Source organism: Schistocerca americana, chromosome 3, assembly GCF_021461395.2.
Source record: "Schistocerca americana isolate TAMUIC-IGC-003095 chromosome 3, iqSchAmer2.1, whole genome shotgun sequence".
NCBI classification, from domain to species: Eukaryota; Metazoa; Arthropoda; class Insecta; order Orthoptera; family Acrididae; genus Schistocerca; species Schistocerca americana.
The window spans coordinates 387807026-387879114 of NC_060121.1; positions in this window are offsets into that span (position 1 = coordinate 387807026).

Genomic DNA, 72089 nt, shown 5'->3' on the forward strand with positions numbered 1-72089 from the left:
GTCACTTCTTCTGAGGTTTGTTGCTGCATCCAAACCGCTGGTAACCGACGATTTTACCCCGTTGAACATCATTTTATATCGTCGAACGCTTTTTCCAGGTCGACAAATCCTGTGAACATGTTCTACCTATTCTATATGTCACAGAGAACTCCAACTCTAATCGTCTACATACCCGCCGATTTTGCGTGCGTATACGAAGTAACATTGACATCCGACCACGTCTTTTAAGTGCGTCTCCTTTTTTGTCAAACTGTGTATATGGCCAGTTTCTCTCTGTCAAACAGTAAAGCAAATGCTTCTATCTACTTCCCGTGAGGCTTCTTTCCGCTTTCGTTTCTTGCGTTAACACCACTTTGTTTCCCATTTCTCTTCATTCAATCACATTTCTCTTTCTCTCCCTCTCCCATTCTGTCCCTCAGGTCCATTGCTGGCAGTGCCCTCAGATTTTATCTACTTGTCTTTGTTGATTTAGCGTCTCCAAATTTACCTGCGTGCTGCCGGCACGGTAGCTCAGGGTATTCGGTCAGAGGTTTAGCTACCCTCTGTAATAAAACAACGGGGTGAGTGGAGCAACAATGAACTTCAAAGGGTGTCAGGGACGTCCGCCCCGAACAAATGCAACGAACAAAAGGAGACAAAGAAAAAAATAATAAAGCTGTCAGAGTGACTGATTGCCATGTAGCGGGTCTGGGTTCGAGTCCCGACAGACCTGGGCATTTTTTTTTTTCCATTCGGGAACAGCATGTTACGTTGTTCTCATCATCGTTACATCATCATCGACACTCCCACTGTGACGTCAACAGAAAAGACCCGAGCTCCCAAGGTGGGGCTCTCGGCCATCAGTGCCATACGATCATCATCATCATCTGTTGATTTACTTTTCATATACTAGTGTAAAATCTGCCTTTTACTACTATAGCTACTACTGTTTTGCACTATTTATATTATAGTAATTTCTAAGTTTTCTATCTCGTATTGAGTAGCCTTTTTTATATGAAACACGTATCATTACGTACATATGTGTGTAGAATACCTGGTTATATATAAGGAATGGCCTGATGGAGGGCCTAATCCCACAAGGACAAATAAAAAAAAAATTAAAAAATTGAAAATCATCTCTCAGGTAGTCAACCAGAGCGAGTTGGCGCAGTGGTCAGAAATCCGTTTTTCCATTCACATCAGGTTTACAGTAGTTTTCTAAATCGTTTAAGGCAAATGTGGGGATGTTACAGTTTCGTCCCTAATGCTAAGCCCACCGGACAAAAAATTAGTTAACCCTAGAAAAATCATTACAAACCTCTTTTCATACCGTGTAATTCTGTCTCTAGAGTTGATAACCCCCTGGATTCCGTTAGGCAATGAGTCCACAAGGTGGGCTCAAAACGAAGATCCTTTTGATGACTCCATATTTAAAAGGCCTGCTATACCCTGAGCAAAATAATTTTTGTTACATATAACTACTACAGATCGTTTGTAAGTTATGATCGTTTTCCTGTTGGTCTGAAAGTCTAGCATTTGAATGCTATATCTTGTTTTTCGTAGGATACAAAAAAAAAAATGGAACCAATTTGGATATTCCTTGCCACTTGCTGCTTCTATTGTTTTATCGAGTCAAGGTTTCCTTCTCCGTATCTACTAGCGATTCCCTTCGTTTCTACCGTGTTTGTTATTGTTTTAGAGCGCCATTGTTTGTACTTAGTGAAGTTTGTTGCGAGCGAAGTAAGTGTTGAATAATATTTTCTCTGGTTTCTCATGTGCTTTTCTAAAAAATGTGGCAAATAAAGAAATTCTCGCCCAAAGTAAAATTCAGAGGGAATGAGATTAGAGGGTCAAAGGAACCAAGAACGTCAGATGCAAAGAAAATCAGTGTCTTAAGAAAGAAACTGCAGTATATTCAAGGCGTTTCCTCGTAGTCAGCTTGTGGAATCAACATTCGTTTGAAAATATTGTGGTGAACTTCAGCATGCTCTCTGACTGCCAAAAATGCTGTGTGCAGAATGTGTCATGGTGACATATATTTGGGAGAGAATCAATGTCTTCGCAAAGGGATTGTATTAAAACTGACATTGAACTGTGCAAGTGTGAAGTAGTCGCTACAACAATGCCATCACAAATGGCAAATAATAATGTGTATGAGAATAACATAAGGTTAGTTTATGTCTCAAATCATTTGGTAAAGGGACGGAGACAAACACTTTTGTGCAATGCTTGACATTCCAAATCCACCTGCAAAATTTATGGCTTATAATGAAATTTTTGAAATCGCTGTTGCGCCAGTCTGTAACCTCTTAGTAAAGGAAGCAGCTGAAGAAGCACTCAAGGAAAATGATGACAGTGAAAATAGTGATATTTGTGCAGCTGGCGGAAACGTGGCCACACTTCATCTATATGATGTTGTGACGGCTACATCATTTCATACTGGCAGAAAATTGATGTAGAGATTCTAAAGAATTACTGTATCACTTGTGACAGTAAAACTGAGAAAGAGGATGAACACAACTGTTAGAAAAATTATGCTGGTCCAAGAGTTGGATGGAAGTAGCAGCAGTTCTCAGGGTTTTTAATCGTTCAGAGGCAAATAGAGGTGTTAGATACACACAGTATTTAGAGGACGGTAACAGCAATGTTATGACCGGCTATGTACAGACGAACTCTATGGTCCTAGTGTCACGATTTCCAAATTAAAATGCATGCGAAATGTGCAGAAAAGAATGGAGTCCAGGTTGAGAAGATCATTGAAAGAAAAGTAAAAAATAGTACTGGAAGGTGGTAAGACGATGGGTGGTAAAGGTCTCTTGACACAATTATTACGACTTGGCCATAAGAAGAAAAGTTGAGAATTTTGAAAACATTACGAAATCTATATGAGCTATCTTTTTACGTAAGCTTTCCACAATGAAAATACTCAGCATTTTCTTTGCTCAAATGATCCTGACACTCGGTGCAAGTACAGGAGAAGTGCAAATATGACCACAAACATTCTTCACCTATTGCAGTAATGAGTGAAATTAAACTTATATTTAAAGAGCTTTGTAAAGATACTTTATTGAAGAAATGCCTCCATGGGAAAACACGAAGTTTAAGTGAATATGTAAATTCTGTCATTTGGACCCAGTTACCAAAAACAGTGTTTGTTCATACTATAACCCCCAAATCTGCTGTTTAGATGCAAATTTGTGCTTCGGTTACAGTGTTACACGAAAACTGGATGTTTTTGAAGCATTAGGCATAAAATCTAGTGGAAATACTGAAAAATCATTGGTACACAAAGATAAAGAGAGAATCTGCAAAAGCAAATTGATAACATAATGCACAAAAGAAGCAAGACAAAAAAGAAGAGGGACCAAGAGAAGAAAAGTTCAGTGTGATTCGGATGAAGCTCAGTGTGATGCAAGAAAACATTAATATTAAGTAATTAACATAATTAACTATACTAAAATTGCAATATTAAACTTTAAATTGATTTATCTAAAAACTATGTTTTATGGTTTTCAGGTACCATTATTTTCTGAAGTAAACAGCTTCGAATTAAAAAATTTGGTCAATTTATTCTCAGGGCGACAATAAGTTATTAAAAGTAAATTAAGAACAACCAACACAACATAAACTGATTTATTATTACTGATGTATAAAAAGTGAAATTTTATCAGTGAAAGATTAGAAAACATTTTCCTCGAAATCCCGAAGAGATACTCTGTTCATTTTACTTGTAAGTGCAGGCCTATATGTTGTATTCAGAAAACCAGTCACATATTCTTCCAGCCCGATGAACTTTGCTGCTGTCGTGTTTATGTGCCAGTGTGAACAATGGCTTCTTGCGAGGCGACTGACTCCAAATGTTCATTACATGCACTGCCTGTCACATGTTCTCACGCTAATAGGTTGACATGGACCGTCATTCACTGCCTGCAGCTGTTCCTGTCAGGTCTAGAAGTGGTTTCGATTCACAAGCCGTTAAACGCGTTTCAAGTCGCACTCAGTCAGGGTTTTTTTTTTCTTCCAAACACAATTATGACATTATGTTTGTGGTCGTGTGTGTTACACCACTGCTTGTCCACACGTTGAACAGTACGTCGCAAAACACCGACAAATCCAGCAACTCAACGTACGGTATGGTCACGGGCATCGCCCAACACGGTTTCCCCTCTGTGCCACTCTGTACAATGTCACTGTTAGCTACTGCTTTATGAGGATATGCTAAATGAATGGCAGATCGCGCGCGGTTGATCTTGTGACTCGATCGCTGCGCCATTTGTAAAGAATGAACGATTCATCTATGCATGCACACTGGGGTGACTATTTTTTTCATCCAGTGAACTTGTCTTCGTCAAAGGGAAGTTAAACCCTAATCTTCCCTCACTGCTTCTTTCTGGAGGCCAATGAGAAGCAAGGGGCCCATAAGAGCTGAAACATTTATGGGGATTCTCCCTGCGGTAAGAGGTCAACGCTTTGACGTAATTAATAGTTGCAGGTCGTCAGCCATGTCGACGTAAGTAATACTCAGAATCAAGTAGTCAATACAAAAAGTTGCAGTTCCAGTGTACACTACGACCTTAATCCCACCGTACCGTTGCCATAGGGGACGAAAAACCAAATAGATAGTAAAAACAATTTGAAAATGGGTAGGCCTACAAATTAACTCTATTTTCAAATTACCGTAATTTTTCCGCAGTAATGTCTAAACCTCTTGTCATTGTAGACTATACTGAAAATGACCACTTTCGATAGATTGTTAACATCTTTTTGGATTCACACCAAGTTCTGCTAAAACAAGAGATTCCATCAGCCGAAAGAAGACTGCGTGTGTGAATAATGCAATGAACATTGTGAAAGATATCATACAAAAAACTGCAGAAAAAGACGGAAGTCGATAATAGAATTAGATTTAGGGTGATGTAACTCAGTCCCGTATTTCTAGACACATTAAAAAAAGTTTTGCATCATCTCGGTTCAGAGAGTTCCTGAACCTGTACAGAAAATTGGAATAGAGATAAACATAAACACAATTTCCGCCCTTTTCATTCCTCATGGAAACCACACATTGCATGTTGAACCACCATATAGGAGGTCCCGATTGCTGTACACACCGGTACCTCTAATACCCAATAGCACGTCCTCTTGCATTGATACATGCCTGTATTCGTCGTGGCATACTATCCACAAGTTCATCAAGGCACTGTTGATCCATATTGTACCACTCCTAAACGGTGATTCTGCGTAGATCCCTCAGAGTGTTTGGTGGGTCACGTCGTCCATAAACAGCCCTTTTCAATCTATCCCAGGCATGTACGATACGATTCATGTCTGGAGAAAATGCTGGCCACTCTAGTCGAGCGATGTCATTATTCTTAAGGAAGTCATTCTCAAGATATGCACGATGTGGGCGTGGATTGTCGTCCATGAAGACGAATACCTCGCCCAATATGCTGCCGATATGGTTGCACTATCGGTCGGAGGATGTCATTCACGTATCGTACAGCCGTTACGGTGCCTTCCAGGGCCACCAGTGGTGTACGTCGGCCCCACATAATGCCACCCCCAAAACATCAAGGAACCTCCACTTTGCTGCACTCCCTGTACAATGTGTGTAAGGCGTTCAGCCTGACGGGATTGCCTCCAAACACGTCTCTGACGATTGTCTGGCTGAAGGCATATGCGACACTCATCGATGAAGAGAACGTGATGCCATTTCTGAGCGGTCCATTCGGTATGTTGTTGAGCCCATCTGTACTGGGCTGCATGCTGTCGTGGTTGCAAAGATGGACCTCGCCACGGACGTCGGGAGTGAAGTCGTGCATCTTGCAGCCTATTTCGCGCAGTTTCAGTCGTAACACGACGTCCTTTGGCTGCACGAAAAGCATTATTCAACATTGTGGAGTTGCTGTCATGGTTCCTCTGAGCCATAATCCATAGGTAGTGGTCATCCACTGCGGTAGTAGCCCTTGGGCGGCCTGAGCGAGGCATTTCATCGACAGTTTCTGTATCTATGTATCTCCTCCATGTCCGAACAACATCGCTTTGGTTCACTCCGAGACGCCTGGACACTTCCCTTTTTGAGAACCCTTCCTGGCACAAAGTAACAATGCGGACGCGATCGAACCTCAGTATTGACCCTCTAGGCATGGTTGAACTACAGACAACAGGAGCTGTGTACCTCCTTCCTGGTGAATTGACAAACTGATCGACTGTCGGACCTCCTCCGTCTAATAGGCGCTGTTCATGCATGGTTGTTTACATCTTTGGGCGGATTTAGTGACATCTCTGAACAGTCAAAGGGACTGTGTCTGTGATACAATAACCAGAGTCAACGTCTATCTTCAGGAGTTCTGGGAACTGGGGTGATGCAAAACATTTTTTGATGTGTGTAAATAAAAATCACTTACCGCATGTATGAAAGATCATCACTTGTGAACGGTTCGACCAATCTGGCTGGTTACTTTTGGCTGTGCACGTAATTGTGAGGACCAAACTTGCATGAAAGAAAAATATGGGAAAATGCACCGGAAAAGTCGGAAATGTGACAGTCGGTTTGACAGTTGTGCTGTCGTATGTCTTCATAATAACAACGAATTTCGCACTGAATACAACTAAAAGTGTTATCGGCGGTGATCACATATTTGGTGTGCTGTGAAAATTGTACTGATGTGACTTAGTGGTAATGTGGTGTGAAGCAAACATTCAGTTGATTTCAGTTCGTGGTTTATTTCTTTGGAAAAACTGTCACCAATGAAGCGTCGAAATATCGATCGACATACGCGCATTGTAGCCCAACGTGATCGTCTATTCAGTGAGATTGATGTAAGAGCGTCGAGAGCGTTTGGATGCAAATAGAATAAGAATTATACAATAAACACTTCCTGTTAAACTGGCTGCGAGAAAGAACACGTTAAGCTGTGCTGTTTTCCTTTCCGCAGTCATTTTTAACAGAAAACAGGAATGTTGTGCTTATGGCTAAAATTATCACCCTACCTGTTCGCATATTAAAACCGTTCGAAATACTGTCATTAAAGCTCCAGCAGTTGGGAAGATCTCTCTGATGCACCAGGGTTGAGAGCAGTAAATTGCCTTTTGAGAATTCACGTTGTGGCGACACTGTTGGTCGAATAGAGGGGAGAGGAGGCGTGGTTCAGTGTGTTCAGTTGTTGTTCAGTTTATATCTCGAATTCCCAATCGATCATTGCAACACAGCACTCTTTCCGTTTGCTATTTGCAATGCCCCCACGCGGACGTGTTCCTGGACGGCAAACAATTTTAAATCGGGTAAATGCAATCAGAACAAAAGGGGATGTGTCATCTGTCGAACGAGTTGTAGTACTGCAGTTCACGAAACGCTCAGCTCGGAAACACGCACTTGCTCTTCTCATTTCAAGACGTTCTCTCCACCGGGTTCTTCATAATGAACTGAATTTAAACCCGTATAAAACGTGCGTCGTCCAGCATTTATCAATACAGGATTATGTAACACGAAGAACATCTAGTGAAGACACGCTTGCAACCATGCCCCGTGACGCAAATGGATTGTTTACTGATGAGGCACAGTTTCACCTCAGTGAGTGTGTAAATAAACAGAATATGCGGTACTGGAGTGACACGAACCGCAGACAAATTCGCCACAGGCCCTACATTCAGACCGCGTCACTGTGTGGTGCGCCTTACGAAGGGAAGGCTTTTTCCAGGAAAATCGTTGTGCTATAACTGTGAATTCGGATCGTTACTTAACTATGCTACAAGAGTTTTTCCAGCCAACTTTCGAGGCAATGCAACTGAAGCATACCTGGTTTCAACAAGACAGTGCCATTGCACACACAGCGGGCATTACCATCAATATTTTGATGCAAACATTTCCTGGAAGGCTTATCTCTCGGATGGGGGATCTCTACTGGCCCGCAAGGTCACGAGACTTAATCCCATGCGATTGTTTTCTTTAGGATTACCTGAAGTCAAAGGTGTATTGCAACCGTCCCAACACCCTGGAAGACCTACGGAACAATTTTAAGGCTGGAATTGCAAGAATACCAGCAGACATGCTTGAAAGAGTGCGTGAGAATTTTAGAAAACGACTGCGGAAGTGTGTGAATTTTGAATGTAGACATTTGCCACATATGCTATTTAAACCAATTAATTAGAAACTTCCATTACTGTCCAATATGAGAATAATAAAATTGTGAGTTTCTGAGTGTTCAGTATTTGTTTAATTTCATTCCCAAGTCAACAATTCACAGCGCTACATTTTGTACTAATGATTTCAACTGATTTACCCATTCCTTTCGACTTCTATTCCCAATAAATGCACCGCTTGCAATAACAATAAACAAGGTCAGAGACAGGGGGAGGAAAAGATGAACAGAGAAGGGGAAAGAAATGGATACGAGAAGAGTAAAGGAAATGGATATAAAGAAGGAGTGGGATATGGACAGAAAGAATAGGGAGGAGGAGATCGATAGAGTGTGTAATATGATACAGGGAGTGTGGGGGGGGGGGGGTGGCGGACAGAGATGGGGGGTGGGGAGGGGGAGGAGATGAACAAAGGGACGGCAGAGGAGGAGGAGAGGGGTAGAGAGAGGGGGTGAAGGAGATTATCAATTGCCAGGCACATTTACCAATTGCCAAGCATTGTCGGGTTTGTTAGTAACTCATACATCTGAAGTCGTCCACAGCTCGTGGTCTAGTGGCTAGTGTTGCTGCCTCTGGATCACTGGGACACAGGTTCCTGTAAGAGGTCCATGATTAAGGAATTTGTTGCTAGCGCACTCGAGCAGATGTAATTTCGATGGATTGCTCACGCGCTGCCTGCGATATGTAAGTTATAAGAGAATCTCAGACTAGTGTTGCATGCAGTAGGAACTGTGTAGCAGTAGGAGTAAGTAGTAGCTAGAGTCGTGTGTGTCGAGTTGGCTGGGTCGGTCGTGGGGAGCGATGGCGGAGCCTGAGCGATGTAGTATAAGGTAAAAGCTGCCTCGCGCATATGTAGTATTGTTATATCAAGTCCCATGTAAATGTTTTTTTTTAAATCTCTTAATAATAATAATCTTTGTTATAAAAACTAAGTTTTAACAATCATTCATCTCAATTTAAAGAATTTACTAATTTCTCCAATCCATGGTCATCCCGATTATTTTATACATGACAAATCTATCGGCCAGCATTGCACTGAGCTGTGCCAGAAAAATTTCTTATAGGAGCGGATATAAACGCGTTATCTGGCGACCTTATTGAGGTAAGAATTTTCAATTTATTCAGAATGATCTTTCAGGGCCATGACGCAGTACTGCTGACGTCCAAAATTTACCAGATCAAATTCACAGTCAATTATTGAAAGGTTATAAGTGAGCCACATTTTTATTGAGAAGTTAGTCACGCTATTATTGGTAGGTTACGGAACAATAAACTGTTGCTAGGTTACAGCTAGGTTACACTAAATGTCATTGCTATACATATTTTCACTGTTGGGTAGTTACGCTAAATGTGAATATTATTTATATTATTTTATTGTGGGGAGGTTACATTCCATTCCCGGCCAGGTTGGGGATTTTTCTCTGCCCGGAGACTGGGTGTTTCTATTGTCCTCATCATTGCATCATCATCATCATCATTCATTATAGTGGCTAGATTAGGCTGTGTAAAAAATTGGACTGTGTCAAAAATTGGGACTTTGTACGGGACGCTGATGACAACGCAGTCGAGCGCCCCACAAACCAAACGTCATCATATCTGAAGTCGCATCAGCTTTATCCACTAAAAGTTTCCTTAATACTGTCGCATTTTTTATTTTCCCGCACAGGATTCGTACTATGTTAATATTACCCTATTGGTATAAGTCTCTTCTGGTCTACGAATGGGGCGTTATATTAAGTGTAGAATGAGTATTTGTTTGTTTGTTTTGTTTTGTTTTAGGACTCAAAAACAACTGGTGTCATACGCGCCCATGTCAAACTATAGAGCACGAAGACAGAGAAAAATTTAAAAACGACTATACGCCAATCTCAATTGACGTAAAAGAAGACAGCCAAAAACATGGACGTGGGAAAAGGGATACAGGGGACACCATACAGAAACGGAGGCCCAGAACTAAAAATTAAATGGCCTTCGCCATACTGCTACGACAGATAAAAAGCAAAACGCGGTCGACAGCCAGCGCGTCATCTGCTAAAACGGCCGATAACTCAGACAGCAAACACAAGCGGTAACATAAACGGTTGAAAAATGAGCATTCCGTCAGGAAGTGGTGGACAGTTAAAACTTTGGCGCAATGAGTACCAAGTGGTGGGGCAGCGCCACTTTACAAATGACGATGGCCCAATACGCAGAAAGCCGAGAGGAGGTCGTCCAAGTCGATGGAAGAGGTTTAATAATCCGGAGCTCATTCTCATGAAGGGAGGACTAATGGCGATGCCAAAGTGACACTATCTCCTGATGGACGGCAACACAAAGATCACTGGAGGGAATATAGGAACTAATGGGCTAAGATACGAGGACTGCAGACTTGGCAGCAGCATAAGCAGCCTCATTTCCTGGCAGACCGACATGGCCAGGAACCCACATAAACAACACAGTAGCTCCAACAAGAGTGAGCAAGTGAACTGAGCAGTGTGCCAGAAGCCGATATCGAAAAACGTTGGCGCCAATGACGAAGGCATACTGGCACCACTGTCAGTCCGACAGCCGTCAGTGTACACGAAGCCAGATTCGCGAAGTTCCATGTAAAGGTTGTGAAACTGAAGGCGATATCTCGAAGCTAGAGTAGCGTCCTTAGGAAGTGAATGAAGGAAAAGGTTAACACAGGCCACTTCACGAGGCCAAGGTGGTCAAGGGTTCACACCCCCAGGAAAGTTGCAGGTTGTGTCAAGTTAAGCCGCCGGAGCAAGTGCTGAAAGCGAGTTCCAGGAAATAACATAGAAGAGGGACGTCCCCCATACTGGCAATCAAAGGAACCACTGAAGAGGAAGCATAGGACGGGCGGCCACACATGGCACACAAACGGCATGGTGAGGAGAAAGTAACGGCGATGGGATAGTGGTAGTTAAGCAGCTTCAGCATCCAGACTCTCAACCAGGATAGTGTGAAAGGCGCCAATGGCCAAACGGATCCCACGAGGGTGGATAGTGTTGCGATGGCGTAAGAGGGATGGATGTGCAGACGTATAAACAAAACATCCATAGTCTAGTTTAGAACGAATAAGGGACTGGTACAAATGGAGGAAGGTGATTCGATCTGCTCCCCAGGAAGTACCATTGAGGACTCGTTGGCCATTGAGGCACTGTGGTGTGCGTACTGTAAGACCTTCGGTACACACACCATCAGATTATTTGAATTGTCGCTCTAGCGAAGTAGGCGAGTGTCAGCAATATGTCTCTTGGTCTTATCGTGGCGTGTTTATCTTCTGCCGTTAGGTCAGACGATAGAAATGCCACTTGCACGCTTAGAGTAGCAGATTGACGGTGACCAACTTTAAACAGAACTTGATTAATTTGCACACACATTTATTAAAATAATAACAATCATAAACCTTACTTAACTTGATTCTGGATGCTATTTACAATTGACAATCTGAAGTTCCTTTGGCCTTGGTACGTTAATCTTATTCTCACATATCTCTGATACTTGACAAAGTGTCTATACATTTCTCTTCACGGCTTTTTTTTTGGTCATCAGTCTACTGACTGGTTTGATGCGGCCCGCCACGAATTCCTTTCCTGTGCTAACCTCTTCACCTCAGAGTAGCACTTGCAACCTACGTCCTCAATTATTTGCTTGACGTATTCCAGTCTCTGTCTTCCTCTACAGTTTTTGCCCTCTACAGCTCCCTCTAGTATCATGGAAGTCATTCCCTCATGTCTTAGCAGATGTCCTATCATCCAGTCCCTTCTCCTTATCAGTGTTTTCCACATATTCCTTTCCTCTCCGATTCTGCATAGAACCTCCTCATTCCTTACCTTATCAGTCCACCTAATTTTCAACATTCGTCTATAGCACCACATCTCAAATGCTTCGATTCTCTTCTGTTCCGGTTTTCCCACAGTCCATGTTTCACTACCATACAACGCTGTACTCCAGACGTATGTCCTCAGAAATTTCTTCCTCAAATTAAGGCCGGTATTTGATATTAGTAGACTTCTCTTGGCCAGAAATGCCTTTTTTGCCATAGCGAGTCTGCTTTTGATGTCCTCCTTGCCCCGTCCGTCATTGGTTATTTTACTGCCTAGGTAGCAGAATTCCTTAACTACATTGACTTCGTGACCATCAATCCTGATGTTAAGTTTCTCGCTGTTCTCATTTCTACTACTTCTCATTACCTTCGTCTTTCTCCGATTTACTCTCAAACCATACTGTATACTCATTATACTGTTCATTCCGTTCAGCAGATCATTTAATTCCTCTTCACTTTCACTCAGGATAGCAATGTCATCAGCTAATCGTATCATTGATATCATTTCACCTTGTATTTTAATTCCACTCCTGAACCTTTCTTTTATTTCCATCATTGCTTCCTCGATGTACAGATTGAAGAGTAGGGGCGAAAGGCTACAGCCTAGTCTTACACCCTTCTTAACACGAGCACTTCGTTGTTGATCGTCCACTCTTATTATTCCCTCTTGGTTGTTGTACATATTGTATATGACCCGTCTCTCCCTATAGCTTACCCCTACTTTTTTCAGAATCTCGAACAGCTTGCACCATTTTATATTGTCGAACGCTTTTTCCAGGTCGACAAATCCTATGAAAGTGTCTTGATTTTTCTTTAGCCTTGCTTCCATTATTAGCCGTAACGTCAGAATTGCCTCTCTCGTCCCTTTACTTTTTCTAAAGCCAAACTGATCGTCACCTAGCGCATTCTCAATTTTCTTTACCATTCTTCTGTATATTATTCTTGTAAGCAGATTCGATGCGTGAGCTGTTAAGCTGATTGTGCGATAATTCTCGCACTTGTCGGCTCTTGCCGTCTTCGGAATTGTGTGGATGTCGCCAGACTCATATGTTCTACACACCAACGTGAATAGTCGTTTTGTTGCCACTTCCCCACTGATTTTAGAAATTCTGATGGAATGTTATCTATCCCTTCTGCCTTATTTGACCGTAAGTTCTCCAAAGCTCTTTTAAATTCCGATTCTAATACTGCATCCCCTATCTCTTCTAAATCGACTCCAGTTTCTTCTTCTATCACATCAGACAAATCTTCACCCTCATAGAAGCTTTCAATGTATTCTTTCCACCTATCTGCTCTCTCCTCTGCATTTAACAGTGGAATTCCCGTTGCACTCTTAATGTTGCCACCGTTGCTTCTAATGTCACCAAAGGTTGTTTTGACTTTCCTGTATGCTGAGTCTGTCCTTCCGACAATCATATCTTTTTCGATGTCTTCACATTTTTCCTGCAGCCATTTCGTCTTATTTATTTCATTCCTCAGCGACTTGTATTTCTGTATTCCTGATTTTCCCGGAACATGTTTGTACTTCCTCCTTTCATCAATCAACTGAAGTATTTCTTCTGTTACCCATGGTTTCTTCGCAGCTACCTTCTTTGTACCTATGTTTTCCTTCCCAACTTCTGTGATGGCCCCTTTTAGAGATGTCCATCCCTCTTCAACTGTACTGCCTACTGCGCTATTCCTTATTGCTGTATCTATAGCGTTGGAGAACTTCAAACGTATCTCGTCATTCCTTAGTACTTCCGTATCCCACTTCTTTGCGTATTGATTCTTCCTGACTAATGTCTTGAACTTCAGCCTACTCTTCATCACTACTGTATTGTGATCTGAGTCTATATCTGCTCCTGGGTATGCCTTACAATCCAGTATCTGATTTCGGAATCTCTGTCTGACCATGATGTAATCTAATTGAAATCTTCCCGTATCTCCCGGCCTTTTCCAAGTATACCTCCTCCTCTTGTGATTCTTGAACAGGGTATTCGCTATTACTAGCGGAAACTTGTTACAGAATTCAATTAGTCTTTCTCCTCTTTCATTCCTTGTCCCAAGCCCATATTCTCCTGTAACCTTTTCTTCTACTCCTTCCCCTACAACTGCATTCCAGTCGCCCATGACTATTAGATTTTCGTCCCCCTTTACATACTGCATTACCCTTTCAATATCCTCATACACTTTCTCTATCTGTTCATCTTCAGCTTGCGACGTCGGCATGTATACCTGAACTATCGTTGTCGGTGTTGGTCTGCTGTCGATTCTGATTAGAACAACCCGGTCACTGAACTGTTCACAGTAACACACCCTCTGCCCTACCTTCCTATTCATAACGAATCCTACACCTGTTATACCATTTTCTGCTGCTGTTGATTTTACCCGATACTCATCTGACCAGAGATCCTTGTCTTCCTTCCACTTCACTTCACTGACCCCTACTATATCTAGATTGAGCCTTTGCATTTCCCTTTTCAGATTTTCTAGTTTCCCTACCACGTTCAAGCTTCTGACATTCCACGCCCCGACTCGTAGAACGTTATCCTTTCGTTGATTACAATCTTTTTCTCATGGTAACCTCCCCCTTGGCAGTCCCCTCCCGGAGATCCGAATGGGGGACTATTCCGGAATCTTTTGCCAATGGAGAGATCGTCATGACACTTCTTCAACTACAGGCCACATGTCCTGTGGATACACGTTACGTGTCTTTAATGCAGTGGTTTCCATTGCCTTCTGAATCCTCATGTCGTTGATCATTGCTGATTCTTCCACCTTTAGGGGCAATTTCCCACCCCTAGGACAAGAGAGTGCCCTGAACCTCTATCCGCTCCTCCGCCCTCTTTGACAAGGCCGTTGGCAGAATGAGGCTGACTTCTTATGCCGGAAGTCTTCGGCCACCAATGGTGATTATTTATCAAAATTTAGGCAGTGGCGGGGATCGAACCCGGGACCGGAGACGTTCTGATTATCAATCAAAGACGCTACCCCTAGACCACGGGTATCATGATACCGGGGGGAAAAGTCAGGTGAGGAAAGAAAGGCGAACTGCAACTGCTTGAAGATGGGTAGTCAGGGAGATAGGTTGACTATGAACATCAATCCCACATGAGCAGCATGACGCCCCCAGGAGATGGAATGCCGACCTCAGGGGAAAGGTCAAAACGAACTAGGAGGGAATGTGAAAGCTCAAAGCGGTCATTAGGACGCAATTTTGTTTCTTGTAGGCAGAGTGCAAGGCGATGCTGCGATACTAAAAACAGTGTAAATCCTCTTTGTGGGACCGAAAGAAGCGAATGTTTCAGTGGAGGAGAGTCATGATGAGGAAGAGACGAAGGGATGTCACCTTGGCGGCTGATGAGTGACAGCCCGCGAAGACTCGCTGCTACAGGCCGTAGAAGCAGGAGGATCCTGCTGCATGATGCATGAAGTCCACGGAAGCATCGGGTTGCTCATGCTGTTGGTCTGTGGAGTCCAACGCAGAAAAACAGTTGGTGCTGCACACCGGCGACATGGCGGCCGGCTTGGTTAAGGTATCATGTGGAAACACTCTCGAAGTGGATCTTTGAGTCAGCAAATGAGAAGACCTTTTGCCTTTGTTGGACTTCTTCGAGCCTTTCCCGTTAGCAGAGGAAGACTCAGATGTTAGTTGGCTCGAGGGACGTAGGAAGTCTTCACGGGAGTACTTCTGTCCTTTCCGGCCTATCGGTTGCGTATCTGGTCGCTTCGTTCCTTGAGGCGAGAGTTCGATGGCTTGTTGCCCTGCTGAACGAGGGGATGGCGATGCTACATTGACACTGAGCGATTCCACAACCTCAGAGCTGGATTTGAGGTGACATTTCTGTATGGCCATATCCTTCATGGAGCGAGAGGTAGCAAGAACAAAACTGTAAGTGCCAGACGGGAAAAAGCAGTGTTTGCGACTAGCCAATAACTTGCAAGCGACTGGGTAAAGCACTTCGTCCTTTACTTGGATCTCCTGGACAGCCTGCTCATCAAGATACATGGGACAATCCCAAGAGGAGGCAGCATGGCCGCCATTGCAGTCGATACAGCAAGGAGAAGGAGGTGGACAATCACCCCTATTCACTTCCCTACCACAGGATACACATTTGTCCGGGTGTCGACAAGACGTTCTAGTGTGGTTGAAGCTATGACACTGGTAGCAGCGCATCAGGTTAGGAATGTACAGTTGGACTGTGATAAATTCATAGCCTGCTTTAATCTTGAATGGAAGCACCACTCTATCAAAGGTATGAAAAAGAGTGTGGGGGGCACTAAGGACGACTCTACCTTTTTCATCATCTGATGGATGGCAATGACACCCTGATCAGAGAGGTATGATTAAATTTCAGCCTCAGTCAGACTGTCGAGCAGCCTAGTGTAAATAACACCACGGGAAGAATTCAGAGTTCTATGGGCCTCGACACGAACAGGATAGCCGCGAAGAAGCGAGGTGGTGAGTAGTTGTTGTGCTTGAGAATGAGAAGTACTCTCCAAAACCGAAGTTCCTTTCCGTAAACGAGAGCAGGATTTTACAGGGCCGACAATAGCGTCTACTCCTTTCTGAATAATAAGCGGATTTACCATTGCGAATGACTAACCTTATCCAGCACGTAAAACAACGAGGAACTGTACACCTGGAAGGGTCTTTGGATCGTTAGCCTCATTCCGTTTACGTTTCGTAGACGTAGATTGTGAAGATGATTCGCTCGCTTTGAGAAAATCCCCCATTATTGCAGCAGCTCCGATGACGCGCTCCTTCTAGCTGGGGGCCCCATTTACATGGGGGATGCACCCACCTTAGGTGATTGTTCACACCTCAGGTCACACCTCCCGAACACATGGCAGAGGGACCAATCGGCAATTTGGGAAGGTAGTAGCTCAGACAGCTGTACCAGGGGATAGGTACCCTACCTATCGACCTGGGGCTGGAAATTACGCGTTATGCAGTCACCTGCTACCCGTCAGCCGCGTGGGCCAGCCGTCAGGAGCGCACAGGGAGGAAGAAGGAAAAGAGGAATCTCAAACACCGAAACGGAGGAACGAGAGGAGAAGGGAAATAAAGAAAGGAAAAGCGAACAAAAAACAGTGGTGAGACTGTTCTTACGTCAACGACGAACAATGCAGAACATTCCCAATAGCACCCCAGACATGTTCCCCAAGGGAGTAGAAAAAGAATAGCAAGATGATAGATATGTAGCACACAAGGGAAAAGATGCTGCAAAGGCAGAGGCCCCTTGGTACCCAAGCATGAACCTGCCAAAGAGTTGTTAGCCCCCTGAGGGGAGAGAGGGGATGGGGGTAGAATGAATAGCTATGTAATTTATTTCTGTTACCTCTTTTACGTTTTTCGACTAACTCTACCTGTGACTTATAAAGAGATCCTTTTTTAGGCATTAATAATAAATAGAAACTAATAAATTCCTAATACTCTGGCTGATTCCGTCTCTGACGTAATATGACCTGACTTGGGGTAAGCTGATCTAACCTATCATGTGTGATACGACTCAAGTGAGTTATCATAGCTTAAACGAACCATCAGATCTTTCGTTCCTCAGTTTTTCTTGAGTTTTAGCTGACAACATTTTTATACTTGCGATGTACTGCGACCTTCACTTTTACTTTCTCGGTTCAAGGACCCATATTTTGGCGCAAACATGGTTTCAATAGAAATTAATAACAGATAAGGGACTTCCTTTACAAGCAGATACATATCTTTTAATTGCTTTCCGAAACTACCAAATATGCACGTGTAATGATTATCAGGCTGGTCGGTGCGAGAGTGTAAGGTAAATGCGGGAAAAGCTTGTGTTGTGTGACGCTCATCTTGGGTTATCTTCCTGAATGAAGGCTGCTTTAGAAGCTCATGCTTATCTCTCGAGAGATCTTGATAGTCGCCGTAAGCGCAGATTAGCTGTTGCGTCTATTACGCCAGTTTATACGAGGCCTTCGAGAAAAGTAATGCTCCGACTTTTGTATGAGAAAAAAGGAGAAAACGTTTATTTGATTAAATAGAATTAAACTGGCTGAAAATATAATAAATAATCACTATTAATGCAATTTAAATAAAACTAACGTCATTAATTTATTGATACCGCCACTGTAGAGTGTTTGTTGACGGAGCAGCAACCTCACCCCTGCTTTAACCGCTTTATCACCATCAAAGTGAAGTCCTTGAAGGTGTTCATTAAGTTTTGGAAACAGATGAAAATCGAGTGAAGCCAAGTCGGGTCTGTATGGAGGACGAAGGGTGACAGTGAACCCAAGGCGCTAGATTGTTGCAGATGTCACAACGCTCGTGTGTGGTATAGCATTCCCATGCTGAACGAGAGAGTGTTCTATGTGTGGGCGAACTCTTCCAAAGCGAAACTCATGCACCAACATAGTTACGTTACTCATCGCCAAGTTACACGCTACAATTCGGAGCTGCAAATACATAGAAAAAAATGGTTCAAATGGCTCTGAGCACTATGGGACTCAACTTCTGAGGTCATTAGTCCCCTAGAACTTAGAACTAGTTAAACCTAACTAACCTAAGGACACCACACACATCCATGCCCGAGGCAGGATTCGAACCTGCGACCGTAGCGGTCTCGCGGTTCCAGACTGCAGCGCCTAGAACCGCACGGCCCCTTCGGCCGGCTGCAAATACATAGACATGAAGAAGAAGAATAAGGAATGTTAATAGCGCTCATTTTATTAAAAAAGTTTCAAGAGTTTTTACATTAGAAATTCGGAGGCATTACTTTTCTGCACACCCTCGTACATTTCTAACTGGATGCTAAAACCATTCCGTAGTTAAACAACGTTCTGACGATGTCTAACATGTATACAAAACAAGTCAGACTTTCCACGATAACTCCTTCTTGTGACCAGTTCTTGCAGATACCCGCCTTACAATCCATTGCTATACTATTATTACACCAGCTGGAAGCCACTTTGAGTTGCTGCAGGTGTACCTGATTTGCGAATGTGTCTGAAGATGGTTAACTGAGACACGAAACAAGTCATAGAGTCAGAGTCGAATCCAGGATTGTGATCTTTGAGGAGGAGGGAGGGTCTGAGTCCAATTTATCATAAAAATTTTGTATCATTCTCTAGGTTAAACGAAGAAGACCCGAGCGGGGGCCGCATCTCACTCTCCGCCCCTCTCCCTAGATTTGCCTCTGCATAAAGTGCTTATTCCGAAGAACACAGTTAAAGAGTTTGGTATACAAGTGCAGAAAATATTCGTTGAGTTTTTCTGGTACAGAGTTCACGGATTCAAACTTCATGACGTCGAGATAAATTATAAAAAACTGTGGTGATTTAGAATATGAATAAACTGGTTTTTATCCAGTCTTTTGTCATGAAGTAAACTGTATGGTTTTTGGAGATGGTAAGACTCTGCATGTCGATATGTAGTCACGCATCTTCTTTGTAACATTGTTTCTGTTTTTTGGTAATAAGCTTAAAGTTCCAACAGACCTTACTAGTATTTCGGAGAGTCGCCCTTTGAATGTGCAGCGCCACTACCAAACGCACGTCTTACTGTTCATCAATCTTCCGACTGGGTTAATGCGATACGCCAAGAACTCCTCTCCTGTAGCAACCTTTCATCTCAACGTTGCACGTAGAGCCAACGTTCTCTGTTACTTCTTGGATCTCCTATTCCAATCTGGGTCTTCCCCTACAGTTTTTACCTAACCTACAGGTTTATCAACCTGAACCCTATCATTTCCAGTACTCCTAATCTTTAATAAAAATTGATGCACTTTTTTTCGATATTCCTCTTTGTGAATCACGACCAGCGCATGTCTTCATCAACTATAATATCAACGGTGTCATTCACTGAGTTTCTCCTCCTACTGCTAGAACGTCTTTTGTGAGTACTCTCTCTTTGAAACGTAAAGAGAAAAAAAGAAGGTTAGACTTTAACGTGCCGTTGACAGCGCAGTCATTAGAGACGAAGCACATGCTCGGGTAGTGGAGGAAATCGACCATGCCTCTTTCGAAGAAATCAGCCCGACATTTGCCTTCAGCGATTCAGGGCAATCGCGGAAAACCTAAACCTGGATGACCGGACGCGGATTTGAATCATTGTCCTCGAATGCAACTCGAGTGGGCCAACCACTGCGTCACCTCACTCGGTGAAATGAAATATAGTTATACAGTATCACCAGATGCAGTATTTTAGTCAACTCATATGTCTCGATCGTGCTGGTTATAGTGTATTTTAATAAGTTGTTCTTAAGAATGTTTATCGTCTCTGTGTCTGGAATGGTCGTATGGAGGCTCATAATGTCATATGAAACAAATTACCTGATTATTGAAATTTTAATGTTTTTAATGTTTGGATGGTTCAAACCATGAATTTAGTTTCATACATTCATACAAGCCGTTTGGTAATTACACGATTGTTTTTCGTGCTTAACATACTTGCATAGCTTCCTATCCAATTAGTAATTGGACGAATCGGTGTTTCCTACTTATGAATCATGATTTCGACTCTATTAAGATTACATGTATGCCGGGGATAGGGATTCATTACTACGCAATCTTTAGTTTCCTTTTCTGTGATAATGGAACCGCATTTTTTAAGTTTCTTCTTGATTAATGCATTAAATTTATTGGTTGGAACGTTATCGAGTTCAGTAGTGTTAACCTTTAAGAAAAAATGGTGCACTTCTTTTTCTTATCTTTCGTTGTGGATGACGATCAATGTACTGTCTTTGTCACCTATAATAGCGTAGGCATCGTTCACTTTGAGACGGTTATTAATATCTCGTACCGTATCGCAGTCTTTCCTGTTCATAACCAACGATTTTTTCTCGCGCAATATCTGTTCAGATATTAGTTTCGAGACTTCACTAGTGAGCTCATTCTGTTCGTAAAATGACAATTGTGCCATGTCAGCGCAACCTTAGTAGTATCATAAAACTAGGTAACTTTGCGACTGAGATATTACATTGTGACAAAAGCTAACTCCAAGTTTTAGTTTTAAATATTGTAACTCAGGTCAATATTCAATATATAGCTCTGCTGCAGTGTGTTCTTCTATAGTGTGGAGAAATGTGTTGGCAGACTTCTTGGAAATATCTGCTACTGCCAATAACTTTCAAGGTGAGTTGATACATGCAAACCATTTTCTGTATAAGAGTTCAATTTTACGAACATTTTCGTCTGTCATTGCAAAGCGAAAAGAAGTCATTTCTGTAGATTACAGGGGTAAGCGTCTGACAGCACACATACCAGTAGAGGCAAGAGTAACGACTGTAATTGTAGAAAAAGCGCCTTATTAATGAAATTGAGGACATTTGAGAATTGTTTAGTGAATCAGGCAAATTTTTATTTCCCATTATAACTTCATTTCTAAATATAACAAAGTCGTCCACAGTGTTGTATAAAATGTGTCATGACTATTTTTTCTGGTACCATTAAACTCATAAGCCAGTATTTAACAGTTTGAGCTAAGTACCTTGATTAGAGGCTATTGTGTTAAAAGGTTTCTACGTTAGTTTTAAAGATTTGTAATATTAAACAGTGAAATATTGATCGCTGCTACTACCGCTAGCTCACTTACTTCGCGGGAATTTGCTCACTTAAAGACTGCAGCTTGAATCGTTCTGGCTCTGGTTTGGTAGTTAAGGTCCGGCAACCTGTCTAACTTAGGGCTAATTTAAATAATTCATAATTAATTAGAAACAGTGACTAGTGTTTAATTATTGCACAATGAAATGTTATAGGATGTACCCTGGATCAGAGGTGCAAGGGGCGTGGGACGAAATTCATTTATGGAAAGCCTGAAAATAATGACAGGTAAAATGAACGTTTATTGCCTTCGAAATATTAATTAAAACACTTGTGAACATAATAAAATGTGACGAGTGCTGGTGCCTGATATCTATTAAGTTGCACTCTTGATCAATCTTAAGCACTGGTTCTGAGTCCGCAACGAAATTCATAGTAATCAAAGGATGAGTTAGCCATACAGGCACCTAGCATACACACGCAGTTGACACAGTTTACACAGAGGAGAAATGAAAGCAACAAAAACTGTTCCCTCGATATTCATGTGCGGAATGAACATGTAAAGTTACTGTTGAAAGACACAACAACATTTCTACCAGTTACATAAAACTTCGGGAAAGTCAGACATCTTAAGCTCACCTCTGTGGCTTTCAAAACACATCACATTTTAGACTCTACTTCCTTGAGCAGGCCCTCTCTTGCCTGAAACACATTTCTTACACGGCAACGTTTTTACACGTTACGAAAACTTTTGAATTACCTTTCATATTATAGCATAGTGACCTTAAAGTAATCTTTTCTGTCATTAATAGGCAATTCTCTCTCATCTGATTAGTCACTTCTTACTTTCTACTGGGACACTCGCTCTCTGTATACTGTGTACCACTTTAGCACACTATTTACTCATAGGGAAGAAGGAAAGACGATAGTCAAAGTTCTGAATGAAGAAGAGGTAGACTGATAATCTGAAAAGAAAAGGAAATAGTATTTGTCAATAACTCGAGCACCTAGTGTTCGTCAAACACTTAGCATTGCATAGAGTGCAACGCCCTCTGAGGCTTCTTAGTTACTGTTATTCAATTGATTCTTCAGTAGGTATCTTTTTAAATCAATAATGTTCCTTAAACCCAGTTAATTGTGTTACGTTACATACTCTAGTCTGTAAGCATTGGCATAATGATTGGCTACAATCCTAAAAGGGCCCACATATTCATCAGTAAACGTTTTCTTCTCAGCCGTAAGCTTTTTTGATTTCTCTTTGGTTTTCAGAAGCACTAGGTCACCGATTTGAAAACTAGTTGGACTTGCCCTCGCACCATGTCTCCTTTTCCTCTCCAGAGTATTTTTTTTCTGATATTTGCTCATGCTAATTTTTTCTTATGTTCCATGGCCAATTCAGTAAGATTTTGGAACTGTATCAGGTCAAATAAGAGGTTATTAGGTCAGCGTGTATAAAGTTGACATGGCTTAAAGCCAAAACATATGCACTTGATAATGGCCTAAGGCCGAAATTGCAGTAGTGGAAATTAAAAGTTTAACAGTCACTGGCGTAAACTGTTGTCTTTCAAGAAACCTCTTTGTTACCCACCAAGCATGTACTAAAGTTGGCCATCTATCATAACAGCAACCTATTCTAACTACCCGGTTACAAACGTAGAAATCTTAACAGCACACATGCAAACACACAAACACACACACACACACACACACACACACAGACACACACATTTATTCGTTTTATTATTTCTTAAAGGAATAAAAAGGACAGGTACCGTTGAATATCGCACATGTGTGTGGAACTCAGAAAAACAGGAAACGTTAGTGGACTTTGAACAAGTGCATCTGAATTAGGCGATTAGCAGAAAAGTTTAGTATAAGATTTGAAAAATATGCAAACTGTGGCTGATATGAGCGCTCTCAGCCGCTCACTCTTTTTATACTGGAGGGAATTTACTAACTGCACCGTAAATTGAGTTGCCACAGATAATGAGATGACGCTTCTTTTTTAAAAAAAAAAATGAGGCTCATATAGAGACCCTTCAGTGCTAAATGTAGTTTACAGTGTGTGCAGTGATACGACCTTATACGTTTGTTGTAGTCGATCGACGTAAAGCGCTGGCAGTGAGTAAAAGTAATTTATTAACATCCAGATCGGACGACCAAGAAATTGTTTAAGGCTGTTTGCAGCACAAAGTCCGAAGATAACTGGTTCGCGTAAGTTCTTGTCGTTTTCTACTGCGGGCGGAAAATTGGAGAAGTACGTTTTATGTTGACGTTAATGATCCAATGTATTAACGTTAGATTATCCCCACCTTTTAGCGGTATTCTTAACCCTGCTCGCTATGCCGACTACAGACAAACTTCGCCTATGTGTAGCTCAGGGATGTGGAACAAACCAATTCGTTCAGAATGCGTGTTCAAAATCACTGCTCTAACATTTTACAAGCGCCTCGAAGAATGACTGAACAAAGTGTATTCAACATACGATAAATGAGTAAACTTTTTATGCTACTCACTTTTCTTACAACATCGATCTGCAAGTAGCTGCGTGTTTCTCGACCAAAGTTCGATACATATTGTATAAAAATCGTTGTATGTAACTGTGAATGTTCCACATCTCTTCCTAAATCGCTAGGTCTATTTCAACCAAACTTGTTACACGTATCCCTTATTGTCAGGCAACAATCGTTGTGGGGGTAAAAACCACCTACGTAACACAGTTCAGGAGATATGACATCGTAAACAACGAGATGCGTGAAAAATTCATACATTGTGTACGACATTTAAATGTATTAATTATTTGCTGCTAATCTCATTCGCAACACTTTTCAGTCAGTATCTACATATGCTGCCGAATGTACCTACAAAATCATATCATTGTATGACACATATATCAGGAGATATGATTCGATCAATGAGATTTGTGAAAAAACTGCCGCATCACACATGTCGCTTAAATTTATTACCTCTTTACTAGTAACTCTGTTCGCAACATATTTCGCATACAGTATCCACATAATCCTCTGAATGTGTCTACAGCAGTACATCATTGTACGACACATGGTTCAAGAGATATGACGTCATAAACACTAAGATGAGCGAAAAAAATTTCGCATCGTGCATGAAGTTTTAATGGATTTATTCTTGTGATGAATTCTTCTCGGGTTATCAGCCGAGTGGTGGCGTCGTCTTTTCGGCGTATTCCACTGATGAATTCTTCTCGGGTTATCAGCCGAGTGGTGGCTGATAATCCGAGAAGAATTCATCAGTGGAATACGCCGAGAAACACTGCAATCGCATACATTTATTCTTTACTACTAAGACATTCCTGCACGCGAGTCAACTTAAGGAAATCCCTGACACCAGGTAGGACTTTTGACAGCTTTCAACTGGGAAGCGCAAACGGCTGTAAGCGAAAACATTAGCTGCTTGTTGAGCTATGAAGAGGGGTTGCCAGAGGGGCGCTTACAATATCGCGTTATAGACGCGAAAAGCAGACACGTCCAGTGTACACAAACTATGTTTCTTAATTTGGATACTGTACTTATACATTTGTACATTACGCATATTTCTTTGTACGACTGTTTCATTACTTCAGAGGTGTTTTCACCAATACATGTAAATGAATTTTGTTTTAGATATTACACCACAAACATAATTCATTCTTTGTTTTCATTTCTAATAGAAAACTGGAAAAATGAATACCCGACAATGCCGGGTTGTCAGCTAGTAATCAGTGGTGCCGAGCGTTTAACTTTTATCTTCTCTGAATAAAAGTTTTGTTTCCATGTTAAACTACCCAGCTCTTGAATAAAAGGGAAAATCAACTCTAAACAGCACTTTAGTTGATAGATAGACTCACCCTGTACTTTGAACTATGTCCGTTCGTATCTACTATCGGGTAATAGTTTGTATTAGTTTATCTCATTTCGTATTTGGTTTGAAGCAACCAGAGATTACATTTAATTTAGGCAACCTTTCCGAAATTTATCTCTAAATAGATTTGTTTTTCCTCCACCCACAATCCAGTCACTTAAAAGCCACAGCTGGAAAAAAGATTTCACTCTTTTGACTATTACGACAAACACGTTAATTGCAACACATTTTAACAATTTAAATATTCAGACAATATAAATCTTCCAATCTTTTACAAATCATTTGCAGGTATCTGATTATTTATAACATTCATCTACAATAACTTTAACAGTACAATACGTCGATCTTTACATAACCAGACCAACAACATGACCTGAACTTTCGTTTTTACAACGTACAATACAGTACATCATATTTTATTCACATATATACTCTTTGTTTTATCAAAAATTCACTGGCTCAGCAAGGAAAGTACAGTTTTCGGTATCTTCTTGCAACATCGGCCTTCGACTGCTTGGCAAAAGTTGCCGGTGACCCCAGTACTGCGGTAACGCCGCGACGGGCAAAGACTGCCGTCCAATGTGCTTTACTTGCCACGGCTGTCTTCTTCAAAATGGCTGCTACGCTTGTAAACCGTCGTACTGGAGTGAGTAACAAGAAATACTTGTATTACCTTAAAATACAAAATACCACAATTTTAGCATTTTATATACGTATTAAACATTAAATGATAGTAAATTTTCATATCTTTTTGTACATGACCTTTGATTTTTTTCTATCTGCAATAGTTTATTTATAAATAATGATTCTGTACAGACGATTTTGTTTTCTCTAGGTTTTATAGAGTAAATAAATATCAATAAATACAGTTTACCGTGTGGATGTTCCCTACTTACATCTAATTTTGAGAACAGCCGGTACTTTTACGATTATAACTATTATTTAGTTAAAAACAAGATTTTGTGGAACAGAAGGCTTATTCCGTGCCATAATTAAAAACTGTGTATATTTTAAGATGTCTTTGACTGCCTGATAGAGCTCAACGAGATCTGTCCATTGACACCACACTTGTAAATGTATAATGCGTTGCCGAAATAAAAATTTTTTGTAGCTAGAACAATATACCAAATACTGAACTTGCAATACCTGTAACTTATAAAGTATTTCAGATATCGATGGTAAGCTTTTACTGGCGCAGTCGTCTTACTTTTATCATTAAAATGAGCCTACTAGCTCTTCAGAACCTCAAATGGTTTAATATTTATGAATTTTTGTCTTCTTTTTGCACATTACATTGGTGGCACCTGGCGGCCATTTTGAGCCTCTTCTGTCGGTCATACGTCAAAGCCAGCGCCATCTGTGTGCAGATGTGTGATCTCGTCCGCTTACCCGTCTCTCGAGCCGCAGCACCGGACGCACCCTCTTGATTGGCCGACAATACAAGCGCACCGGCCGATCGCGACCGCACATTCGCGCCTGAATTCGGAGATGCTAGCCACTCTAGTGGGCCATATCCCCACATTTTCCATACCGTCACACTACAAAGAATTGTGAGCTGTTTTTTTTTCTCAAACGGTTCCACTGAACAGACGTGTAAATGTGTGTGTAAAAGTTTTGTTTAATTGACTGGCAATTTCGGTATGTTTTCATTCTTATTTTTTTCCAGTGAGGACAGGCCCATAAGTATTTGCATTTTAAGAAAATTAGACAAATAAACCTCACAAAACTGGCAAACTTTGTGACAAAAGTTTTTCTGTGTATGAATAAAACAAAAATCATAAGACTGGGCAAATTTTTACAAAGTTTTAATTGTGTGTCACTGAAACGCTGGAGCATCTTTCTTACGATGATTTTAACTCTACTTTCCCTATCTTAGACTTCATGGCACAATTTTGTCCTGATCGGGAAGGTAACTTTGTGTCAGTTAATATTTTCTTATTCCGAATACCTTATTGTACACAAAAAATTTATTGTCGTCAAAAGACAAATGTTACAACGTTCGATTTATATGGGAGTTAAATGTTGCTGTACATATTTGTATAAGGTTATGCTACAGAAAGTGTTTAAAGTGTCACAGAGATACCCAGTTTTACGGTAACTATTGAATCTTTGATCGAATTATTGTGAAATTTAGGAATGAGGTTGTGCTTAAGTGCTTTGTTCCATAACGCCTTTTCTACCTCGGTAAGCTGAATGTTCATTAGATCTGACACTCTCTGACAAAATTTAAAGATCTTCATATTCAACAGCACTCTTCTTTTGCTGACAGTAATTGAGTTGTTTATTCTCTAGAAGTTTAGCTAACACCTTTTTATGGCGCAATCGAACGTCTCCGTTAATCACACGTACGTAACCATCTACTATTTAATAATATTTTCAAACGTCAGGGGTGACAACGCTTTAGCTGACAATAGGCATATGCTAAGTAAAGTTGCTGGTTAAGCCATCTTTTTATGTTTGTATTCTTCGCTTATCTCATTCTTAATTCACATTCGTTCGCCATTCCTTTAGATGTGTTTTAGTATACTCTTGTTCAGAAAAAAAACAGAACATCTTGAACGACTAGAGTTAGGACTTTCATATTTACAGAACATGTACATTAGTAAGTTCTGCAGAAATGACGAGCATCTGAATCACCTTGGTTCAGCATGTGTCCTGTTGTCTTGTAGGTATAGGGTCCGTCACGGGCCCTGATTACTTGTTCCACGTACGATGATATCTACGCGTATAGTGCGCGAATGGCGACCTGTGGCACAGCCGTCCATGCTACATTCACCTACTTCCAAAGTTCACCTGTTGGTGTTGAGTCACAGCGCTGCATCCATCGTTTCCCACACATTTTCGACAGCAGTCAAATCTATTGATCTGTCGGTCCAGGGAAACGGGCTGACATGATGTGACACCAAGAAGGCAAGTGTTCGCACAGCAACATATGCTCATGAATTGTCTAGCTGAAAAATGGCGTCTGAGATGTTGTGCAGAAAGGGTATGGCTATTGGTCACAGGATGTCGTTCACGTAGGTCACACTGATCACAGTGCCCTGAACACGCGTTAACTGTGATTTGTGGTTGTACCCAACGGCAGCCCACACCATATGGCCTTCAGTTGGGACTGTATGTCTTGTGTCATTGCAGTCAGTGTGACGCCACTCCCCCTGTCTGGGGCGAACCAAAATCCGGCCATCATTTTCACACAAATAGAATCTGGATTCGTCCGAAAATACTATCTGATGCCATTCCTGTCCCTAGTGATGTCGTTCCATACACCATTGCTGTCTAGCATGTTTCTGCACATTCGCCAAACGTAGGCAGAGAAGTGGATAACGCGCACGTAACCCATGCCGTAATAAACGGCGACGGACCATCACCCCAGATAGTGTACGACGTTTTACACTGTTTCATTGTTGCGCGGAGGAGGACGTAGATCCGTCCTGCAAAGTCATTCGTATGAGGCGTCGATCTTCTCGGGGGGTGGTCTGGATAGTGCGACCTTATCCATCTCGTCGTGTTCTATGGCCTTCTGTGAACATTCTCCATACACTCGTTGCACTGCCGGAAGACTTCGTCCCACAAGAGCAACAATTTCCTGCACGGATGCATCACATTCTCTCATGCCAATAATGCGCCATCTTTCAAACTGCCGGCCGAAGTGGCCGAGCGGTTCTAGGCGCTACAGTCTGGAATCGCGCGACCGCTACGGTCGCAGGTTCGAATCCTGTCTCGGGCATAGATGTGTGTGATGTCTCTAGGTTAGGTTAGGTTTAAGTAGTTCTAAGTTCTAGGGTACTGATGACCTCATAAGTTAAGTCTCATAGTGCTCAGAGCCATTTTCTTTCAAACTCACTGATTTGACGGTACGGTTCTCACATACGTCTTCGAGGCATCGTGCACGTCTGCTTAAGTCGCTCTGATCCATTGCCTTCTGTTTATAGCGACAACGAGAGCAGCAGGCCCATTTTACCGGTAGGTGGTGTTGACCAGCGATATCAACGTTGACCTTGAACCCGCGGGTCGGCGTGGACGAAATGCTAATCATTTCTGCAGAACATACAAATGTACATGTCCTGTGAATTCCTATCTTTAGTCGTTCAAGGTGTTCCGCTTTTTCTGAACATTAGGGTATTTTAGCGTTAGATCTAATATTCACGTTCACATATGTCGGTTCAACATTAATCATTGCAAAGTATTTAGTTATCTGTGGCATTTGGAGTTTGAGGTGCTGTTGCCGTATTGTGCTAGTGCGTGCGGAACCCATAACCTCTGGAATCTAGCGGATGGAGATCTACTTTGTTACCCTCGAGCACAATGGTCCCCAACCTATAACTCCACCCGTGCCATGTCACAGAACAGATTTCCAACACTCTCCGTGAAGTGTGTAGAACAAGATCAGAAGGAACAAATGAAAACTCCTAGGTTTCCACTGTGTTTCCAAACCAGAATAAATAAACCTAAGTCAGGATAACTTAGAGAAGACTTGAATCGTCAGTGGTGAGGGGGGCTGAAGGGAGGGGAGGATGTCAGCAGTGATGAAGCTTGTCAAGAACGTCGTGCCGTTGCACATCGCACTGCGGACTGTCGTTTTCGGCTGCAAAATTATTGGAAATTCACGTCTCGAAGGAAGAGGCGGTTTCATTAAAGATTTTTGTGCCCCCCCCCCCACCCCTCCCCCCCCAACCCCCACCCGCTGTGGCTGTTTCATCTCGATATTGAGGGGCGGTAGCCTGAAATGTTTTTCTGGATCACGTATCAGGAAACCGTGTGATCTCAACACTAGGCGTCGCGGTTCTGACCTCCGTCGTGGAGGCCTCAAAAGAAGGTTGAAATGTGGCTATGAGGGAGTGTGACAATCTTCCAAGCAGGTGACATGTCCACAATGGTGCTGTGCAGAACTGTGATGAAATATGGAACCAATATTACACCATTAAGCCACATTAAACTTCACATGAACTTCTGAGCTCTGGGCCTTTTGTCGCACGTATCGACATTTTGCTGTTTGAAGCGTTGCAGAGCCCGAGAGTGACATCACTGGGCGCCATGCTTTTGCACCACTACAGTGGAAGGTCGTAGGCAGCTTTGAGCTAAGTTTCAAACCTGCTTAGAAATGGAAGGAAATTTCAGGGTTGGGAAAAAGTGATATTTCAATTGTGTCACCCATTACATGTAGCCGCTACGACCTACGACCTACCTCGTATAACCATGTGAAGTTGCTTAGCCTTTCTTCAGAATTTATACCCACATGCACGTCCATTACCAAATTAACTCCCACTTGATGACTCAGGTTTGTGCTTACCAACCCAAATAAATTTAATCTGAAAAGAAGCAACCGCGGTAAGTGATTCGTTTCCTGAATGCAGCAGTGGATCTGACAGCTGTAGACATTCTGGTTAATCAACTGCGGATTGCAGAGACGATGCAGAAAGTAAATAAATGGCTCACAGGACGATGCGAAAGTTATGGACGTGACAGTATTCATGAACAGTTCAGAGTGTTCTGAATGAGAGTTCCACCTCTGTCGCAGGTTCGCAGGAGAGCTTCTGTAAAGTTTGGAAGGTAGGAGACGAGGTACTGGAAGAGGTGGAGCTATGAGGGCGTGGCGTGGGTCGTGCTTGGGTAGCTGAGATGGTGGAGCACTTGCCCACGAAAGGCAAGTATCCTGAGTTCGAGTCTCAGTCCGGCACACAGTTTTAATCTGCAGGAAGTTTCAGTTCAAAGTGTTGCTGCAACAACTAGTAGCAGGGGATGTTTCACAGTGCCGAGATTTAGACTTCAATGACGATAATGAATTAAGTACAAACTTAGTTTCTTCATGTGTGCGTCTTCTGAACGGTAAAACCATTTTAAATATCCACCACAAATTCTTTATACAAGGTGACCTTTATTTTATCATGTGTTACATTACATTACCTGCGAGTTTCGGCCTTTGCCCATTTTCAAATACATGTAATAGCAAAACCAACAAAGTTAAAAGTAAAACACCTTTTGATATCGTTACACTCTGCATATTATAACTGCTGGGACACTGCTTACAGCCGGCCGGAATGGCCGAGCGGTTCTAGGCGTTACAGTCTGGAGCCGCGCGACCGCTACGGTCGTAGGTTCGAATCCTGCCTCGGGCATGGATGTGTGTGATGTCCTTAGGTTACTTAGGTTTAAGTAGTTCTAAATTATAGGGGACTGATGACCTCAGATGTCCCATAGTGCTCAGAGCCATTGAACCATTGAACACTGCTTACAGCAGGGTCGGTAGTACGTCTCTCGTATTTTAAAACGAGAACAGAGACCTGAATATCTCAGACATCAAGTCATACATACCCGGTGAAAATGTAGTTTCCTTAACATTTGTGTTATGGTTAACTGAAATTGAGTAAGAGTTTCAGAAAATCTTGTACGCCAGTTTCTTTGCTGTTGTTTTTTTTATTAAAAACTATATGTTCTGAATTGTTCCAAATAATTACAACTTTTTAGAAAGTATTCCTTATTAAGTGTGATAAACTAAAAAAACCGCAAATAAATATAAAAGCAGTAGTGTACGAAAGAAATAAGTGCTAATTATCACACAATATGCAGCTGAAAAAGTAGCCAGTACCCTTAACTAAAAAAATATCTCTTCCACAGCTGAGACGGCGTGAGTTGGGAAGTGCCGGTTCTTAAGTTAGCTCAGCTTCTTTTTACATAGGTATCTGCTCAGCCGCTCGAATGTCAGTTCTCACAATGGCTCATACCTGTTGTCAGCTACTTGTTGTCATAACTGGGATGCTCTCGGTACTTTTTAAATATCTCTCCTGCACTTTTCTGAAGCGAAGAAAAAATCTTCTAAAGAGTCGGAGACCCTCGAGCAACTGACAACGGCCAACATTCGAAGCCGTCGTTGACGGGGCTAGCAGTACAAGCTCTTGATAGCTGCGGAACTCGTTCATTTGGAACTTGGTTCCCATACGACACCTGTAACATAGTTTTCTTTCATTGTTGAACACTATCAGACTTCTTACAATGATCGGATTGTCTTACATAAAACAAAATGGTTTGGAATGGGGCTCTGTCTCGTTCAATATAGGCGAAGGCGGAATCTTTCATACAAGAAATGGAAGAATGGATGCTTGGACTGTTCTTCGGCCGCTAGTTTATAACACATCGGACAGTCTCATCTGAAACGCTGCACTAGTTATTTTTCACACCATCTAGAAAATGTCACAAATTCTGAGAACAACTTCAGCTGTTTACGAAGTTTTCTGTAAATTGAATCATTCACCACTCATATCCTATAGCTGTTCCGAAGTTTCTGCTACTGCTTTCCCCCTAATTAACTTTCGTACGTATTACTTGTATGTTTACATAATGATAATGCGGTCGTATTGTGGGAAATAAAATATATATCTTGCTAAATTTCACTTTCTAATAGCTTAATAATAACTGTAGTAGTCCTGCTGCAATTATATACCGGTCACTTCAGAGTGCATGTAATACAAAGATTATCTGCATCAATCGCATAATTTTCTTATTTCTTGCGAGACATTGGTGATGATGATGATGGTTAGTTCGTGGGGCGCTCAACTGCACTGTCATCAGCGCCCGTACAAAGTCCCAATTTTTTCATAGTCCAGTTCTCTACACAGTTCAATCTAGCCACTGTCACGAATGATGATGATGATGATGACGATGAAGTGATGAGGACAACACAAACACCCAGTCCCCGGGCAGAGAAAATCCCCAATCCGGCCGGGAATCGATCCCTTGACCCGTGATCCAGAGGCAAAGAGACAATGGTAGTCGATACACAGTAATCACATCAGCCTCACGGGTACAGCATTCCCCGGAACCGATGCTATGTTGGCGGTTCTCGCGCAATTAGCAGAGCACATGAAACAAATTTATTACAAAATTTTTAGTAAAAAATTATTCTCCACTTGTCGCCTTTCTCATGACACTCAGCAGCAGTTTAATATTCATTATCATGATTTGAAGTTAATATTTTAGAGAACATTAAACAGGTATGCAACTAGACAGTTGTACCACTTGACACTACATCTTTTTACCAAATCTCCGATATTAAAGTCGTATTTGTAGCACTTTAACTGGAAAATGGATGAAAGCAAATGCTAAAACTACGGGGTAGTTATAATTAAACTTTCGATACTTGAGCCAACATGGACGAAAAACTACCGCAGCACTTTCGTTGCCAGTAGTGTTAAGTGTCATGACTGCCGTAAGAGGCTGGCACTGGTACGGCGACGTAGCACTGAAGCAAAAGAGCCAATGTGCATTGCAGTTGAAGACAGTCAACGTGGAACTGAACACGGGGAGTAGGGCCTCTCGCAAAGCTATTTTATCAAAGTAACACCAGCTGTTGTTGTTGTTGTGGTCTTCAGTCCTGAGACTGGTTTGATGCAGCTCTCCATGCCACTCTATCCTGTGCAAGCTTCTTCATCTACCAGTACCTACTGCAGCCTACATCCTTCTGAATCTGCTTAGTGTATTCACCTCTTGGTCTCCCTGTGTGATTTTTACCCTCCACGCTGCCCTCCAGTACTAAATTGGTGATCCCTCGATGCCTCAGAACATGTCCTACCAACCGATCACATCTTCTACTCAAGTTACGCCACAAGCTCCTCTTCTCCTCAATTCTATTCAATACCTCCTCATTAGTTATGTGATCCACCCATCTAATCTTCAGCATTCTTCTGTAGCACCACATTTCGAAAGCTTCTATTCTCTTCTTGTCTAAACTATTTATCGTCCACGTTTCACTTCCATACATGGCTACACTCCATACAAATACTTTCAGAAACGACTTCCTGACATTTAAATCTATACTCGATGTTAACAAATTTCTCTTCTTCAGAAACGCTTTCCTTGCCATTGCCAATCTACATTTTATATCCTCTATACTTCGACCATCAACAGTTATTTTGCTCCCCAAATAGCAAAACTCTTTCACTACTTTAACTGTCTCATTTCCTAATCTAATTCCCTCAGAATCACCCGACTTAATTCGACTACATTCCATTATTCTCGTTTTGCTTTTCTTGATGTTCATCTTATACCCTACTTTCAAGACACTGTCCATTCCGTTCAACTGCTCTACCAGGTCCTTTGCTGTCTCTGACAGAATTACATTGTCATCGGCGAACCTCAAAGTTTTTATTTCTTCTCCATGGATTTTAATTCCTACTCCAATTTTTTCTTTTGCTTCCTTTACTGCTTGCTCAATATACAGATTGAATTACATTGGGGATAGGTTACAACCCTGTCTCACTCCCTTCCCAACCGCTGCTTCCCTTTCATACCCCTCGACTCTTATGACTGCCATCTGGTTTCTGTGCAAATTGTAAATAGCCTTTCGCTCCCTGTATTTTTCCCCTGCCACCTTCAGAATTTGAAAGAGAGTATTCCAGTCAACATTGTCAAAAGCTTTCTCTAAGTCTACAAACTCTAGAAACGTAGGTTTGCCTTTCCTTAATCTTTCTTCTAAGATAAGTCGTAAGGTCAGTATTGTCTCACGTGTTCCAACATTTCTACGGAATCCAAACTGATCTTCCCCAAGGTCGGCTTCTACCAATTTTTCCATTCGTCTGTAAAGAATTCGCGTTAGTATTTTGCAGCTGTGACTTATTAAACCGATAGTTCGGTAATTTTCACATCTGTCAACACCCGCTTTCTTTGGGATTGGAATTATTATATTCTTCTTGAAGTCTGAGGGAATTTCGCCTGTCTCATACATCTTGCTCACCAGATGGTAGAGTTTTGTCAGGACTGGCTCTCCCAAGGCCGTCAGTAGTTCTGATGGAATGTTGTCTACTCCTGGGGCCTTTTTTGACTCAGGTCTTTCAGTGCTCTGTCAAACTCTTCACGCAGTATCATATCTCCCATTTCATCATCATCTACATCCTCTTCCGTTTCCATAATATTGTCCTCAAGTACATCGCCCCTGTATAGATCCTCTATATACTCTTTCCACCTTTCTGCTTTCCCTTCTTTGCTTAGAACTGGGTTTCCATCTGAGCTCTTGATATTCATACAAGTGGTTCTCTTCTCTCCAAAGGTCTCTTTAATTTTCCTGTAGGCAGTATCTATCTTACCCCAAATGATATAAGCCTCTACATCCTTACATTTGTCCTCTAGCCATCCCTTCTTAGCCATTTTGCACTTCCTGTCGATCTCATTTTTGAGACGTTTGTATTCCTTTTTGCCTGCTTCATTTACTGTATTTTTATATTTTCTCCTTTCATCAATTAAATTCAATATTTCTTCTGTTACCCTAGGGTTTCTATTAGCCCTCGTCTTTGTACTTTTTTGATCCTCTGGTGCCTTCACTATTTCATCCCTCAAAGCTACCCATTCTTCTTCTACTGTATTTCCTTTCCCCATTCCTGTCAATTGTTCCCTTATGCTCTCCCTGAAACTCTGTAAAACCTCTGGTTTAGTCAGTTTATCCAGGTCCCATCCCCTTAAATTCCCACCTTTTTGCAGTTTTTATCTACAGTTTATAACCAATAGATTGTGGTCAGAGTCCGCATCTGCTCCTGGAAATGTCTTACAATTTAAAACCTGTTTCCTAAATCTCTGTCTTACCATTATGTAATCTATCTGATACCTTTTAGTATCTCCAGGGTTCTTCCATGTATACAACCTTATTTCATGATTCTTGAACCAAGTGTTAGCTATGATTAAGTTATGCTCTGCACAAAATTCTACCAGGCGGCTTCCTCTTTCATTTCTTAGACCCAATCCGTATTCGCCTACTATGTTTCTTTCTCTCCCTTTTCCCACTCTCGAATTCCAGTCACCCATGACTATTAAATTTTCGTCCCTTCACCACCTAAATAATTTCTTTTATCTCATCATACATTTCATCAATTTCTTCGTTATCTGCAGAGCTAGTTGGCATATAAACTTGTACTACTGTAATAGGCGTGGGCAAAGTCTATCTTGGCCACAACAATACGTTCACTATGCTGTTTGTAGTAGCTTATCCGTACTCCTATTCTTTTATTCATTATTAAACCTACTCCTGCATTACCCCTGTTTGATTTTGTATTTAAAACAACAGTGGTGCTATTGATCTTCGCGATTATCGAAGTGTTAAAGGAATATGGGGAAGTCTTCTCTCCGCACCGAGATTGAGTCGGAAGTGCCAATTAACAGGCGATTTGGGAATCGCTGCTGCGAGAGACCGACGGCCAATTGAGCCATAAACTGTTGAAAAAAGTTACCGTTACCGTGGCTGAGAACACTGAACGCAGCTGTGTTACGACAGCTGAACATTTCATTGTCCATGTTTCGAAAAGTGTTGCGAACAGCTGCGAAATAGTATCCCTACAAACTTCCATTACTCACCAACGTTTGCCACGTGACACAGACATTGGAGTAGACTTTGCTCTTACATTTACTGTAATGGTTGAAGTTGAGGACATGTTGCCTTGGAGTATTTTGTGGAGTGATGAGACACACATTACGCCCACAGGGGATCACGAATATCGCATTTGGGGATCGTCACCGCCAGTCGACGTTCATGAAGTTCTCCTGCACAGTAAACGCGACACTGTGGTGTGGCATCACGGAAGAACTCGTTATTGAGCCGTTTCTCTTTGAGGAACTCGGACTTCAAGAACCAAGGACATGCAGCGTGAACGGCACACGTTACTGTAATCTGCCTCACCAATATGTGATTCCTGCTCTACAAGAGACAGAAGATTTGCACTCAACTGTGTTGATGCAAGAAGGAACCCACCCCACATTGCTCGTGCGGTCTCTCGGTTACTCCCTAACACACTTGTAGAAAACCGATTCATTGGCTGATCGCTCTAAATTGCGTGGTCACCACGATCACCAAATTTGAACCCGTGTGATTTCTGGCTGTGGGGTTACCTGAAGGACAACACTAACACACGTTGGAGGTTGTACATGAGATGTTTCGGGCAGCAATAGTGCGGTTCTAGTCTGTCATGGATGCAGATGGTCGTTACACTGAACAACTTTGTAACTTGGAACGTTAACATGGTACGCAATTAACAAATGTTATCTGTTATGTGGAAATCAAATGTGATTCTTTCAATGGTTTATCCGTTATTCTTCTTTCGCCTCTCCTTACAAACTTTTCCACAAAATTTTATTGTCCTACGATCACAATTTTGCGTGGGGCTCTCTCAAGTAGCGGAAGTACCCTGTATCTTAGCGTCGTTCTGTTAAGGTAGCACTTACATACATCATCGCACTATAAAATTACCCGTGGTAAGCATTCTCTAATTCCATCTTTAGCTTTCACTGAATGCATCAACTCATTACAAAAGTAGGAAGGAAGCTCCGCACCGTACAAAATCGTAGCCGAAGAGAGCACTTGGCACACGCGACGTAACGTGATGGTCTTTTTGTTTTTCCGGCCATTGGACGCGAACTACTGGCAGATGTTGTATCGCTGAAGCGGTACTCGGTCACGGTCCGATACAGCTATCAGGCACTGAAGGTCATGTGTCAAGGTGTAGCCAGCACATCTGAAGGTTGCTGCTTTCGTATCAGAGATGTAAGCAGTTTCAACCGCCACAGAAACCGACACAGGGCATATAAATGTCGCGCAGATCTGGTTGGTTAAGTACGTAATTTAGAGAGACTTGGAATCGATCAGTGTTTGTTACAAAGACTAGCTGCTGACCCTCACCATAAACAAGTGTTATGTAACGCACATTAATAGGTGGAAAGATCCGATATCGCTTATGTACACGATTGGTGACAGATCATTGTAATCAGCGACATTTACCATTTCTCCGTTGAAGGTGAAACGACCACATAAATCTAATCGGGGGGAAGGCAGAAGGCGAACTGGCATTTATCGTAAGAATTCTAAGGAAATGTAACTTACTTACGCATGATGCCAGTTATGGAAGCCTACTTCGATAAATTCATGACTAACATTCATCGACCTGGGATCAACCAAACAGGATCGCTGGAAGAGGAAAAAAGGCGCGCTTCGTAATGGGTTTGTCTAGTCAGCGCGAGAGCGTTACAAAATTGCTATACAAAGTCCAGTCAGGGATGTGTTATTCGGATATGTTTCCACCACATTTGGTACGGGATTTTAACTGGGGTATAGACATTCTGACGTCTTATTCTGACATGGTTGCCTATTCCATGATGAGAACAGTTGCTGCTAGCTACTGGAGAGTAGTCACAGATTGTTCACCATAGTTGGTTTTCGTATCTAATGATCGTGTCTTGCAAAGCCAGAAAGCGTAGTTCGTGATCTAGAAGAATCTGTGATATGAATTGTCCTTTGCTCACGGAAAGGCGTACAGTTAACTGACATATTTTCAGACTGCTGGGGCTGCTAACGTCATTTTGGTAATGTTATCTGCTCATTTATTTACTACTGCATTTCAGATCAGAATCTGCTGATACAACATTGACTTTGGAACTTGGTAAATTGTGATGACGAGTTAATTTAACTTTTAGCAGTTACAGAAACTTCAGGTGTCAACCACGGAATAAACAGCGAGAATTGCAGCCTTCAAATTTTCTCCAGTTAGTAGCCCCTGTTCAGAAATGCAAATTTAGTTGTGACTCATTGTACCGTAATCAGGATAACCGCTGCAGGTGCGTTACTAAATATTTCCTACCCTGTTGTTAGCCTTCGTCTTATGTAAAGTCCAACATAATCACTTAGCAATTCCATTGAATACATAGGATACTGTTAAAAATTAAGCTACTTACAGATGAAGCGTCGATATTGCATAAGGTGGTCTTATACAAGTTGATATTTAACACAATAAAGCGATAAGAGATAATTTTATTGACTTAGCTGAGCAAGCAGGGCATTGGCAGGTAATAACGAATGTAAACCAAAGACTTTGTGCAGTGAACAAAATTATCCAAATTCAGTTATGTGCCTAAAGTTCAATAAGTGCATTCAAGGCTATACAAATTAACCACTCCAACATGGCAAAAGTTCTGAAACTGCTAGGGAGGGTAGCATGCACTGTTCAAATATTTTCTTAGCCCCAAACTGCTCCACTGAAATCTTGCAGAGTCCTGATAAGTGCACATTGAAATGGTTCTATGTCCTAACCAAAATTTAAATTCATGTAGTTCACCGGCGGCACAGTCCTTAACAAACCACATTACCCACCAAATACGAATACGCAAGACCAAGAAACACGCTCTACCCACCTAGTAAAAAATTCTGCCACATGACCAACCAGTACAACTAGATCACCATTCTTATGATTGTGAGTTTTACAACTTTTACATGTTTCAAACAAAAGTTACAAAGCTAATTTACAGTCTCATATTATAGTATTACATGCTAAACATTGCCAACTGATCAAATTATATTTTACACATCACAAACAGAATGGCACCAACCTAAGTACACATCTTTATTCAGATTTCCTCTGCAGTATTAAGCTACTCAAACAGCCGTCTTACAAATATTAACTTACAAAATTGTCGTTAAATAAACATAAACAAATTGGGATAATGTGATAAATAATTGATGTGGATGCTAATCTATAGTGTATATGTGGAGAACTCTTTGTTTTGACTCTTTTTTCTGAGATAAGAAATAATTTATATATAACAGTTTATATATCTGGTTAATAATAAGATAAATATGGTTATTTTATACTTGGCATTAAGACATATCGAACTGTGTATATTTATGCAGTGTGGTGTCAAGATTTGCTATTGATTTTGTAAACAATTCTACATATAAATGTTAATAACTTCGTTAATATTTATAAATGTGGTAATAATTTTAGTGAATTCTTCTCTTTATTGCTATTTCAATGCTGTCATTAGATCTTTTGTGTCATGTCTGGAAGTGATTTTTGTGTTTTTAGTGAATATTTGAAGCTTTAGTTTTCAGCACAGTCAGAGCCTGACCACAGTGATTGGCAGCCATAAGCCATAAGCATGTGATGGCACAGCTAACCCCACCTCAACTCCTCTCACAGCTCACTGCAGAAACTGGAAATGCTCTTCAGAGCCTCATGGCAACATTTCAGTCACATGCTCCACTGTACATACCATTTAGAATAACTTCCACAGTGGACGTATCACTTGTAACCTTACAACAAATCATCTGCGACGAGTGACCCAGTATTCTCTAGGTAGCGTGTTAGATGCCATACTTGCACAGTGCTATCGATTTCTGTCCAGGCTGACCAATCTCGTATGGAAACTGTCAGCTCACTATATCTGACATTTGTTTATCGTTGTCCTCTATAATGTTACAGTCAGGGATGCTTCCCGGCAATGAAATGCACTGTGCCCTGTTAAGTGCACCATACCCCAACTGTGTTTAACAGGATTTTTCTTAATCGTGCTCTAATGTTGAGGTATAAGAATTATAATTTTTGGCCTTGATCACTTCTCTGCCACCCCTCCCCTCCCCCCCTCCACACACACATATATTTGCTCTAGCTTGCATCCAATTGCCATTTAATCAAGTTAGAATTTAATACTTTCCATAGAAATAAATGTGTAATAGGTATTACTGTCTGCATAGGCTTCAAGTAGTGTTAACACCATTCTGAAAAGCATGAACCCTTTCACTGTGTTATATTAGGTGCATTACACACTAAAGCAAGCTAATTTATCTAACATGTAAGACAAACAATTTACTTGTCTTTTGCAACAGAATTGAATTTTGGTTTCTAAACCAAATATCTTTCAATTAATTTTTTTAGGCATGTTCAGTGGTCTCCAGTGGAAATATTTCTAAAATTATAATAATTGTAAGTTTTACTATATTTCTTCGTTTCATGATATTCGTTGAAATAGGTAATATTTCATATGAGCATTTTAGGTTAGGTGCTTGTGTGGTGTGTATTTCCTAAGTATGTCCATATACTTTTGTGTTAACACATCTGGATTCATTAGTACTGTTATGAAACACTTCATATCTTAATCAAACCATTCAAACAAATAATTCAAATGATTGTTGTAAATAGTCCACTGAAGAGTTTATGTCAGAAATCAATAATTCCGAAAGTGTATGTATGGCTATATGGATTTCAGTGAAACGAGGAACAGGAAAAACAGCTACAGAACATAATATCACTGTGGAATTAAACTGAAGGACTATAAATGATGTTTGATGAGTCATGTGTAGCAAACATGTTTAATAATCATTTCTTAAAAGCAATAATAAATATAGGTAAAAAGAGTTCAAGAGAAAAATCACAGCAGGATCTTGAAAATTTAGCTGTCATAAAATTCAGTCACATGTATGCATCACCAGCTTCTCCTACAGAAATTTAAAAAAGTTATTTCTCTCAAAAATGAAAATTCATCTAGATTTTATGGTGTTTGCAACAGAATTATAAAGATTTTATTCCTGTATAATAAGTTCTGTCGTATTTGAAATGCGTAACATGTTGCTAACTCGATGCATTTTCCAGTAAGATTGAAATATGCCATATTTAAACCCTTTTATCAGAAGGGTGTTAGGAAAAATATCAAATACTAACAACCAGCTTCAGTTCTGGTATCATTCTCCGAAATTATTGAAAAGCTGATGTATTCTGGAATAGTATGCCACCTGAGCAACAACAATATCCTCAGTAAATCATAGTTTGGATTGATATTTTCTGCAGCCTGTCTTAGGCATTTGACTATATGAATCGCAATATTCTCCTAGATACCCCAAGGCATTATAGGATTGATGGTATATTCAACCAATGTACAATGTCATATGTCACTAAAAGAATGAAAAAAGTAGTACTTCATATTTCATCCAAGGTCGTCAAGGAAGATTCTTCTGATGGAGAAAAATCATATATGGGGTTCCTCAAGGCCCAGTCTTAGGTCGACTATTGTTCCTCATGTACACAGACGATCTTCCATTTAATGTACAACAAGCCGAATTAGTCCATTTTGTGGACAACAACAATACTGTAAATAATCTAAGCATAAAAGTAGCAACAGAAGTTCTTAAACATGTCATCGACTGGTTTTCTATGAATCGTCTCAGCTGCCTTTATAAAACGACATATTCAGTTCTGCATATCTAAAGATACTACACCAATGATTGGTGTAACATATGACAAGGAAATAATAAATAGGGTGGAAATTTTTTAGTTCTTAGGTGCCAATATTGATGAGAACTTAAACTGAAAAAAACACATTTTGGAACTCCTAAAGCGATCTAGCTCAGCCAAATTTTCATTTAGAAACATGGCAAATTTTGAGGAAAGACAAATCAGTAAGTTGCCAATTTTCATATACTTTCCTTCAGTAACATTTTGTAGAATAATGTTCTGGGGTAACTCTTCTTCCACAAATGATGTCTTTATTACTCAAAAAAGTGCTGTAAGAGTAATGTGTGGTTCTCAACCATGATCATCTTGAAGACAACTGCTTAACGAGTTAGGCATTCTGACTACTGCTTCGCAGTATATTTATTACCTCATGATGCACAGCAGCTGAAAAGCAACAATGATTAACCTAATTACAATACCAGAAGAAAAATGACATTCATTACTCCACATTAAGGTTGTCTTTAGCACAAAAATGGTTGCACAATGCTGCAACCAAACTTGCTGTTCACTTACCCAGTGATATAAATTGTCTGACAGGCAGCAACTAAAATTTGAAAACAAACTGAAAAATTTCTCCTTGACAACTCCTATTTTGTAGAATAATTTCCTTTACTGAAATGTGTAAAGATTGTGGGTAGGAATTACTGACTCACGTCTGCACACTGAAAAAAGAAAAAGAAAACCACTTGTAAATGATCAGAACGTAACCATATTTACAAAACAATTTGTGAGGTGAATATAAAATCACTAGTTTCCATATCATTATGATTTATCATGCAAATTACCCATGGAACATGAAACTAAGTAATTAACCAACTAACTAAGGAGCACAAAACATTTAGGTGAGAGGTAGTTGAGTTGAGAAACAAAAATAAAATTCAGTTGAATGAGACGCGTAAAATTTATCCTTGTGTATCAGCTTTGAAAAATTGATCTTTGTTTCGGTTTCAATTCGAAGATCTATATTCATGTGGTCATTCATCCAATTCTGACACTTCAACCTTGGTTATTTCAGATTCTCGCTGAAAAGTTTTTGAAGAGGGAAGCCTAAAGCGAAAATATATGACACATGGTGAGCTCTCGCAAACAGTTGATATGAAGAACTTGGACTCGACCATGCAGATGGGGTGGACATTACAGGAAGCCTTGCTGTTTTCCTCTAACTAAACGAAACATCTTAGTTTTAAAAGGTATACGAGCACTGCCTCTTCTGGAATTTCTGTTTACCACCATTCAATGCTCATACGCAAAGCCCAGATTTTTGTGTAATTACATTTTTTTCCTTCTCTCATAAGCACGTGAAAAGCTTAAATGTTTATGAATTATATTACCAGCGTTAATACACTGCATTTTATCTTTACATATATTTACAAATGTAAGTATAATTACATGTTATATACAGGTAAACTTTTTGTTATGTAAAGTTAAAAATTATTGTTTGTTCACCCTTCTTACCTTCAGCAGGCCGCGCCCTAGAAAACATCCGAATCATACCTACCATAAAAGTTGAAGACAGGAAGTAAACTGCCTTTAAAATCACATTACAGTGGCACAGTGTTAATTCCACCTTGATTTGGGTTATGCAGCAGGCCGTGAGTATACTTAATTTCCTACGATTCGAAATTTCATTTCTCGAAAGTAAAGCAGATACGATAACAATACCACGTGTAGCATTGTCATGATCATTATTTTATGTCGTAAATGGATATATGTGCTGTTGAGATTGGTAGCAGGACAAAAAAGAGACTTCTTTTCCATCTACTAGTGGTTGTTCAGAACTAGGTGGTGTGTGTGCCAAGGAAGATTGCTAAATAGTGCTTTTTAAAGAGTTCGCGACTGTTTGTGCTTATGATGCCTCCTCTTGCATTAGAATTATCGTATAAATCTTGGTCTTGTATTACGATGGATGACGCTTTCACTACTGACAGAGACTGCTCTATATCGAGTGTGGAATAAGCACATTGGGTGGTGTATGAAGTCCAAATTTCGGCAACATTTATATAATGGTGCGCACAAGGAACAAAACACTGCAAACGTCTGAGAAGCAAAGATCATTCACACAGATGTAAAATAATCCAAACGCCACAAATGAATTTTTCCACTGCACAAGTATTCGCTCCTCTTGGCAGGAGCAAACATTCAATCGTATGGCACCAACTGCCTGAATATCGCGCATTTCTACAAAAGTACTGCGGTAATAGAATTCTCATGAATCGACATTAAGGAAAAATTATCTAGATTTTCGTTACCTGGGGGGTCTGAAATGTGTGCAGCACAATATTAGTAACCATCACATATGGATGTATGTGGACGTTTCATCGTCAATCTCATTGTTAGAATAGTAAGTGGAGAAGATCCCTCAAAGTCAATAATGATTTTAGTGGCGGCTGGTCCAAAATTTTAAGAGTATGCTACAATGTGGTAGTTTATAGCATTTTGACTTACAAAGGTAGCTAGTAATCATAACTAAATTCAATATAATAATATTTCGTATATAAAATGAACTGTTTAAATATATTTATATTTCATAATTACTCGTTTAACATCGCAAAGAAAAAAAGAAAAAATCAACCACTAGGCTATAGTGCCATTACGTGCGATACTGTGCTTAAATATGTTGTACTGGACGAGTAAATCTTTAGAGAGAGTTTTACCTTTTCCTATTGCTCACTCAGGTGAAAAGTTCTAACTCACATAGTTTTATTTTATCTCTAATTTCTGTCATCAGAGTCAATGGCCTTTTGGAAATCAACAAACATGTTTTGACGTCAGTAATCTGTGGCAAATGATTGATTTAAGACAAAATATTTGCCCAATACATCGACTGCCCTTTCTAAAACCACCATGATATTCACCTAAATTACTCTGCAGTGTTATTTCTGCTCGGTTTATTATATAATCTTGGTATATAGGTAATGTGAAACTGGCTGAAAATAAGTTCCTCTGTAGTCGTTAAGATATTGTTTATTGTCATTGTTATCTAGAGGATGTATCAAGACCATCTCCCACTCCCACGAGAGTTTTTCTATTTCCCAGGTTTTCTCAAAGATTAATTTTAGCTCACTTTTTTTATTTTTGGGAGAGGCCATTTCAAAAGTTCTCATGTAGTAGAGTCTTCTCCACTAACTTTATAAGGTTTAATAACTTCTTCTATTTTTTGATAGTCTGGGATAAATTTTCTCCTAAATTTCAATGAGTCTTTGAGGATTCAAGCTTATGGATTGGTTCTGTACAATTAAGAAGTTGAGCAAAATTTTTGCAAGTATTTCGAAAGTTTCTATGTTTCATTAGCCAAATCAGTGAGCTATGGCCCATTCCCCTCTGCTGTTAGATTTATATTTGAATTAGATCTACCCAACACTTTAAACCTCACTTGCACCTCCTAAGATCTAGTGGAAAAGGTGCTGTTTAGCAGATCATCTACAGAAAACTTCATATTAAATATCCATGCATACTCGCTTTTTTTTACCACCATCTAATCTATGGCCTTTTGCCTTACAAAAGTAAGAACTGTAAATTACATTGAACATATTAATTTAACTGTTTAATATATTTCAGTTTTATAATTTATAGTTTAACATAGCAAGGAGTAAAATTAAATGAAGAAAACAGGGGGAGACGAACTTGAGTCCCTGTACTGCCAGTCTGTGTGTTAAGCCACTCAGCCATGGCATGGTTACAACAGGTTCTCACAATTCCCTCATGCTCTACACTTGCACAGTACACCACATGCAGTTTCAAAGAAAGGTGTTGATCTGGAGTTGTGAGCGACGTAGAACACATAGTGCTGGAAGGGATAACGTCATATCAGAGCACGCACAGTCGAGAACAGGCAGCTGCGTCCCTTCTCTGAGTTGCATGCAGTGTGGCTGATCACTATTTCAACTCTCAACACTGGTTCCTAGTTATCGCAGAGAGGGCACTACAAAACATATTTGCACACCATAAAACATTAAAATGGCATAATTTTAGTGCGATTTATAGCTCAAATTCGAAAATAAATGCCATAATTTTGGTGCAATATTTATGCTGTGTCATAATACATTAGTGCATGATAACCACTTGCCATTGACTGATTTCCTGCAAAAATGCTGGAATGGACAAAACATCAAACAGTAGCTCGTTTTGTGACTGACAGTCTTCAAGTGCTGTGGCCCAAGGGAATCCAAAAAGGAAAAGTTCATGTTATATCTTGCTGTGGCCCAAGGGAATCCAAAAAGGAAAAGTTCTTGTTATATCTTAGTAGCAGAACAACCGTAGTACCACCACACTCTCCATTATTACAAAATTTATTCAAGATAGAGGATCCAAGATGGCGGTGATAGATATGGCAATGTAGCAATGACGTCAAATTTTGGCGGAAAAATAGGTCAATTGGGCTAACTCCACTAACCTAACCCTCTCCCCTCCCCCTACTCTCCCCTCCCGCAGAAAATGGCGGGAAGTCCAAATTCTGGCAGGACAATGCAACACACAACAGCTACTTCGACTAACCTAAGAAAATGGCGGGAAAAAACAGCACTTGGGCTACCTCCACTAACCTGAGTCATGCGACCACAACCTATTCCTAGGAATTCGTGGGAAAGGCACTCAGCCTTGCTGGATACGATGGACATAAGTCTTTATTTTGCAGGTAGTCTTTATTTAAGCAATTAGAGGCAGTATCTCCATCCAGTGTGTTCACCATGATTTCCAGAGTCTAACTGAGCTAGTACACATTACCACCACCAGAGGACGCCATCGCCCCTCCCATGATGTAATCTAAGATGGCGGTCTGTGGGGGAAAATGGCGGGAAAAAGACTCATCATGCACTGGGCTGCTGGAGAGAGAAAGGGTGCAGTTTATTTATTTTGGAACACTTTATTTAGAGACGGATTTCACGTAGTTCATTTATTACACTGATAAAAAACACTTTCTCTGATGTGCTTGACTCACAATACACAGTCTGCAGACCTGCAAACTACTTGTAAATAATGCAGTACACTGATGTGCAGAACGATACAACTCGTAAATTACCGAAATAATGCAATATGCAGCACACAGATACGAAAAATACTCGTAAATCACCGAAATAATGCGGTAAACTGATGTACAGACACGCAAACAACTAGTAAACTGTCGAAATAATGCAATGCACAGCCTACAGACATGAAAGCAACAAGTAAATTGTCAAAATAAGACATGTAAATCGCTCTTCAGACACGGTCACAACGCTTAAAAGGGCCGAAAATAATGCAGTGCACAAACAGTCAGTGCATGTAAAAGACGCTTTCGAACTATTGTCAACTGTGAACTGTTCCAACGTGCGCAAGCGTCGACATCGCCGTGAGCCATTGCTCTCATACCGCTGCAGATGGCAGGTGAAAGTCGCGTCTACAGTTAGAGTTCTTCAAGTGTTATACGGACGTCACATGTCTATGTAAATAAGCGCCAAGTCAGCCTCTGGGTCGCACGCACATGTTTACCACTGCTGGCGCGAAACCTCTCTACCTATGAATACTGGCGTCACAGGTTGTGCTATAGAAATATGTTCCAATGCTTCCCAGGATAGCACAAGGCGCATTGTTCCTAGTGATCCTAACGGGACAGTCCATCCATCACTTATCAGCCCCTTCATGGAATTAGTAAAGTGTCACAGAAATAGTTAAACGTCGCTTTTGTTGTAGCTTTCGTGACGTCTCAGTTTGTCTGAATGCAGATTCTTGTCCTAACAGGACTTATTCACGAAAATAGCCCAGAATATCCCCGACTGGATTCTTCCTGGACATTCTAACGAGGCATCACGTGTTACCCTTACCAGAAATCGTAATATCCCCGACTGCATTCTTCCTGATGGTTCTAACGAGGCATCACGTGTTACCCTTCCCAGAAATCGTAATATCCTGCTTTTAACATACGTCTCAGAAACGGTAAACTTCTCACCGCTAAAAGCCTTCATCGCGTATGTGCACGCTTGCGGAAACACCCTTAATCATAAAAGCATTCTTGGTACTTGGAGAGAGAGACGATGGGCGCATCAACCGCTTCCAGTAATAATGACGTTCAATAAAAGCTTCTCATTGGCTGTACATTCAAATGAAGCAATCTCACTGATCGCCTCAGTCTATATATAAACCCACAACCAACCTCCATCGTCCTCAGTCCGCTGCTGTCCGCCTTGTTGTGCGTTCCATCGTGTCTGTGTGTTTACTTGTTCTTTTCCTCTCTGCTATATGAGAGGTAGCTGCAGCAACGGTTCAGTGGGTAGCGGTAAGAGGCGTAGAGTACTGGAGACAGCATTACCAAGTGACCGAGCGAGGTGGCGCAGTGGTTAGCACACTGAACTCGCATTCGGGAGGACGACGGTTCAATCCCGTCTCCGGCCATCCTGATTTAGGTTTTCCGTGATTTCCCTAAATCGCTACAGGCAAATGCCGCGATGGTTCCTTTAAAAGGCACGGCCGATTTCCTTCCCCATCCTTTCCTCACCCGATCTTGCGCTCTTTCTCTAATGACCTCGTTGTCGACGGGACGTTAAACACTAATCTCCTCCTCCTCCCCATTACCGAGTAAATAATTTCTATTTTAAGTGTGAATTTTCGTATGTAAAATTCGCCTTATTAATTACGTCTTCTTGTTATAGTACAACTCCAGGATTTTGTCTTTTAATGTGAGTAGAGACAGCAGGGGGCTGGACTGCGACAGCCTACTGTGTTGGGTTCACAGCCAGAATTGACTTGTGAGTATAATTTTCATTGTAATTTGGTCTTGTATAGTAGCAATGCAAAATTTTCTTATTTCATACTTCCTTTTTTATTGTTCCTCTAGCTCACTTGAAGCAAACGCAAACTGAGCTGGAGGCAGAGCTGGGGGCTGAAAACAACTGCAGCAGCAGCAACACTACAATGAGCAGCCTCCAGCTGTGGATAACCAGCAACAACACTACATGTGTGATCTTTCTGTGTAACTAGACATTCAGAATAATTAAAATTATGTCTCGTCCTGTTACAGGAATAGCTTTAGAGGAGTAAGATTTGTTGGACAGACAGCTGGAGGCTGTTCAGTAGATGCAGGAACAGCCTCCAGCAAATAATGAGATGTCCAAGCAGCATACTTCTAAGTTTAAAAAAAAAAAATTACGTTTGTACGTGCCTCTAGTAGTAGTGGTAGTAGTATAGGAAGTTTTTTTCTGTAACAAATCGGTTTATGTATCTTGTTTGTTGTTGTTGTTGTAGACGAGACAGACCAATTGCCAGATTCCGACGAGGACAGACAAAGGAGCTCTGATCTGGCCCTATTAGATGATGATGACTTTTTGATGGTGCGGTGGAGTTACCCAATCAGGTGTTAATGCCCTGGAGACGGAGCGAAAAAGGAAATTACTCACTCTGCTTATAAACATGTGATCGTCAGAATTCTTTCTTTCACCGCACCAGCAGCGGTAAGCAATGTACTAAACTATTACTTATTTTATCTCTTCTTCTTCTACTGCCGTCGGTCTCAGCAGCCTCAGCACGGTGTGGCACACCTAGTGGTGGCGGCTAAACTGTCTTCCTCACCAAAGCGGCGCCCGGTAAGGCACGCCTCGCCTATAAGAGCGCTGCTACTCGTTGCACAGGAAGCCGCCGCCGCCGCCTTGGTACACCCGCTCTGGTGTCTGTGAGTCGAGCAACAAACCACCACCCCTCAAGTTACCGGGTTGGGTCTACAACGGCATAGGGAGCCATCGCTGCAGCCTGACCGGGTAACAGTGCAACATCCTCCTCCATCATCATTTTTGTGGCGGCGTTCGTAGCGACAAGCAATTCGCTGTAGAAACGGCTTACGAAGTCACCGCCACACTTTTAATAGCGGGCCGACCGGTCCGCTGGAACAGTGAACAGGAAGATGAAAACCCAAACACTCTGATTAAATAAAAGTCTGTACTTATTTTTATTAACGAGATACAGTACACAGTAGTGAACGCCGTGTCTACAGAGATCTGTCTAGTTCGAGTCGGAGCGGCTACGTCAGCGTCGGCGGACGACAAACAACAACTCTGCTGCGATAACACACAACTGACTAGCAAGTACACAATTCGGTGGCGAGTATACAACTGAGCGGCGAATACAGAACTGTCCTAGCGCTCGCGACTCCAGCGCTTAAGAAGCCCGAAGCCAGCGGTGGCGCGTGCAGACTTGCGGCGATTTCCTGTCTCGCTGGCGCTGCTTATGCGGACGGCGTCCGGACTTTGATGCTGCCAACCTTTTGGCAGCGGGCTCGGGTGGCATTACTGGCTAGGATATAACAATCATCATCATCATCATCATCGTATGAGCCTTGTTGGGATCGGCGTAAGCGCAAGGTATGTGTGCCTCACCACACACCGACTTGCCCCTACCAAACACCATCATCAGTGGGGTGGACTCAAAATAGTATTACTACTAATATAGATGATCCTGTGGCTAGTAGCAGTTCTGTCTCCCGCCCCTTTAGTGAAGGACATCAGGTGAGTGGTACCATACCTCTGTTAGAATACTCAGTGATCGCAGACACTTTTGAGGAGCGATTCTCGTTCATGAGGATCGAGAACCCGGCATGAGGGTACTGTGACCCTGCTGGTTCTCTAAGGGCGTGCTTTCCTGTTTTGGAAATGGAGCTCCTCAAGGTAATGAATGATCTGCGGTATCTTGCCATTGAATGCAGTGTGGCGCTTGCATCGAACTATCGCATCCTCCAAAGTTGAGTCTGATGTTGAAGAGACAACTCTCCATTACATTATCTTCAGGGGGGAGGGGGGGGGGGGGGAAATGGTGTGATAATGCGGAGCGCGTCAATTGCCGAGTTGTTTCGTAAATCCACCTTGAGTGCTATAATCACCCAATGTTCTGAGATGGAAGTCAGAGCGTCAGAATTCTTTCTGCTGAATACTACACTTGGACATCCATACACATATGATCCAGTAAATAGAGGGTCTAGCTATACCAAGCTCCCTAAAGATATAGCTAATAAGCAGGCATGTATTAATTTCGAAAATGGAAAAGATCAGGTTTGTTTTGCGTAGTCAATCCTGGCTTGGGAAAGAAATTACAATTACAGAGATCATCCTGAGCATCCGAGTACATGCCATGTAAGCGATAACATTCGTGGGTGTCATAACTTCGATGGCATTGACTTCCCCGTCAAGATCCAAGACATACCTAAATTTGAGGAGCAGAATACCGGCATATCAGTTCATGTTTATGGCCTCGAGAAGAAAATCAAGTCCGATGAGCAAAACAAGCTTACTGTTATTGGCCGCCTCAATTTCTCAAAATTCGCCGCTGAGAATGAGCTGCATGTAAACATGCTGCTCTTCTCTGAAGGTGATAGTTATCACTATATTTGGAACAAGACATGCCCCAAGTGCTTTCCACCGAACTGTCATCTGATCATCGCGTAAAACATATTTGCTTAAGGTGCCTCAATTATTTCTCCGCAGACAAGTTATTAGTGGCGCATCTAGCAGACTGTGCTTCCAAGGACCCAGTACGTGTTATTATGCCTACTGAGGAAAACAAATTCACGAAGTTCAATAATGCTCACCATCAGGAGCGATGCCCGTTTGTCGTGTACACCAGCTTTGAATGCCTCCTCACTCCTGTGACCCGCTGTGAAGGTGACCGTGCGAAGGTGACAGCCTCACACACCACTTTTACAGAAAAACACGTACCATATGCAGCAGCATACCAAATTGTATCATCATATGATTCCAGTCTTAACAGCTACAAATCTTATGTCAGGGATAATCCTGCAGTTTAGCTGCTCACTGAGCACGAAAAATTTGCACGGAGGTTGATAAGCTTTACAGCAACAATGTGACCATGACCAAATCGAAGGAGAATGAAGATTGGTGTAATAACGCAGTTGATTGTCATACTTGTGGGCTGCCGTTAGACAGAAATGCGGAAACTCTTCGTACGGGACCACTGTCATCTTACGGGGAAGTTCTGTGGCGCAGCTCACAGTGCGTGCAATTTGAAGTACCAGCTATCAAGACACATACCCGTGTTCTTTCATAATTTAAGAGGGTATGATGCTCACTTTAAAGTTGAGCACTTGGCTCATTTCGGTTGGAAGAAAAATCAGGTCAGTGTCCACCTGAGATCATCGAGAATTACATTTCATTCTCTAAACAAATAACACCAAGAATTACGCTCCGCTTCCTTCATACGCTACATATTATGCAAGCGCCACTCCAGAAACTCGATTAAACTCTACCTCGGGGGGAGGGGGGGGGGTGGAGATAGACATATCACCATATTACTAGAGCTGCATTTCCCGACCAGGAAAAATTTCAGCTTGTGACTAGGAAGGGGGTTTTCCCATATGTGTGTGTGGATAGTATGGCGAAATTCAATGAAACCAGGCTATCCAACATAACTTCATTCTGCAGCAACCTTACATGTGATGCCATAATGAATGCAGAGTATGAGCATGCTGCAAATGTCTGGCGAGACTTCAATATTTCAACTTTAGGAGAGTATGCACAGCTTTACATGGACACAGACGTGCGCTTCCTTGCGGACATTTTCGAGAAATTCCAGAGCTTATGCATGGCCACATATTACATGGCACCTGGGTTATCGTGGGATACAATTCTCAAGTAAATGAAGTGCAGCATTGAATTATTAACTGCTTCTCACATGCTTCTTTTCTTAGAGCGAGGGATCCGTGGGGGACTTTATCAATGTGTCAACAGACATGCGAAGACAAATAACCAGCAGATGGGTGACAGGTTCAATGCATCACTTGATTCGAGTTATATAATGTACCTGGACATAAATAACTTATACAGGCTTGACATGCAGCAATCACTGCTAGTTGATGTGGTTCGATGGGTGCCCGAACACGAATGCAAGGGACTAGGAGGAAAATTCATGGGGGGTATGGCAGCTGATTTTGATGTAGGGTATGTGGTCGAGGCAGAACTCACATACCCTACTAGCCTGCATGATGCACACGCCGATTGGTCACTGTGTCCAGAGCAACTAGTTCCGCGAGGAAGCTCCACACCAGAAGTGATGACAATGCTGGAGAATAAGTGGAGATACATTATTCATTATCGTAATCTTCAACAGTGTCTCAGCTTGGGTATGCAGCTGGTTAGAATCACCCAGGCTATCTCCTTGAAGCAGTACTCTGGTTGAAGGAGTATATCGATCTGAATATGAGACAGAGAGCTTCCGTGACGTGTGATTTTGAGAAAGACTTTTATAAATTAATGAACAATTCAACTTTCGGCAAAACAATGAAGAATTTGAGGGAACGACGTGAAATTTTTATTAGAACCGAAGGGGATGGGCGTTATGCTATAAGAAAATGCATTGTCAGACCAAATTTTAAGCAGGACACTATATTCAATAAGAACATTGCTGCTGTGGAGATGGCGAGGACTGCAGTAGAGTTTACAAAACCTATTTATGTGGGAGTGTGCATACTAGACCTGTCCAAACGCCGCATGTACCGCTTTCATTATGAGTTTGCGAAAACTCATTTCGCAAATCCTAAATTACTTTATATGGATACAGATAGCTTCACCTATTTGGTGAAGAACTGTGATCCATATGAAGTAATGAGGTGCCACAGTAATGAATTCGATAGATCCTCATACACGGCCGATAATCTTTATGGTATTATTCCACAGAACAAGAAGGTTATTGGTCATATGAAGGACGAGGCGAATGGATTGCCGATTGTGGAGTTTGTAGGTCTACATTGAAAAATGTATGGGCATCGCATATCACACATTGGAATGTGCCACCTGTTGGCGGGTTAAGGGTGTACATCGTATGGTGTCGAGGGCCCTCTCTATTGACGACTATTTGCGGTGCCTGTGCAGTGGTGGTCATGGCGCTGCACCACAGCCACCGCATATGGTATGGCAGACCAGTATTCGATCGAGAGGACACAAGGTATACACTCTGCTACAGTCTAAAATCGGTCTGTCACCTCATAACGATAAAAGGGGGTGATGGGATTGAAACTCTGCCATACTCACACTACTCACTTGTAGCGAGAGAAAGGGTGGGGGACTCTGATATATATATATATATATATATATATATATATATAATAGAAGGGTCATATTCTACCTCTGTCATATATATATATATATATATATATATATATATATATATTGCAGTGTACGTAATTTCGTATGTGTGTGTGTGTGTGTGTGTGTGCGTGTGTGTGTGTGTGTGTGTGTGTGCATGCATGTGTGTGGCGTGTAAATATTTTTGTGTAGTTTGTACACTTGTATATACATACACAGAGTGAATCTGTGGTAAAGAAAGGATTAAAAGAAAAAGATATATACGCACACCATGAAAAAAAGAAAAAGAATAAGCAAAAATAATATTAAAAAACAAAAATAAAAAAATATTTATATATTGATTTATTTGTTCATACGCGATGTATGTGTACCCTGTAAATATATACATCTACACACCATGTGCGTCTTGTAAATAGAATAGCTTTTAAGTTTTTCACCTGTTGCTAGCCATCCAGGTCAGAATAGCTTTTATGTGTATGTATAATCTATAAGGCTCACAGTCCATCACAATTGTAACTGTAAAAACTTTTGCTATTGGGGACTGTTGAAATTAGATTCTAAGTGTGCACAGTTCATCAGATCTGTTGTAAAAGCTATGTTACTGGGGCTGTGGAATTTAGTTGTAGTAGAGAAAGTATCTCCACATTAGTTTTTAGAGTAGATTCATTAAAACAAAATTCCTACCAGTGTTACTGTTGTAGCGAGTAAGTTAAAAGTATTTCTGCATTGGAACAGCAGAGTCAATTTATACCTCAAGAGTATTATACTGCTCCTCAAAAGCTACATTGTACCTCAAGAATTATATTGTACACTAGTTTTGCTGAAGATGAATGCTATTAATGAGGTGAAGCTTTACATGGAAGATAACAAAATATATAGAATGGCGGCATGGAATTACACCAAGCATGCAGCACAAATTGGCTTGTGGGAGAAGGAGGCACATGACTGTGTGCGCTGTAGTGGTGTACACGTTCCGCTTTTAACCCGCCCATGCTTGCCCGGTGGCCAGGCGGGCAGGCCGCCGCGCGTTGTCAACAGAACGGGCAGGCTGCTTCACTCCCAGCCAAGCCAAGCAGAACCCAACCCGAGCAGGCTGCGGGAAACTTGCTTGCCTGCCCTTATTACTGGTGAGCTGCGCTACGCAGCTGTTTAGTCTGCGCGCGCCGTTGTCTATTATGAACGATAATTAAAAGTTTTTATTTTACCTGAGCACCAAAAGACAAACCCGACCATTATATATATATATATATATATATATATATATATATATATATATATATTGGCTTTTATTTGTATATTCTTCCTTTACGCGTAAATTTCGAGCTTATTATCTATGTAAATAAAAATGAATTGCCAAATGTGTTGATAAGCGTAAAACTCGAGAACGGCAGGACCAATTCGGCAATTTTTTTTATGCCGTGCTCGTAATTCTCAGGACAAGGTTTTTATGATAAAATTTTTGGAAAATCGACCGAAAAATTGGAAAATTTGAGAAAAACTGAAAGTGCGTTTTCATTGTGTCCGTGTGTTTGTATTGCATACAATCTTGATGAAATCTTGCACACTATACCTCGAAACCAAGAGGAAGGTCACAGTCTACATAAAATTTCGTATGGTGCATGGCAGAGGTTACTTTACCTGACGGAATTCGACAAATTGTACGTTTTTATTCCAATCTTGATGAAATTTGGCACACTTGATATTCAAAGCAGGATGAAGGGCGCTGTCTGCTTAAAATTCTGAATGGTGCATGGCGGAGGGTACTTTACTTACACACTTTTACACTAACCTACAGTTTTATTCCGATCTTGAAGAAATTTTGCACACTTGACCATCAAGAGGAACATCACTGTCTACATAATATTTCGGACGGTACATCGAATAGAGTACCTTAAAAAAGATTCTGACATCGTTTGCGGGTTACCATGAAAGTTCACTCACGTACGCATGTTTCCATGGAGAAGGTTTTTGAATATATATACTTTTTTTAAACGAAATGTCTATGATCTTTTTGAAATTTGAGAGATGTCTGACACATTCACAGTCATCGTGTTTGACAATTCGCGTACAGCAAATCTCGTTTAACAGTTGCAAACCATTTTTGGTTGAGCGAAAGTGTTATATTGGCTGCAAAAAAACCTTAATGTTAACGAAATGAATTTTCAGATTCAAAATATGACACATGGCGAATTGATGACATACAAGTCGGTTTCTTCCGTTACTAACCAAGATGATGAAGTCAACTACCCCACGGAATTTTTAAATTCGCTGGATTTCCCCGGATTACCGCCTCCCAATCTGTAATTAAGTCGGATCGGATATCATTATGTTGCCAAAGGTAAACCAGCCACGTCTTTGTAATGACACCCGGCTTGCAGTGAAGAAATTAAAGAACAACATAATCGAAGCCACAATTTTAAAAGGAAAGTGCAAAGGTGAAAACAGATTGATTCCACGTATCACTATGATTCCGACCGACATGCCATTCGACTTTAAACGGTTATAATTTCCAGTGCAGCTTGCATTTGTCATGTCGATAGATAAATCGCAAGGGCAGTCGTTATATGTTTGTGGCATCAGTCTTGAAAATCATGTTTTTCACATGGCCATTTGTATGTCGCATATTCCCCTGTCGGGATGCCTTCAACATCATTTGTTTACGCACCAGAAAACAAAACTATCAATGCTGTGTATCAAAAAGTATTACAATAAATGCTACCTAGCAATAAACTTTGACACTGCCTCACTGGTCACCACAAAAGTTGACAGATATATATGAGTTTTCACCATCTGAGGTGGTGGAGTCCAACAGAGAGAGGATGAGGAGATGGATAGAGGGTAAGGGGAGATGGGCCAAGAGATGGGGGGTTGGGGAGGTGAACAGAGAGATAGTGGGAGAGGAATAAATGGATAGAGAGAATATAGGGGAGGGAAGATGGACTACGAGAGTATGGAATAAATAAATGCCCAGACAACGCCGGGTTTTCAGGTAAATATCAAATATAAAAGGATTTCTTCGAGACTTCACAATCTCTCAATACTGGATATTCTCAATTCGAACCACCATCAGATCACATCTCAAACAGGTTTGTGTAGCAAGCAGAACAATCACTGAAAATGGCGCTCCTCTGTACACTAAAAGCTACAGATAACCACCAGGGGCATAGATAACGGGGAGGGGGAGGGGGCAGGGGTTCCCCCCTCCCCCGCCCCCGAGCCCATGAACATAGTGTTTTTTTGTTTTAGTGGAATGAAATGCAGACTGTGTTGCAGTTTTCAACACTGAAACGGATGGATATTTGTACTAAAGAAGTGAACCTCCACCCCCCAAAAAGAAGATTGGTCCCCTCCCCAGCAGAATAAAATATCTACGCCCCTGATAACCACTGTACTGCAATGAGAACCAAATTAAGATTTTGGAAGTCTACGTTCTTTAACTTTAGTATGTTTCAGCCAAATATGACACAAATTATATAAATATTTAACTACTTTTCCAGGATGTATTTTACTGGTTCTGTGAATTCATTCGAAGTTGGCAAAATCATTCTAAATTGCCAAAATGCATTTTAACAAAATCTAAGCACTTGTTTCGTATCGAGTTCGTCTAAAAACTATAGTACTGGGAATACAATGGCGACTCTGAGCCATTTTTAGCGGCGCCTACGTTTGTGTCATGACAGTCCACACTTGTAGTCTAGGTCTGCGTCATGAGGGACCATAGTTCGGACCTCATGATGCAGACTTAGACGACAAGTGTTTACTTGCATGATGCAAACCTAAACGACGACTGTAGACCCTCATAACACAGACCTAAGTACGAGTCTGAATCCTAATGACGCAGACGCTGTGGAGAGTGGCTCAGAGTTTCCATTATATTCCTGCAACAATACATTCGTGGAAAAAGACGCTCTTCATTTTAAAAGCGTTTGTAGTGTCTAGGTCTTCAGCATCTTGACCCCTTAATATAGAAATACGGGAATAAAATTACATTTCGCAATGTGTGTGGAACTCAACAAAATAAATTGTAATTTAAGCTCATAATGTGTATTGCCTTAATCCACAAATGAATATTTTATTTTGCAGAACACTTTTCAATATAAAATATTTACAAATTTTCCTTCAGTTCCCCTGAAAGTATTATTTAGGCCAAACCAGATACTGCTAAAAATATTTGGCTACTTTTGCAAACACAAGTAACAGAAAATGGTTTAAAAACAATAATAAATGTCACTTGGGAGGGTTGAAATCAAAAAGTTTAGTCCAAAATAAAAATGAACCGTATGGATTACAAAATTTCTATCTCAGAAATTGATGCCCAGAAAGCACAAGAAATAAAATTGCACTCTTAATTAGTGTTTTAGCACTCAAACTCATAGTTTCCTGTTTAATGTTCTACTGTATTCTTAATGTGACAGCTGATTAGTGTTTGAATTCATTATGACGAGACCTTTAAGTCTGTCTGCATTAAGACGTGATCGTTTTCCCCTAATTAGGTTTCCAGCGCAACTAAAAATTCTCCTAGTAGAGGCACTAGTGGCTGGTATATTTAATATTTTTCTTTCCACACACGCAAGTCGAGGAAGTCGTTGGGAGTTATTTTTCCACCACTAGAATATCTCCCTCGTTCACACAGTGTTCTTGCAAGTATCTGCTGAGGAGACTCTTCTGCCCAGTCCTCAAATTTCGCCATTTTGTACGGCCCTGGACTTGTTTCTAACCGGCCGGTGTGGCCGTGCTGTTCTAGGCGCTTCAGTCTGTAACCGCGTGACCGCTACGGTCGCAGGTTCGAATCCTGCCTCGGGAATGAATGTGTGTGATGTCCTTAGGTTAGTTAGGTTTAAGTAGTTCTAAGTTCTAGGGCACTGATGACCACAGATGTTAAGTCCCATAGTGCTCAGAGCCATTTGCATCATTTGTTTCTTGGGTGCTGTGATTGGGCACTTGTACTGAAACTATACAGGTTCCAATTAATATTTGCAGAATAATGTGAAGATCGTACTACACATAGTTGAAATTATAATAGTTTTTAGATGATGCTATCATTTATCGTCCAGTAAAGTCACCAGAGGATCAAAACTAAATGCAGGACGATTTAAATAAGATATACATTTTTGGTTTGAAAATTAGCAGTTGGCAATAAATAATGAAAAGAGTGAGGTTATCCGTGTATGTACTAAAATAAGTCCGTTAAACTTCGTTTACAATATCAAATGGCTCTGAGCACTATGGGACTCAACATCACAGCTCATAAGTCCCCTAGAACTTAGAACTACTTAAACCTAACTAACCTAAGGACATCACACACACCCATGCCCGAGGCAGGATTCGAACCTGCGACCGTAGCAGCCCCGCGGTTCCGGACTGCAGCGTCAGAACCGCACAGCCACCGCGGCCGGCTTTACAAGATCAACCAGTCAAATCTAAAGGCTGTAGATTCTACTTAATACCTCTAATTACAATTACGACCTACTTAAATAGGAATGGACACACAGAAAATGTTGTAGGCGTTTTAATGACAAAACACTCTTTTGGAGCATTCCTACGCAGTTGGAGAGCCTTTTTTGGTACGATTGATGGAGGAGGTCGAAAGAGTCTAAAAAAGGGCAGCTGGTTTGGTATTATCGTGAAACAGGGGAAAGAGCGTCGCGGAAGTTATACAGGAGTTGAGGTGGGAATCATTACAACAATGGCGGTTTTTGACGTGGCGCGATCTATATATGAAATTTCGATCACCAACTTACACCTCCGAATTAGAAGATATATTGTTGAGTCCCATCTACATTGGAAGAAATTACCATCAGAGTAAAATACAAAAAAGCAGCGCTCAGACGGAGAGATGTAGGTGTTTTATCCCGCGCGAAATTCGAGAATAGGAGACAAATAAGTTGAAAGTGGTTCGATGACTTGCAGAGTACCCATGTACATTTAGATGAAGAATATATGCATTATCTTAGGAGATAACTTTCAGCACACATCTGTCGTGCTGCTTGGTAAACATCAATTTTTTCATCTTCGGTTAACATTCTTAATGTGCGGTAGTTAGGCACCATAAACGTTGCAATTTTATGCAACATACTAACGCACATTTTCTGTTCTAGGAAGGCACCGGCGGCTTGTTTCAAAGGTTTCATGTCCTGAAAATACATTTTATCAACATACATATTTCACAAGTGGTTCTATAATATTCAGATGGAATAAAATTACAAACCTCTTCATCATTATCCCGTACAGTACAGTGAGCTTTTAAGGCACAAAACCATGGTAGAACTAAATGTAGGGTTGGCTCCTTGTCACCCTCTAGATCAATTGTGGCTTTTTTAAACGGCTTAAGAAATTCTATAAGCTGGCCAGTTATATGGTGGTCATAACTCAGCATCTTATCAGAGAATTCGTTATGTAATAATTCGTTTTGTAAGACAGCCTTCCCTGAATTAATCTGAGAATGGACTGATACAAGCATGTCAAAATAACTATTCCAACGAGTTGAAACCCACTGCTTTAAAGATGAGTTCAGTCTCACACAGAGACCTCTTCTCTTGAAGTAGGAAACCGTAGCCCGCACTGTATTAAAAATGGCTGGTATATTTGGAACATTTTCTTTCAAAAACTGTTCGCTCAGAACATGTTTCAAGACTGTGTTTATACTATGATCCATGCATGGAAGACGCTGATATATTTCGAGAGCTTTGACAATGTTACTGCCCTGGTTTGTGACAAACATAATTTTGGCAATGTCTTCACGAGAAACACCCATAGTTTCTAAGCCATCTTCCAACTCGTTTCGAATATTCGAGCCAGTTTTTGGGCAGTCAGGAAACGCAGAGCACATCAGTACATATTTATTCAAACGCCAGTCTGAATTTATGTAATTCATTGTCACGGACATGTAATGCACCCCTTTGTCTGTCCATAGATCAATTGTACTGGCACATGTACCAGAACGAATCTCATGCACTATGTCTGGGAGCATTTTGCTGCGCACTTTATCAGCTAAGGTTTGAACTTTCCTAGCTACTGTCACTCGGGAAGGCATAATATATCAACTGAGCCATATTTTTTACCTATGTCGATCACTGTCCGCCCTAAATTAAGAAATCCTTCTCCCTCTATACTGCTAAATGGTCTCAGGTCCTTAGCACACATTTCGACGCACTTTCCGGCCACTAAATCTTTGTCCTGTTTCAAGATATTTACGGAGTGAGGGAACTGCTTGTCAAATTTGCACACATGTCGTAACATACTCGAGGTTTCCGAATAAATACTTAACAGATTTTTACATAGTTTGCATTGAGACACACCTACCGATTTATTTGAAGCGGCCTCATAAACACACGAAAACGTTTCCCATGCGGTACTTGTGTTCTGTTTCGTTACCAGCATGTATTCGCCAGTTGAAAATTTTTTCCAATGTCACTAAAGTTCGACCCATTCATTGTGCTGCCTTCACCGTTGCGATAAATGAACTGCGGGCTAACTACCTGGCTACTCTAGTCACAGTAGCTTGACAGCGCAACCTGTTGTCAGGCGCAATAAGCTGAGCGGTCCCCGTGAAGTATGGCAGGCCTGCGGGAACCCAGGTAGCCCGGGCTTGCGGGAGCCCAAGTCGGCCGCATTACCCACTATGCCTCGGTACACGCGCACTCTTGTGTTTACGTCGCGGAAGGCTGACCTGCATGAATGGTTGCAGAGGAGCTAGGGGCAAGCAGGCTGCAAGGGGACGCTTCCAAACATACATAGCAGACATGTCTAAAATTATATCACCTGTGCTTGAAGAAAACCACAGACATAACATGTGGTTAAAACGGTACACTTTCAAAGCGGGAACAGGGCTGAAAAGAAGAACACAGAGGTTGTAAGGTAAAAATTCATTTATTTCTTATCCGACTAAAAAGTAATTTTACATTTTCATAATTAGACACAACACTATTTTCACACATCTTCTTCTTCATGAGGCGATGGAGAGAAGGACACTTGTAGAATTCCAGGTCTTGAATAGCAGCAAACTTACAGATTCGACGCATCCATGAGATCCCCTTCCCCTTCATGCAGATGATGGTATCTGCGTGATCGAATAATTTAAGCGCCGTCACCATATCTTTGTAGGGTATGCCAAGATCATTCTAGTGAATTCCATGGTATAAATGTGTTAACCACTTTGCAATCTTCCATGTCTTAGCACACTTCACATACTCGAAAGACCTCAGTGATGCAATGTTTGCTGAGAATGTCTCTATTATTCCTGCATCTTGTGTGTGCGCTATGAATGCAACATCTTGAAATATGAACTGTCTACGCGCACCATCATAGAAAACCTGAGCATCTGCAATGATGTTCACGCCTTGAGATGCCATTGTGAAATGCTCTAGGCATGGTGCAGCATCTGTTCATTTATACAGCTCTTTGCAGAACACCGGTGAGCGGCCAGTAGTTGATCACAAGGTCATGTAGAACTAGAGCATATGCAGCAGTGTGATCTGGGAAATTTGTTGAAGATTCAAATTCAGTTCGCACATCTTTAGGTCCAGACTTAATTATCTCATTCTGTTTCGAGCAGTCTATTACGATGATCGGTGAGAGCTCCTTGAACTTCCGTGTGCAGAGAAGACACCCTCCTCCTTCTCTTTTAGCAATTTTATACTAACAAGCATGAAACTTTGCATACTTGCCATATACTAGAATGTATACATTTTCATTCCGCTGCAAGTATAAATTATCATATAGGTAGACTTCTGAATTCAGGTAGACTTTGGCATTAGTTAATTTGCAGTTGTCGAACACTTTGCTATATTACCTCTGCTATCAGTCTGAAACGAAAGTATGATGAACCTAGGTGTCTCTAGCTGCGAGGATGTTTCAATAGCTCATGTTTGTCTACTGGCAGTTGGTAACACTGGGTACTCGAAAACCTCCCACAAGCGAAATGTCAGTGATAGAAATGTACCTGAATTCAGGACTTTTAAAAGCTTCAAACACTTCTCGTGTGATACACTGATGTGGGACATTTTCCGTATAATCTTGCTGATTGTGATCAAATTCTCTTCTTGAGCCCCTTGAATGTGTGAGATATTATCCGACGCACTCCCTACCAGAATGAGTTCCTGTTTAGCATTCATAATAATCTGTCTCATGTTCGCAAAATAGCCCATAATCATTTTTAGAGGTATGCATGCAGTAAATCGCTTGTACTCTGCAACTGTTCTATCCTCCAGATCGTCTATGAACCACCACACATTTTCTAAACCATGTAAATCAGCGGATGATGCAGAGACGTATATTTTAAGGGTCGATGTCGTGTCGACATTGCGTGTACGATCGATCTCAGACCCAATGAGTTCATAGCGTATGTCTTAGAACAGGAATACTAAAGCGTTACGTGTCAGCTTGGATCCCACTGCATCGCTGCTGTTGGTTTCCTTGATATATGAAACTCTTGCATGGAAGCGTTAGTGCGTCTTGGTGCTGGATGACAATCCTAATTTCATCGTTCTTGTGATATGTGGTTGAAGTGTAAGGTTTATTAGAGAAGTATTCCTGATGTATAATTCTCTCATCATACTCTACTGGACTGGTTATATTGAGTCAGGACGTCATTGCGAGGCTTCAACCTAACTGATTTAAAAAACTCTTAGTTCAGACATGTTATCACTTTGCAGTTCGGTAGTGAAGTAACGTGCTGTGGATTGCGTGCACTTGTTTTATACCGTGCGCCCATCTTGCCTTAGATGTAATCGTACAATGATTTCCTCACCACGAAAGTAAAGAAGTTGATTATTCTGGTCCACAATACGCAGCTCCAAATAGTCCAATATCACTGGAACGTATATTGCATTGGCAGGGTCTCAACAATCTTATACCCCGTTGCAACAAATAGTATTAATCAGACTATCTTTGAGATAGGAGTTCGTTGCAATGTTACACTCGACTCGGATTGTGCTGACAGGAAGTATGTCCACAGTGTGATCTGCCTTGTAAAATTTACTTGGATCCTTCTTCAAAACCTGCCATTTGTGAAACCCAGTAGGCGCCCTATTGAACCTTTCTGGTTAAAGTCAATCTTTGTATTTACAGTCCTTACTTCAGATTTAAGTGTATTGGTGTTTGCACGTAGCTCAATAACTTTTCCAGACTGTTTTAAGACTTCGTTTAAATCATCGATATCATATGCACCCGGTTCTATTTCCACAATGTCTTTTTCACTGTTAATATCCAGATGCAGTTTGTTGTTAGTATCAGTGATGTTTAGGATCCTGTTGTACATCTCCAGTCCAATCAATGCGATACTCCATCCACCATTGCTCACATCAATTGGCAGGAAGTAATTTACACAAAATACAGATGATCATTCTTTTAACGTCAAAGTGTACGACATTGCATCTGAACTTCAGCTGATGAAGGAATGTTTATAGCTCCTCCTTATGTGGCATGCTTCTTCTTCTTTGTAAACGTCAAGAGAAACATGATGCATAGATGTCCACAGAGGTATCTATTAAAGTCCTGACAGCGCCGATAATTGTAGAACACAAGTTTTCTGTGAGTGAAGTATCGTTGTAATTCTTCTGGCGGTTGCAGGTCACCAAATGAGTCGAAATAGTAGACAGTATCCGCATTTTTCATAACATATAATACCCAGTGAGTGCCGGGGCCTCCAGCAACATCTAAATTCCCAATGCCACATTCATCAGTTTTCCACATAGTCTTCAGTAATGTATCCTGCATAAACACACCACGAAATCTTGGAAAGTTGAATTTGTTTCTAACAAACTTAAGAAGATCAGTACTTGTGAGTGGTTGATCTGGTAGGACCGCTAATGGGCTTTTCTTTATTTATGAACAGACCTAGTCCTTTCCTGTACGGTTTCGTGTATAGTCCTTTTCCTGATGGCTGCGGCTTCCATCATGCGGTTGTGTCTTCTTGCCTCTTCTAACTGTGCTTGGGAGTGCGTTCTTGACCGTTCGAGCAATAGCTGCAGCACCACCAGCGAGGGACGTTACCGCCGAGAGCGTGGAGAGGGCCGTGATGAGAAATGGAAGAAAACCACCTGATGTCTTGGGTATTGGTAGAACTCGCGGTGCTTTAACAGATCCTCCTCATCTTCTTCCCACACCTTTCTGCTACAGTGTGTTTCTAGCTGCATACATCGCTGTCAGGATACAGTTCTTCAAACAGCTCTGCTCCCCGCCCTTGTCCTTCTTCTTGTTTAGTGCACAAAGTGCAGCATTCATAACTCGCTTGAGATTCATCACACCTAAACCCAACTTAATTTTTCCTCGCATGGCTTTATCAACTGCAAATGCTGCGATGCTTTGACCTATACCAATATCCTTTCTTCTCCGTATCGCCTTAGCCTTATCAACTAAAATCCTATCTGCAATGTGACGACTTGATAGATCTTTATTTGCAGTGTATGCAATGTCATGTTCCATACACGCTTCGTCGAGCAGATTAACCCCCTTATCACCTCGTGCCAAGCGTTTCTGAAGCTTTGTCCCAGGTCCACAGTACTTATACCCAGACATGCGTAATTCCACTGGCAGTTTGTCTAGAACACCACCACCTCCTCTAATGCATCTCATAGCACGCATGTTATGCTACTGCTGTGGTTGTGGACTGTGCTCCCCATTATATAGCAAATCGTTTTGTGCAGCAGGAAAACCAAGCCGTTTCACTAGTGCTTTATTTTCCCGACGTCTTGTGACTCTCCACGAGAAACAAATCCGGTTCTGACATCTTCTGCAACTTCTCGGTGTAGAAGCAGCCTGCAATTTCTTCACCTTTACTATCCTTCAATAAAATATAGGATTTTGAAATTGTAAATATCTCCGTTGATCAGATCAATAGGTATGATTTCTCAAATGCCGTCTTATGTTTTGAGATACGTACCAAATCACCTACATTAACTTTCTGTCTGCGTGGATCCAGCATTTTAATGCGATAGTACACCGTATCCATGAGTCCCTTATAAGGAACGTCGATTGGTCTCATTTTTATTGTGGTATGTTAGGTTCTACTATACCGGGCAATTATACCTGGGAAGATATCTGTCGCTTTGTATGAGCTGTGAAGGTTGAAACACATCCACTTTCGACCTTTCATTGTTCTGTTCAGACGCTCCACGATACTTGTCTTCAGGTGAGTGAATGTTGAGTAGTGATGTATTCCATACCGCTGCATCACGGTCTTGAAATACCTATTGTAAAACTCACCGCCGTGATCGGTTTGGAGGTTGTCTGGGCATCGATTCGTCCCTGTCTGTAGCAAATGCTGAAAAACATCCGCGACATTTCTATCAGCTTTTCTTTTAACCGAAAATGCCCAGGGAAATTTGAAGTATGTATCAATAACCATTAAAATACGAGAGCTGGAACTTTAATAGAGGCAACTATTTATTTACAGCTCTTTCAAAATAGATACGTGTTTCAAAGTTTTACTGACCTTGAAAGTAGTCACCAGCATTGTGTAAAACGCGTTGCCAGCTGTGTAGAAGTAGTAGGACACTCTTAGCAGTGCCAGTTGCGTTGACACTCTGAGCGGCGCGGTCTATTGCACGACGAATTTGTAGCAGTTCTGAAGCGAATGCCACGAAGTGTTTCCTTCAGTTTAGAAATCGAGTTTGAATGACGAGGGCTTAAATCAAGGGAGTGCAGTAAGCGGTATAGCACTTAACAGCCCCATCAGTCAAACAAATCAGTAACAGCTTGCACTGTACGTGCTTCAGCATTGTCCTGCAGAATGATGGTCAGGTCCTGTAGAAAGTGTCAACACTTCTGTCTCTAAGCTGGTCGTAGGTTGTGTTCCAAAAATGAACAGCATAGAGGCAGAAGTGATGACACTTTCTCCAGGACCTGACCATCATTTTGCAGGACAATGCTGAAGCACGTACAGTGCAAGCTGTTACTGATTTGTTTGACTGATGGGGCTGTTAAGTGCTATACCGCTTACTGCACTCCCTTGATTTAAGCCCTCGTCATTCAAACTCGATTTCTAAACTGAAGGAAACAGTTCACAGCATTCGCTTCAGAACTGCTACAAATTCGTCGGGCAATAGACCGCGCCGCTCAGAGTGTCAACGCAACTGGCACTTCTAAGAGTATCCTACTACTTCTACACAGCTGGCAATGCGTTTTACACAATGCTGGTGACTACTTTGGAGGTCAATAAAACTTTGAAACACGTATCTATTTTGTACGAGCTGTAAATAAATAGTTGCCACTATTAAAGTTCCAACCCCCGTATATCTGAATTCATTATTCTCATTTGAATACCTGTAAGCAGTTATCGACATCCTCGGCCCTCCGTGGTGGAAAGGCTATGCTGTTGTTCACCTCCAAAGCACGGAGAGCTCCTAAGAGTTTACCGAAGCACACCTGTTCCATTTGTATGAGAGTGCTCCGGTAATACACAGTCGCTGTCTTGGGCAGCAACACCTTCTGTATGGGCTACGCCAGCAGCCAGTGAGGTGCCGGCCGCTATGGCCGAGCGGTTCTAGGCTCTTCAGTGCGGAACCGCGCTGCTGCTCCAGTCGAAGGTTCGAATGCTCCCTCGGGCATGGATGTGTGTGATGTCCTTAGGTTAGTTAGGTTTAAGTAGTTCTAAGTTCTAGGGGACTAATGACCTCAGAAGTTGAGTCCCATAGTGCTCAGAGCCATTTGAACCATCACCACCACTGCTGCTGTTGTTGTTGTTGTTTTCACCATCACGTATTGGTTTTATAATGGTTTTATACTTCTTGTTGCTCAGGCTTTACGCGATCTTATGTACATCAGTCATGTGCAGTATCTCACGGTACTTTTCCCTATCATCAACTGAATAATTTATAGGTTTTTTGGTAGGTCTTAGGAAAATAACATTCATTAAGGCAGTTATTCTCTCAAACCGCCTATCACTAGCCTGTATTGTGTCATCAGTACAGTTATAAAATGCATGCCCAACATGTACGGTCTTCCCCTTCTAACGCCGAATGTTCTATCTACCTGAACAGGAGCGTGACGGATAATGACTTTGTCAATGGCAACACCATCGTTATTGTGTGTTTTTGTTTTTGCTGAGAGCTATCTGAGAGATTCATTAACCGGTTTAAAGGTCTCTCTTAGTGTTTGCTGCCTATCCATACGCCCTAACCTCAGCAACCGTAATTTCTCACAAACTGCTTTCCGCGCTTGAATCACTTTCTGCTTCGTTGACATCTCGGTGTATACTAGTCAGACATCTCCGCAGCGTGAGGTTTTATATATTCTCTCTTCTTCTTCCTCTTACTCTGTGCCTGCTCCACCTTCTCAACAACAAGGAAGTCTACATCTATTTCCCCTCAATAGCCTCGACCTATTCAGTTAAGTCGGTTACTTTCATACCGTCTTCATTAACTAACTCATTTAAAGCAATCACCATTCTCAGAAGAATCTGTTAATACGTCTCTAGTTCCCTGCGCATACCTCCCACTTTATGCACAATAGCCTGAATTTTCGCCTCCATGTACAGGCGAGTATCCTGTGTACACCCATTCACTCGGGTTGAGAGCTAGACATGCGCGCCAGATTATACATGGTTCAGCGTGTACTGATGTGCTAACCTCTCTTACCGTGCTATGTATGCAGAAACTCTTTAAAGTTGCGCCTGTACCTACCATCGCTCAGTTTTCTTGTTTTATCAATAACGAGACACCGATACTATGAATGATTCCAGCAATTAGCACATATATTTACAAAATCATTGAACGACATGTCAGTTCCGACATGTGCCTGGTAAATGTGTTTTAAAGTCAGATTGTCTTGTTTTAAGGCTAGAATGAGGTTTGCACCAACCATAACTAACTGTTTCGGGATTCTGGAATATGTTTGGCTTAGATAAAATACATCAGCCCCCATTTGACGACTGAAATAGAAATATTTTCAGATTTGGTCTTGGTTTTCCACAGCAAAATCGTCAAATACGAAGATTGTGTTTGGCTTTGCTATTTCAGGTGGAGCGATATCACCGCTTTCACTTAATGTCGTGCATGTAACACGATCTACACCGTGCAATATCTCCTGTAATAGCTGCTACCTGGATTGAAACAGTGTTTTTGAGAATACACAAACATGTTCAAATCGGACTCCATTTACATGTGTTATCAGCGTCATGAGGACATTAGTCTTGCCACAATTGGATGGACCTACAATAATTGCACGTATATTATCAGGAAGGAGAATTCCGTTCTTCTTCTTCTTCTTCCTCAAGTCTTCTTTTCCATCTTCACAGGACCAATCACCGACAACAAAGTCTTTGTGGTAATGTTTCACCCACCCTGCCATGATACTAACTACGACAGATACTGACAAGTAGCTGAGATGTATAGAAAGATACACTAGAAGGGACAGTAATAGTATGTGTAACCACTATAGCTCCATCACTTAACTGACTGAGCTGTATTGGCTACATAGAGAAAACCTATGAAGAGTAACTTGATCATTCATTATGTCTATAACTGGTGAGACGATGTTTGGGGTAATCGTCTGCTGCTGCATCATTATATGTGTAGCACTGAAAAAATATTAATATGCGTAATACTTTGACTATAATGAGAGAGATATGAAATAAAACACAAACCCAGTTTGAGATTATATATACATACATTATTTATTCATTAAATATCATACATAAGATGCAGTATTTCAAGAAAATAATCAGACTCTTTCTTATCTTCTTCTTCGCATCTGTACAGTATTTTCCAAACAAAGGTTTTCGATATGGAATAAATTCCGCGCTTATCTCCCTCAAGCCAATGGATGGCTCACAGTACTCAGGTTCTTCACACGCACATTTAATCTGTATCTCTTTCGGTTCAGCGTTCATGTGCAAACGAAGGTACTGCTTCAAATCATCATCATGTACACTATGCACACATAGGAAGTTTGCAACATCATTGTATGCAGAGTCCATGCTCGGCAATCAGCGGCTCAATCTCTCCAAAGCAAGATGTAGCGCAGTAGTCAGATCGTATAACTTCATAACTGAGGCGTGCCTTAGATAAACACAGTTGTCACCCGATTTCACACATAGTGCACAGTCATCATACACTGTTGCTATAGGTAGTGTCACACCAGTAAGGCGAATGTCTGGGGGAGAACGAGTTGGATAATACTCTGTAGTCATCTGCTGATTGATGTAGCGCTCTGCGCGACATATTTCGTCCCAGTCCTACTCGGAAATCGGCACTTTAACACCCCTCGATGCATTTTCAATTTCTATTCTCTCATGCAAGCCCTAGACATGATATGCTCCTATACTAACGTTTACACGTTTCATTCCACTGGACGTAAATTGTATGTGGTACTGAAACGATGGGTACACTCGATGCCTTCTTACCCACAGCATCTGCACTTTGTGGCTGCACTAGCACAGGGATGTTCTGCTGGGATGGGTCGTATGTTGGTGAGCAGTACTGTCTCCGTCTTGCTGTTGTTTAGGACCACCAGCAGCGTTCGATGTGTTGGGATCAGACCGCGTGTCTTCATCAAACAAATCGATAAGTGGGATAGTCAACAAAAGCTCCTTGTCCTGCTCCAGCAAGTGAGCTATGTGCAGTATAGGGTCCCATGTGGCCACTACAGGTTCAGACAAGGTGGAAGTTGTTGCTGCCGCAGATCCAGAGATCGGAGCAGGTCTTGATAAGATGGCAGCCGACGTTGCTACAGGTCTGGACGTGGCAGAGACCGGCATTTTGGCGCTCGATCCTGCGGGCTTGGCTGCGTCGAGGGCTACTGCTGAAAAAAGACGAGGAAGCATTACATATGGACCAAGACCCGAAAACAACCAATAATAATAATAATAACCACAGAGAAAGATGTGATATGGGATACTTACTTTTCCGTTTCTTCCTGTTCTGTGGGGCTGTGTTGGGTTGTGACTGCTGTTGACACTTCATGGTTCTTCTTCTTCTTCTGCTGCTGCTGGCTGACTGAGCAAGACTGAGGACCCAGAGCTGCAGAGCCTGCCCTATATCTTCTCCAATGACATTACCGGATACTGCCATCCTACTGGCTGAAGTCTAACACGTGACTGGATTAAGAATTCCTATTGATTCCCGCCATTTTCCCCTCCAGGCCGCCATCTTGGATTACATCATGGGAGGGTCAACGGCGCCCTCTGGTGGCGGTACTGTGTTCTAGGTCAGTGGAATGAGGTACTGCCTCTAATTGTTTAAATAAGGACTGCCTGCAAAATAAAGACTTATGTCCATCCTATCCAGCACAGGCTGAGTGTTTTCCCGACAATTCCTAGAAAGAGGTGGTGGTCAGATGACTTAGGTTAGTGGAGGCAGCCCAAATGCCCTTTTTTCCTGCCATTTTCTTAGGTTAGTGGAGGTAGCCGTGGTGTGTTGCATTGATCTGCTGGAATTTCTACTTTCCGTCATATTCTGGGGGAGGGTAGAGGGGAGGGGAGGGGGTTAGGTTAGTGGAGGAAGCCCAATTGACCTACTTTCCCGCCAAAATTTGAACTTCCCACCATGACGTCATTGAGACATTGCCATAGCTATCGCCACCATCTTGGATCAGCCATCTTGAATAAATCTGGCAACAATGGAGAGAGCGGTGGTATGAAGGTTGTTCTACTACTTATATTCGGATGCTGTAGTCTACATGCTGAAGGCGGCAACTGCCCTTCGCAACTGAATTCGCTTCACTTGCATGGCACATGCACTGCAACGTATCGCTAAATAATTGTGCGCC